Genomic DNA, 72,089 nt, shown 5'->3' with positions numbered 1-72,089 from the left:
ACAACAAAGTTCATTTTACTCAAACATAAACCTATAAATAGCAAAATCAGAGAAACTGATTCAGAAACTGAAGTGCTCTCTTCATTTTTTCCATTTTGTTAGTGGGCCTAGAAAAACTGTAGCGAACACACACACACACACATATAAATAAATATATATACACAGTCATATTTGAGTGATATCCTGTGATGTTATTATATCAAACTAGCAATTTCCTACAGGATTTGGTAGTGCCTTGCAGGGTCTGCAAGTAACTGGGAGGTCCGACCCAGTGATGCCAAGAAACGTCTCTCAAACACACACACGCACACACACACACACACACACACACACACAAACACATTCCTCTCTGATTTATTTCTAGGCCTAATCACACCCAGATTTCCACACTGAGCGGCTAGTACACAAATCCAGGAACTGTTTCACCCAATCCCCCTGTTTAAAACCCCGCCCCCCCCACTCAAAACTCCCTGCTAAACACCCAATCATTCCAACCCTTACCCCCCGAATCAGCTAGGCACCAACAACCAATTATATCTCTTTTTAGACGCATTAGAATAGGTCTATGTTCTATACACAAAATCACACAAAGTTCTTTAAACAATCTCACCAGCTCTATTCTTACCAGTTTCAGTCTATTTCAGAATGAGCTGTTTAAGGGCTCTGACACTTTTATGCAAATAAGCTGTTGCTGGCCACACCCCATGTTTACGCTCAGTGTTTGCGTCAAAAATTGTGCATTATTTATACAGTTTAATTACTCAGGAACGCGTCAACACACCAACATGATTCATACAGCTCTGGCTGTATGTTTAGGGTCATCGTCTTGCTGGAAGGTCTTAAGTCTTTTACAGACTCCAACAGGTTTTTTTTCCAGGATTGTACTGTATTTATTTATCTCCATTCATCTTTTCATCATTTCTGACTAGCTTCCAAACTCTGTCTCTGTTGGAGAAAAGCATCCTCACAGCATGATGCTGCCACCACCATGTTTCACAGTGGTGATTCATACATTGTGAGAAACAGGAAACTCTATTGTTTCTAAAAACAGCACTGACCTCACGCTGAACTTAAGTGTTTTTGAGAAATCTACACCTAAAGAATAGGCTTACCTTCATAATTCCATATTGCTTTATTCTTTAATTTTAACACCATTTATTGTCTCAAAACACCATAATCTGAATGTGTACTTTCACACTTTCACTTGCTGGTGCCTATAATATTTACTTCTAGTGCTTCCAAAAAAAAATAAAAAAAAAAAAATATATATATATATATATATATATATATATATATATATATATATATATATATATATATATATGAGGTATGAAATCAAATAACATAAACCCAGTAAACCCAGTAGTGTCCAATGAAACACCTTAGAAACTGCCAGCCCTTAAACTTAGAACCTAGAGGTGGGAAGAATATCACAGTAATAAACGATGTATTAAAATATCATCAAAATTCTTATACTTTCAACTAACATACACTCTAATCTAACTATTACTGAAAAAAACTCTTGTGTGAATTGATTTGAAGTCTGTACTTTCAAAAATAAAAAACAGGCACTAGGTAAAATTTAGATCAAAACATGATCAATTCCATGAAGATTTACAAATTCTGGAAGCATTTACATCTCAAATCAAGACAGTTTTAAACAGCTCAATGTCTTCTAGTATAAAGAAATATAATAGTATGTGGCTGTTTACTAATATAACTGTGTTATAATAACAGGTAATAGGGAAACTGAGAAAAACAGAGAAAAAACATACCAAAATAGGCTGGGGTTCAAAGGGTTAACAGCAATTGTCATGGACAGTAGGTACAGATCCCTCCCTCAGAAGAAGTCTGCTGAAGATCTAATGGGTGGGGCTCTGGTATAGTAATAGACTCAGTGTATAATGTTTTGATGTAAAAGTATAACCACCACAGGATTAACATCAGGTAAAAGTACTATTACTAATTGCTGAACATGAAGCAAATGTCTTCAGTCCCTTGAAAATTAAACACTAAAATGGTTATGGTGTCACTCAGGCGAATCAGAAAGTTCTATAAAATAAGATATTAGTTGAAAAACATCCTCAATAAACACTTTATAACTGACACTGTATAACTCAATGTTTGATCTGTAAATATGAACCAAACTACAGTATATAGCAAAACATCAATAGCAGCCACCAGCTAACCGCCGCTATAGATAACAGTCTGTCGTATAGTGTTAAAAACCACGTTTGAGTTTATTCTGCTGAACTTTCGCTTTAAGGGAGTGACGCAGTGGAAAGTTCTGGGGGTTTCAACTTCATGTATCATTGGTGTATACTCAATAATTGGTGTATACTCAATATGAGTGTGTACTCAATAAACACTCATATGCACTAGAATAGAAAATATTAGTCTTTAAACACCTCAATAAACACTCCTATGCACTGGAATAGGAGATATTAGTCTATAAACATACTCAATAAACACAATAAATCATTCTTCTTTATAAAACAGCTGAAGATCCGTCGGGTTGGATGGAGAGCGTGTGTGAACAGCAGTTTTCATGTCTCTCCACAGAAGATCAGTGGGATTTAGGACTGAATCATTCTAACACATGAATATTCTCTGATCTAAATCATTATACCTCCACTGTACACTGTAAAAAATGTCCATAGAATTTACGGTGAAAAACTGTCAAACCATGACAGTAAACGATTGTAAACGCTAAAAAGGCTAAATACTGTTTCGGTAACAACAAAATACCGTAAATTCATATATCATCCAATACACTAATTTTTACACATGTTCTCTGTAAAAAATACATTATTTCAACGTAAAATTCTCTTGCACTGTGTTTATAACAGAAATTTTTCGTATTTTTGGATAACTGGTAAAACCGTAATTTCTACATTATTTTTTTGTGAATAATACATTTTTTCTTTGTTAAATATACAAGCCATTATTACATTTCCGTATTATTTAGATAACAGCCAAAACCGTAATTTCTACATTCATTTTTTGTGATTAATATTTTTTTTTACTGTTAAATACACAAGCCATTAATAAATGTCCATATTATTTGGATAGCGGCAAAAACTGTAATTTCTACATTTATTTGTCATGAATAATATTCTTTTCACCATTGAATACTGTAAAAAATGTCCGTGAAAATTACAGTGAAAAACTGTGAAATGGCAACAGAAATAAACCGTAAAGCAAGAACTAGCTTATTGTTGTAGAATAAACATTGAATTACCATAAATTAAAAAACTGACATGGCAATGGTAATAGATTGTAATATTAAAAACAGCATATTACTGTATAATCACTGAGAAAAAAATGTAAAATTTACGGTAAAATACTGGCAGCTGTGGTTGCCAGAATTTCACCGTAAAATAAACGGTTGCCAAGAATTGTACTGTAATATCTTCTACATGGCAACCGTTTATTTTACAGTAAAATTCTGGCAACCACAGCTGCCAGTATTTCACCGTAAAATAAACAGTTGCAAATGTATAAGATATTACAGTTTAATTCTTGTCAACAGTAAATTTCATATTCATAAACCGTTTTGTTTACAGTATATTCTTGTGAAAAAAAGTATATTACATTGAAGGAGAAGGATATTATTAGGGCATTGTATATAATGAGTTTGTTTGCTCCTGGATTTTATTGATATCCGCAGGGTCTGAATGGGATGTAACGCAGCTGTCTATGGGGCGTGGTTATGTTAATTAGATGTTTAGTTTAGAGAAGTCACCATGATGTAGTTTCATAGCGGTTTTATCCACCTGGCTGGGTTTTACACTATGAGTATATAAGTGATTTTACTCTCCGAGCACATCTCTGTGCTGTAAGTGAGCAGTAGTCCAGTTAATGAAATGATTTTGATAAAGATCATGCTGTTTAAAACTGTATGTTGTTAACAACACACGTTTACAGCGAGAATCAAAATTATTGCACAACCACATACCAAGTTTTTTAACAAAAATTGACCATAAAATAGGATAATAAATGCTGTGGAATGGATAGTTTTTCACCGTAAATTTGACAAGATTTTTTTTACAGTAGGCTTTTTACAATGTAATATACTTTTTTTTACAAGAATATACTGTAAACAAAACGGTTTATGAATGTGAAATTTACTGTTGAAAAGAATTAAACTGTAATATCTTATACATTTACAACTGTTTATTTTACGGTGAAATACTGGCAGCTGTGGTTGCCAGAATTTTACCGTAAAATAAACGGTTGCCATGTAAAAGATATTACAGTATAATTCTTGGCAACTGTTTATTTTACGGTAAAATTCTGGCAACCACAGCTGCCAGTATTTTACCGTAAATTTTACGGTGTTTTTTTTTACAGTGTAGCTCAGGCTAATCAGAAAGTTCTATAAAATAAGATATTAGTTGAAAAACATCCTCAATAAACACTTTATAACTGACACTGTATAACTCAATGTTTGATCTGTAAATATGAACCAAACTACAGTATATAGCAAAACATCAATAGCAGCCACCAGCTAACCGCCGCTATAGATAACAGTCTGTCGTATAGTGTTAAAAACCACGTTTGAGTTTATTCTGCTGAACTTTCGCTTTAAGGGAGTGACGCAGTGGAAAGTTCTGGGGTTTCAACTTCATGTATCATTGGGGTTTTGGTTCAGCAGAATTTTTTTGATGTTCAGTACAGTTTAAAAAACGCTAATTCATGCTAGTGAACTATCTAATAATGCAGGTTTTTTTTTCCAAAATTAGTTTAGATTTCCAAACATGGATTGGTGTTTTTCACATTTAAAGCAGTATGCACTTCGCCAGCTAGTTTTTTGTACCATTATCACACAAGACCAAGCGAAAAAACAGCGTTTACTACATGCTAACTACAGTATATGCTTGGAATAGCGTAGAACAGGCTAACCTGAAATCACTTTAGGTAAAAAAATTTGGTTTTGGTTTTCATTAGTTTTCTTTATTCAACTTCTAGGTTATATAATGTGTGGTGTTTTGTTTTGAGATGTGTGTTTGTGTGTATGTTACGTGAGTTCATATAAACAGCAAAGCCGCCCACTTAAGCAGTCTGTGGCAGTAGATCAGGCGTGGGCAGTGAGTTCCTGTCACTGTGGTAAAAGGTTCAGTGGCTGAGGAGAACTGCAGTGTTAGGTGTCTAGTTTATGGCATGTCTTCATTAGAAAAGTAAAAGCTGGCTTCTATAAACACCCCTATACACTAGAATAGGAGATATTAGTCTTTAAACATACTCAATAAACACTCCTATACACTAACATAGAAGATATTAGTCTGTAAACATGCTTAATAAACACTTCTATACACTAGAATAGGAGATATTAGTATATAAACACCATCAATAAACACTCCTATACACTAGAATAGGAGATATTAGTCTCTAAACACACTTAATAAACACTCCTATACACTAGAATAGGAGATATTAGTCTATAAATACCCTTAATAAACACTCCTTTACACTAGAATAGGAGATATTAGTATATAAACATGCTTAATAAACACTCCTATACACTAGAATAGGAGATATTAGTATATAAACATGCTTAATAAACACTCCTATACACTAAAATAGAAGATATTAGTCTATAAACATACTCAATAAACACTCATATGCACTAGAATAGAAAATATTAGTCTTTAAACACCTCAATAAACACTCTTATGCACTGGAATAGGAGATATTAGTCTATAAACATACTCAATAAACACTCATATACACTAGAATAGAACATATTAGTCTTTAAACACCTCAATAAACACTCCTATGCACTAGAATATGAGATATTAGTCTGTAAACACCCTCAATAACACTGCTATACACTAGAATAGGAGTTATTAGTCTATAAACACCCTTAATAAACACTCCCAGAATTCGGAACTAACTGTGGTATAATACTTCATAAAAACCCTCAATAAAGACTCTTATACACTAGAATAGGAGATATTAGTCTATAAACATGCTTAATAATCACTCCTATGCACTAGAATAGAAGATATTAGTATATAAACATGCTTAATAAACACTCCTATACACTAGAATAGGAGATATTAGTCTATAAACACCCTTAATAAACACTGCTATACAATAGAATATGATATTATTGAGATTTGAAGTGATTGCATAAGTGTGAAGTGGAAATAAAGTGATACACGGTTTTCAAAATGTGTAACAAATAAAAATCTGAAAAGTGTGACGTGCAAAAGTATTCACTACCCCATATCAATACTTAGTAGAGCCACCATTCGCGGCAATTACAACTGTAAGTGCTTTGGAGTTTGTCTATACCAGCTTTAATCATCTGGAGACTGATATTTTTAAATCATTCTTCTTTATAAAACAGCTGAAGATCCGTCGGGTTGGATGGAGAGCGTCTGTGAAAAGCAGTTTTCATGTCTCTCCACAGAAGATCAGTGGGATTTAGGACTGAATCATTCTAACACATGAATATTCTCTGATCTAAATCATTATAGCTCCACTGTAGCTCTGGCTAAATGTTTAGGGTCATCATCTTGCTGGAAGGTCTCTAGTCTTTTACAGCCTCCAACAGGTTCTCTTTATTTATCTCCATCCATCTTCCATCTATCAACTCTGACCAGCTTCCTAAATCTTTCCCTGCTGAAGAAAAGCATCTCTACAGCATGATGCTGCCACCACCGTGTTTCACAGTGGGGATGGTGTGTTCAGGGTGATGAGCAGTGTTACTTTTCCTCCCCATATAGCACTGTGGATCTCTGCAGCTCCTCCAGAGTGACCATGGGCCTCTTGGCTGCTTCTTTGATCAGTGCTCTCATTGCTGGATCTGTCAGTTTGGCTGGATGGTTGGTTCATGTCTTGGTAGGTTTGTAGAAACAGTTGTAGAATATTTTCATTCATTTTTGGATGATGGATTGTGGAACAGAGCTGCTTGGGATGATCAAAGCTTGGAAGATGTTTTTTTTATAACCTAACCCTGCTTTAAACTTCTTCTCCACAACTTTATCGCTGACCTGTCTGGTGAGTTCCTTGGTCTTCATGATGCTGTTTGTTCACTAGTGTTCTCTAACAAACCACTAAGGTCTTCACAGAACAACTTTTAAGACAGGTTTAAAGGAAGAATGGGATAAAATTAGTTATTTATCAGTTAGTCGTCTTTTACTATTAGCTTTGAGGAGCTTTTCTAGTGGCACTTCAGTCTTCAGTATTCAGTGTTCTCCACACACACACTCAGCCAACTGCGGCTGAGAAAAGGAAGTTCCTGCGGTGAGACGGCTGGGAAACCTCTCGACAACATCCTGTGGTCACCTGGTCGCCGCGGGCCAGAATAAAGGAACTCTTAGAGAGCAGGTCTCGCTCCGAGGGCCGGAGGGGAGCAGTTTAGAGAGCTGAACGGAAACAAGGCTAATAAAGTCCCAGAAGTTATTAAACCTACAGAGATACTTTCCAACTGGAACGACTGGCAAAACTGCGAGGAGACAAGAACTTCTAGTAGGTCTACACTGCAAAAATCCATTTACAAAATCTATCAATGCGTTATGTAGCAGCACAAATTTTAATTTTAAGTATGTGTTAGGTGACATCGCAGGATTAAACAAGTAAATAAAAAAGTACCTAAATATATAGAAATGTAGCAGCATAAATATTAAATATAAGTATATGATATAGATTCATAAATGTACATATGCATATATATATATATACAGTATGGTGCAAATATTTTAGGCACCTGTGGGAATTTCAGTAAAGAAAAGCTTCTTATCTGGGCAGTAAGTGTTTAATATCTCAGTAAAACACATTACAGCATTACAATAAATACATATACATATATTATATACATATATGAATATATATATATATATATATATATATATATATATATATATATATATATATTAACAAAAAGCAGAGCTTTTACTGCACTGTTCTCCCTAAAACATCTCCTAATTTGGTGCCTTTGGTGCTTAAAACCTTTGCATAGTACTGTATATACTTCTAAGCTAGCATCATAAATACATATGTAATACATATATACATATATATATAAAGTGACTTGAGGAATTAGAAATTGTTTCATGTACATATTGTAAGGGTACATAACTAGTGCACAGATGGCAAATGGCTCAGAGTTTCCTTGTGTTAGGAATTCAACCGGGTGGTCCTGAGGAGTAGAAAGTTCAGATTTTTGTGTGAAAATTTTAAAATAATACTGCAGTAAAGTATAGATAACTCATATAATGTGTGTTATGTGTACAAAATATTATGTGACTGAAACCAATGGACCAAATTTTGTGCCAAAAGTTTTTTGATCTGCAATCAAAATTTTAAAAAGGAAAAATTGTATTTTGCAAATTAAAAAAATATATATTTTTAAATATACTTGGTTACTCTATTATCCTTTGCAGTTTTTTGAAAAATTATTTCAGTTTGTATTTTGTCAGTCTTTGTATTTATTTGTTTGTTTTTGTGAATTTTCTGTGGATTTTTTTTTTCTTTCTGCTAAAGACTGGCAGGGTGGGCAATGGGGTTCAGGGGACCAGCGCTCAGTCCAAAACCAGCTGACCAATGAAGATTCAAGAGGAACACCTTCTTCTAAGCACCCGTGAAAAGTGTAACAAACATTAGAAGCAAACCAAAGATTCCAGAAGCAAATTTTTTTAACAGAAAAATCCCCCCCCCCCCCCCAAAAAAAACCCCACAGAAAATCTAAACTGAAATAATTTTCAAATAACTGCAAAGAATAATAAAGTAACTGAGTATATTTAAAAATATATATATTTGCTATATATATTTACAATTTTGAATTTACAACATACAATTTTTCCTTTTGATTTTTTTTACATTTTAATTGCCGATTTTTTTTTATGTAAAACTTGGCACAAAATTCACTCCATAGAAACCCCAGGATACCGTGTCTGGCTTCTATCAACCTGTCAGCCAAATATAATAATAATAATACAGAACTTTTTGGACCACAAATACAGATCTAAACCAACAACCCATTAAAATTCACCTATAATCTAAAAATAGCTCCTCCAGCAGGACTTCCAGACTACAACGGTCTGGGCTTAGCCTTCAGGGATCCGCCCCTTCCTTCCTACCGCTGCTGCTGGGTTCAGACCGGACAGACTGGGGCATTCATATATAAACTGTACTCAGCTCTGAGCTCTGAGCTCTTCACCGAGCTAAAGCCCCTCCGACCTTGAGCTGGTATGTGTTGACCCCCTGCAGTTTAAAACGTCTACTTCCTGTTGGGCCCAATGGCTCCATTCAGTGCGGCGAGGACGGGAGTGGCGGCTGAGCTCCAGGTGGAGCCCTGTGTGAAGGGGTGGGTAGGAAAGTGTGGTGGGCTGGTGGTGGAGGTGCAGGGCTGGTGGAGGTGCTAATCATATCAGAGTTCTCGCTGTGGTTAGAAATTTTTTGAATGGAAACAAAACTCCAGGCTAATCGCTAAGTGTTCTGTTATGAGTCAATGCAAATTGATTTTTCACTTTTTAGCAATTGTGGGTCTAAAAATGTGAAAACAGCTAAAAATAAACCCTTGTTGGCCGGAAACAGTTAGTGTTATGCAGAAAGCAGTGCTAATTGGCGTAGCGCTTAAACAGAAGAGTCCTACTCATTAGTTTTCATTCATTGCTATAGCCGCTTTATCTGTTGCCACCATCAGTAATAACGAAAACAATCCTACTCTAACGCCGACTAGCCGTGGGTTTGATAACGAGCCACCAGCATATGCAAATTTTGGAATCTACTGCATTTTTCACACTATAAGGTGCACTTAAAATCCTATAATTTTCCCAAAAATCATTGGTGCGCCTTACATATGAATTTTACCAGTTAGGTATTAAGGAGCAGTAAAACCATTTTGCTGAAGTACACAGTTATGAAGGAGTTTAGTGAAGTTGGCCTGTAGCCTGCTGCGAACCCCGGCTAGCACTGCTGGAGCGGCATTAGCATATAGCCTGCACATTTACAGGCAAACCGCTAACTAATATCCCTAATAGCCCCGGCTTACCGGAACACTCAGGGTTCCTCAGTGTAGCACTGCCGGGCAGCATTTACTAGCTCCAACTGCAGTTAGCCGCTAATGCTAATGCTGCTGCACCCAGCCTTAATGGAAATCCTGTTATGGCTCAGAAGTAATAGAGGTCAGTGGTGTAGAAGTTTAGAATGTGTTAAGGGTCAGTGGTGTAACAGTATGGCGTCTGCAATGGGTAACTGCTATAAATGTATTGAACCGCAGTGGCAGTATGGATAGGACCGGGCCATGGTTTCCTCGGGCTGTAGGCTGAGGAGGCCAGGCGGGGGAGGACATGCTGAGGAGGAGGACGGGCTAAGGAGGACAGGCTAAGGAGGACGGGCTGAGGAGGACAGGCTGAGGAGGCCGGGCTGGGGAGGACGGGCTAAGCAGGAGGACGGGCTGAGGGGGACAGGCTGAGGAGGCCAGGCTGGGGAGGATGTGCTTAGGAGGAGGACGGGCTGAGGAGGACAGGCTGAGGAGGACGGGCTGAGGAGGAGGAGGACGGGCTGAGGGGGACTGGCTAAGGAGAAGGACAGGCTGAGGAGGACGGGGCCAGGAGGAGGACAGATTGAGGTGAACGGGCTGAGGAGGACAGGCTGATGAGGCCGGGCTGGGGAGGAGGACAGATTGAGGTGAACGGGCTGAGGAGGACAGGCTGATGAGGCCGGGCTGGGGAGGACGTGCTGAGGAGGAGGACAGGCTGAGGAGGACAGGATAAGGAGGACAGGCTGAGGAGGCCGGACTGAGGAGGACAGGCTGAGGAGCACAGGCTGAGGAGGACAGGCTGAGGAGGAGGACAGGCTGAGGAGCACAGGCTGAGGAGGATGGGCTAAGGAGGCCGGGCTGGGGAGGATGGGCTGAGGAGGACAGGCTGAGGAGCACAGGCTGAGGAGGATGGGCTAAGGAGGCCGGGCTGGGGAGGATGGGCTGAGGAGGACAGGCTGAGGAGGAGGACAGGCTGAGGAGCACAGGCTGAGGAGGATGGGCTGAGGAGGCCGGGCTGGGGAGGATGGGCTGAGGAGGACAGGCTGAGGAGGAGGACAGGCTTAAGGGGACCGGCTAAGGAGGAGGACAGAATGAGGGGGACAGGCTGAGGAGGACAGGCTGAGGAGGAGGACGGGTTGAGGAGGACAGGCTGAGGAGGACAGGGTGAGGGGGACAGGGTGAGGAGAACAGGCTGAGGGGGACAGAATGAGGGGGACAGGCTGAGGAGCACGGGCTGAGGAGGACAGGCTGAGGAGGACGGGCTTGGGGACGACGGGCTGAGGAGGACAGGCTGAGGAGGAAAGGCTGAGGAGGACGGGCTGAGGGGGATGGGCTGAGGAGGACAGAATGAGGAGGACAGGCTGAGGAGGACAGGCTGAGGAGGACGGGCTGAGGGGGATGGGCTGAGGAGGACAGAATGAGGAGGATAGGCTGAGGAGGACAGCCTGAGGAGGACAGGCTGTGGAGGACAGAATGAGGGGGACAGAATGAGGAGGACAGGCTGAGGAGGACAGGCTGAGGAGGACAGGCTGAGGGGGACAGGCTGAGGGGGACATGCTCTGAATGTTAGAGAGTGCTATTCACACTGCTGGGTGTAGAGAATACTCAGCACACTGGAGGCTGATGGTATTCAGGCTCTGGATTGGTGGGTTTGGGGTGTAAATGATGGAAAGTGTTTCCAGAAACTCTTTTTTCTCTTTTTTTTCCCCCTTTTTTTCAACACCAGCGCTGACAAAGCAGGCTCTGTTTCTCTCTCTCTCCCTTGCTCTCTCTCTCTCTCACTCTCTCTCTTTCTCTCTCACTCTCACAGTATTTGATGGTTGTTTTTCTCTTTTTTCAGGCTGCTGGGATGGATGTGATGCTGAGAGAGAGGATAGAGCCAGGTCTGTCTGCCGAGAGAGAGAGAGAGAGAGAGAGAGAGAGAGAGAGAGAGAGAGAGAGAGAGAGAGAGAGAGAGAGAAAGAGTGTGTAAGAAAGAGAGAGAAAGTGAGAGGGGAAGAGAAAGAAGCAGAGAGAGAAAGAGGCTAAAAGAGAGAGAGGCAGAGAGAGAGAGATAAGTAGAGAAAGAGAGAGGTAGAGAAATGGAAGAGATGTAGAGCGAGAGAGAGAGACTGGTAGAGAAAAGGAGAGTAAGAGAGAAAGAGAAGTGGAGAAATGGAGAGTAAGAGAGAAAGAGAGGTGGAGAAATGGAAAAGGGTTGGTTGAGAGATAGAGAGAGAGAGGGGTGTAGATAAAGGGAGAGAGGTAGAGAATGAGTGAGAAAAAAAGAGACTGAAAGAGAAAGGAAGAGAAAGAGGGAGAGAGAGAGAACGTTGGAGATAAAGGGAGAGAAAGACACGTAAAGAAAGAGAGAGAGAGAGAGCAGTAGAGAAAAGGGGAGAGAGAGAAAGAGAGAGACACACACTATACAGATTATACATGTTACTCGTTACTTTCACTTATTGATTAATATTATGTATTTTTTGCATTGTTTTAAAAAGTAGAATCTGTTCTATTCTGTTCCATTTCTACACTCTAGAAATTAAACACAATGTCATGCCACTACTTGGCATGTCAATAATTCAATTCAAATTCAATTAAAACAGTTTATTGTTAAGTGCACAGTAAGAAACAAGTTTCTTCGTACAATGAAATTCTTTCTTTGCTCCTGCATAAAGATAAAAGTAAAAATATACAATAAAGCAAGAAATAAACTAACTATAAATATTAAATTGGTGTTAAATTTACATCCAGGATGGAGATATGAACATGATAACAGTAATGTGTTTTTGATATTATTAACAAGTAAGTACATGATTATTTACAGCAGTGAAATATGAAAAAAGTGCAAAAAGTTCAGTAGTGCAATTACACAATTTGCCTCTGAGAAATGCCCTTGACATGAAAAAGTGTCAAGAACATTTCTTAGAGGCACATGTTCACTTTACTGCAAAATGTTATAATTTCACTACTGAACTTTTTGTAATAAAGTACCTTGAATTGAATTGGATTGAATTAAAAGAGAGAGAGAGAGAGAAAGAAAGAGAGAGAGAGAGAGAGAGGGGAGATAACAGTGAGGGTAAGGAGTTGTAATAAATGAAGCTCTGCAGACGTACAGAATGGCACATTGTTAAAGATCACACAAACACACACACACACGCACACACACACACACAAACACACATACACACACACACACACACACACACACAGTGCCAAACAATCACAGCTTTGTATCCAGCTCTGACAGCAGCTAACTCTCGCTCTCTATCTGTCCCTCAATTCAATTCAATAAGCTTTAATCTTATGATCATATTTATATTTTACAGTTTAGCCCAACCATCCTCATAATACATATTCACTGTAGAACATTAATATAACATACAATTTTATTTTAATTAATATAAAAATCTAAATTGAATAACAAAACAAAGGATATTGTTGCACAGCTGGTACAGTTTCTGCTGTTTATTCGGGCAGAAATGTGACAGAAGGTCAGTGGTGTAACAGTATGGAGTGTATTATGGGTCAGTGGTACTAGAGGTCAGTGGTGTAACAGTATGGAGTGTATTATGGGTCAGTGGTATTAGAGGTCAGTGGTGTAACAGTATGGAGCTTGTAATGGGTCAGTGGTACTAGAGGTCAGTGGTGTAACAGTATGGAGTGTATTATGGGTCAGTGGTATTAAAGGTCAGTGGTGTAACAGTATAGAGTGTATTATGGGTCAGTGGTACTAGAGGTCAGTGGTGTAACAGTATGGAGTGTATTATGGGTCAGTGGTATTAGAGGTCAGTGGTGTAACAGTATGGAGTGTATTATGGGTCAGTGGTATTAGAGGTCAGTGGTGTAACAGTATGGAGCTTGTAATGGGTCAGTGGTACTAGAGGTCAGTGGTGTAACAGTATGGAGTGTATTATGGGTCAGTGGTATTAGAGGTCAGTGATGTAACAGTATGGAGTGTATTAGGGGTCAGTGGTAATAGAGGTCAGTGGTGTAACAGTATGGACCTTGTAATGGGTCATTGGTAATAGAGGTCAGTGGTGTAACAGTATGGAGTGTATTATGGGTCAGTGGTACTAGAGGTCAGTGGTGTAACAGTACGGAGTGTATTATGGGTCAGTGGTATTAGAGGTCAGTGGTGTAACAGTATGGAGTGTATTATGGGTCAGTGTTATTAGTGGTCAGTGGTGTAACAGTATGAAGTGTATTATGGGTCAGTGGTACTAGAGGTCAGTGGTGTAACAGTATGGAGTGTATTATGGGTCAGTAGTATTAGAGGTCAGTGGTGTAACACTATGGAGTGTTTTATGGGTCAGTGGTGTAAATGTATGGAGTGTTTTATGGGTCAGTGGTATTAGAGGTCAGTGGTGTAACAGTATGGGGTGTGTTATGGGTCAGTGGTATCAGAGGTCAGTGGTGTAACAGTATGGAGTGTTTTATGGGTCAGTGGTATTAGAGGTCAGTGGTGTAACAGTATGGGGTGTGTTATGGGTCAGTGGTATCAGAGGTCAGTGGTGTAACAGTATGGAGTGTATTATGGGTCAGTGGTACTAGAGGTCAGTGGTGTAACAGTATGGGGTGTATTATGGGTCAGTGGTATTAGAGGTCAGTGGTGTAACAGTATGGAGTGTATTAGGGGTCAATGGTAGTAGAGGTCAGTGGTGTAGCAGTATGGAGTGTATTATGGGTCAGTGGTATAAGAGATCAGTGGTGTAACAGTATGGAGCTTGTAATGGGTCAATGGTATTAGAGGTCAGTGGTGTAACAGTATGGAGTGTATTATGGGTCAATGGTATTAGAGGTCAGTGGTGTAACAGTATGGAGTGTATTATGGGTCAGTGGTATTAGAGGTCAGTGGTGTAACAGTATGGAGTGTATTATGGGTCAGTGGTACTAGAGGTCAGTGGTGTAACAGTATGGACCTTGTAATGGGTCAATGGTAATAGAGGTCAGTGGTGTAACAGTATGGAGTGTATTATGGGTCAGTGGTACTAGAGGTCAGTGGTGTAACAGTACGGAGTGTATTATGGGTCAGTGGTATTAGAGGTCAGTGGTGTAACAGTATGGAGTGTATTATGGGTCAGTGGTACTAGAGGTCAGTGGTGTAACAGTATGGAGTGTATTATGGGTCAGTGGTATTAGAGGTCAGTGGTGTAACAGTATGAAGTGTATTATGGGTCAGTGGTACTAGAGGTCAGTGGTGTAACAGTATGGAGTGTATTATGGGTCAGTGGTATTAGAGGTCAGTGGTGTAACAGTATGGAGTGTATTATGGGTCAGTGGTACTAGAGGTCAGTGGTGTAACAGTACGGAGTGTATTATGGGTCAGTGGTATTAGAGGTCAGTGGTGTAACAGTATGGAGTGTATTATGGGTCAGTGGTACTAGAGGTCAGTGATGTAACAGTATGGGGTGTGTTATGGGTCAGTGGTATCAGAGGTTAGTGGTGTAACAGTATGGAGTGTATTAGGGGTCAATGGTACTAGAGGTCAGTGGTGTAACAGTATGGGGTGTATTATGGGTCAGTGGTATGAGAGGTCAGTGGTGTAACAGTATGGGGTGTGTTATGGGTCAGTGGTATCAGAGGTTAGTGGTGTAACAGTATGGAGTGTATTAGGGGTCAATGGTACTAGAGGTCAGTGGTGTAACAGTATGGGGTGTATTATGGGTCAGTGGTATGAGAGGTCAGTGGTGTAACAGTATGGGGTGTGTTATGGGTCAGTGGTATTAGAGGTCAGTGGTGTAACAGTATGGAGTGTTTTATGGGTCAGTGGTACTAGAGGTCAGTGGTGTAACAGTATGGGGTGTTTTATGGGTCAGTGGTACTAGAGGTCAGTGGTGTAACAGTATGGGGTGTGTTATGGGTCAGTGGTATCAGAGGTTAGTGGTGTAACAGTATGGAGTGTATTAGGGGTCGGTGGTATTAGAGGTCAGTGGTGTAGCAGTGAATTATGGGACAGCCCCTTTCTCTTCATCTTCCTCACTGCTTTTCTCACTGCTGAACTGATGTCCCAAAAGTAAACTATATTTAAATCCTCATTGTTTTACTGTTATCTAAATCTATTCACCCAAAATAAATATAAAGGTAATAAATCTAGTGAAACTCCACACTGTATAAATCTCGCACTGGTTGGTCACGCAACACACTTCATGTATTTCTGTTTCATAATGAAGTCCATTGTAATAACCAGCCTCTTATCAGTCAGATGCAAACCCTGCGCTAGCTGCTAACATTATACGTTATATGCAAAGCGTGAGCTACACGTCGCAGCATGAAACTTTGCATGTTTTCAGTTAAAAAAGGAAGAAAGCTGCCTTTCACGCAGCCCCTCATTTGCATTATGGAAATCAGTGAGACGGAATCAGGCTCGGCAAACGAACGCCGCGCTAGCCTGTAGCATTTGCATGTGTTTGTGTGCGCTAGCCGCCGCTCTGTATAACCACACTGTGTCCTTCACCACCAAAACACGCCACCGTGTTTAACCTCCAGGTATCATCTGGCCTCACCGCAGGCTGGACTGGTTACCTGAGACCAGGTATCTTCAGGACGTTTGTGCTGATTTTTATCTACCTGCTGTAAAATCCAGCTCAAAACCATTTTTTTTGCTGGTACCTTTTTTTCGAATAAATGATCATATTAATTTCACTTAATATTTCAGAATCATACTGTCTCTATACTAATTTAAAGAGGTAAAGCCATCATGTCGCTGTAATTAAAATAATTTAATACAAATAAATTTTGTCCACTGTGTCATTGTCCACCCTGTTGCATTGCTTACTATAACAGGGTAAAAAAATATTCTATATGTAGTCTTAAGACCATTTGTTTTTTGTTGGTATTTTTTTTTTGGATGGTCTAAAGTGGTCTTTGATGGTTAAGGCTGTTGAAAAGCTGAGAATCCAGGCAAAAACATAGCTTATTCACCGGTTGCAGAGTATAATATGGGAATCAGCCTTAGCCAAATGTACCAACACCCCAGTTGCCAAGTATAATATGGGAATTGGCCCGAGTCGCATGTGTCAACACCCGGTTACCTGAGCCTGTTCTGTGTAAGGAGACTTAAGGACGTATCTTCAGGTATCTAGCGCTAAAGAACAAGTGTGTTTCCATTTTTTTATCTACCTGCTAAAAAATTCAGCTCAAGATCTTTTTTTTGGTAGCTTATTTTTGGACGGTCTAAAGTGTTATATGATGGTTAGGGCTGTTGAAAAGCTGGACATCCAGGCAAAACACATAGCTTATACTTGTAAACTGATAAATAGCTAGCAATATAAACATGTCCAAGACCTTTTGGGTCATCAGTATCATCACAATTTTCACACTGTTTTATTTTAAAAGGGACTGAAAACACTTAAAGAACTGCATGTTCAGGAATTAATGATATTAATACGTCAGAATCAAGCTTAAGCTGTCCATCCTGTCGCAGTAATCAAAATAATTTAGTAAAATCAACATGTATCTCTGAAACATAACAAGAATAGTCACTATAAATAATTCTACATGTCTGCAATTCAATTTTCACTAATATTGTGCATCCTATCATTGTTCACCCTGTTGCATGGCTTGCTATAACAGGGTGGATGCATGCATCACAGGGAAAAAAAAACTATTAAGCTTAAAAATATAATTTCTATTTAGTCTCAAGTCTTGTTAATATGACAAATGGCCCAAAGAATTAAAAAATCCCACAATCTGAAGCGCTAGTAAAGCTGCTTTGCTTATACACTGCATGCTAACTGCACATCTGGCTAACACATTGGTTCTCATGGTGCACAGATGAGGCCTTCTGTGGAGTGTGTTCCTAAACATGCGTCCAATCCTAGCTCACGACTTGCGTGCTGAGCATGCATTCAATAAACCACGCTTCCCACACTCACAAGAGTTTTACAGCTGTGAATTCTCACAGGATAAAACGGAAAATGCTGAAAGTGACGCCTAAAAACTATACAAACAAAACAAATCATGTTTTCCTAAAAGCAAGACAATTTAACAGACACTCAAGAAAAACGTTTGCATGAACACAAAATTAACCATTAATAAGTACTGATTGTTTAGTTTGGTTAAAATCACTGAGGCTATTTTAGAGAAGAATACCATGGCATATGTCTGTCTCCAGTTTGAATCTAGGCATGATTCTTGCTCATGTGCTTGACTCCGGCACTCCGGTTACAGAGTATAATACAGCGATCGGCCATAGCCGTACTTGCCAACTTGCAATAAAGCCATTCCACTGAAGTATAGAGTTATACAGGAGTTTCAGTTTAGTTCAGTTTAGTTCTCCAGCACCGGGGCTGGAGTAGCATTTGCATTAGCTGCTAACAGCTATTTCCCTGTCCAGAGGTGAGAATTATTAGCCTGTAATCTGCTGCTAACCCTGGCTAGCGCTGCTGGAGCAGCATTAGTATTGCCCACTAACCGCACTAAGAGCTCTTTAGCCATTCAAAGGTGAGTATAATTGCACTGTAGCCTGCTGCTAACCCTGGCTAGCACTGCTGGAGCAGCATTAGAATTAAGGGCGCTAGCTCTTTAGCCACTCAGAGGCGAGTATATTGGACTGTAGCCTTTACTTTAAAAGAAGGTCTTTTTTATATATATTTTTATAAAATGTGCCTTATGTATGAAAATAGACCAGAAAATAGACATTAACTGATTGTGATAATCCGTAGTGCCTTATAGTGCAAAAAAAAGGTAATATGGGAATTGGCTCGAGCCACTTGTGCCAAAACCCCATTTGCAGTGTATAATATAGGCTTTGGCCCAAGGCACTTGTGTCAACTTTCCGGTTGCTGAGTATAATATGAGAATTGTCTCATATGAGCCTCTTGTGCCAACACCCTGGTTGGCGATTATAACCTGGGAATCACTGACATCCATATTTAGGGCCAAAAACAAATTTAAAGATAACATTTACTGGTTCCTAGTTGGGCTCTTTATATATGTTCCTCATGGGCATGCTATCAGGGTGGTAACCATTCAAAATTAACACCATTACTTACCATTTATTATAAATTCACTTCCTATCAAAATCTAGTGTAATTTCACCAAACCAAGTTTATTTATTGCTCTGGTCCAGTGAGAGCTCTTTATCTGGTTTATGAGTGAGACTATTGGTTGTACTGGATGTTGGGTGAGTGCTGAAGGTGCAGTATTTCTCAAACACACGTGAAATCCAGTCCCCTCGCCTGTTGACTCCGCCGATTCCACATCTGAGGCCGCGAGTTTCTACAGGCCAGTAGAACAGAGACCTGAGCAGAATCCGATAATGGACCTGAAGTGTCAACAGGTAAGATCTCAAGTGTGTGAGGGCAGGTACTCGCCAAACTGACCCCAAATATGCAGGCCAGTGTTTATATACAGCGCAACTCGAACTCGAAATAAAAGAAATCTGGGGTTTTCAGGGTTTTTTATTATTTTATATAATTTTATTTAGAATTTTCTCCCATTTTTGTCCCAGTTTAGCTAGGCTGGTTGTCCCACCTATTCAGCTGCTACTCAGCTGTATATCCCCCATTACTAATGACCACCTAGCCACCGGCGCAGCATCACAGTGCACTCGGAAAGAAGCGCAGCGACTCGGTTCTGATACATCAGCTCACAGACACAGCCTGTTGCTGATCCACATCACCCTAGGAGTGATGAGGGGAAAGAGAGAGCGCCATCTACTGTACCCACCCAGAAAGAGCAAGGCCAACTGTGCTCTCTCAGGGCTCCGGCAGCTGATGGCAAGCTGCATGACCAGGATTCAAACAAGCGATCTCAATCATAGTGGCAGAGCTTTAGATTGCTGGACCACTCGGCACCCTCTTTAGGATTTTGTTTAATTAAAAAATTCTGTGAACAAATTTAAATAACTTTTATTAAATGAATGGTGATATCCTCTAGTATTACAATGTGTTTGTCTTAACTTAGAATGTGTTCTGGTTTCAATCCTGACTCAGATTTGACTACTCCAAACTTGACTATGTTATAACTCAAATTTGACTTTTGGTATTAATTCAAACATGACTTTTACAAAAGTCTTGTTAAATTTGACAACTAAAAAATCTTCATCTTAACTCAAACTTGACTACTACAAAGTCTTAACCTTATCTACTAAAAAGTCTTAGTCTCATCTCAAACATAACTACTACAAAGTCTTGTTGTTATTTGAAACCTCTTTACTCCATAGTCGTGGTCTTAACTCAAACTTTACTTCATCTACAAAGTCCTGGTCACAACTCAAACTTCATTATAACATTTTTGGGGGTTTTCTTCTCACACTTGACTATTACAAAGTCTTAGTATTGAATAATATAAAGCATTAATATTTTCTACTACAATGTCTTAAAGTCTTAGTATTAACTCAACTATTACAAAGCCTTAGTCCTGACTCAGACTTGACTACTAACTAGTAAGTTCCTACTACAAAGTTGTGGTCTTAACTCAAACCTTACTACTACAAAGTCACTAAATTTACTAACTTTACTACTACAGAGTATTGATCTAAACTCAAATGTCAATACCATAAAGTCTTAGTCCTAACTCAAACTTGTTCTAGTCCTAATTTGAACTTGACTACTAAATGTTTCAACCTTTTTAACTACAAAGATTTACAAAGTCTCAGTATTAACTAAACTATTTAAAAGTCTTGGTTTAATTCACACTTTACTACAAATACTGAATCTCAACTCAAATTTGGCTACTACAAAGTATTGATCTAAACTCAAACTTTACTACCTAACTCAAACTTGTTCTAGTCTTTATTTGAGCTTGACTACTAAAAATTATCAACCTTTTCTACTACAATATCTTACAAAGTCTTAGTATTAACTCAACAATTACAAAATCTTGGTTTAACTCAAATTTCACAACACATTTTAGTGTCAACTTAAATTTGACTACTACAGGGTATTGATCTAAATTTACAGACTTGACTACTAACTAGTATTATACTACTGCAAAGTCACTAATTTATTGAAAAGTTAGTCTTAACTTAAACAAAGTGTTTTTAAATCAAGCCCAACCACACACAGTCTGCCTTAGTCTTAACTCAATCTCAAACTCAGATCCATTTTTTAATAAACAACTATTTAATAGTTTTGGTAACACTGTTGTAACACAGTGTAGATGATACTGTTACTTCAGAAGGGTCCAGGTTTCATTTTCACTTCCTGTTTATTTTTGCGTTGTTATGACAGCAGTATGTGTATGTAGGATATGGGCTGGTGCCAGGCAACCAACAGCAACCTGAAGCTTCAAGGCTGCTCACAACCAAACGAAGAATTCCTGCACCGGAGACGAGACGACCTCTGGGGTCAGAGAGTAAATCCGGCTGTGCTCCAAACCACAAACACCGTAACCTTTCCCTGACCACCACTACTGACTTCTCGCTATCCCAGGATCCGACACTAGAGGGCGCTACACTCAGTAAAAATCACTGGGCTCTTATGGTGCTGCTGTGCATGAACTGAACTTAACACAGAATGCACTTAGAAGCAGTAAATATTATTAATTAGCACTCAGTACTGTAATTGTACTTAATCAGCACTCAGTTTTGTAATTGTAGTTAATCATTACTCAGTAATGTGATGCTACTTAATCAGCACTTAGTACTGTAATACTACTTAATCAGTACTTAGTACTGTAATGCTATTTAAATCAGCACTCAGTACTGTAAAACTAGTTAATCAGTACTAAGTACTGTAATACTAGTTAATTAGTACTCAGTACAGTAATGCTAGTTAATCAGTATTCAGTACTGTAATTGTAGTTAATCAGCACTCAGTACTGTAATGCTAGCTAACCAGCACTCAGTACTGTAATGCTAGCTAACCAGCACTCAGTACTGTAATGCTAGCTAACCAGCACTCAGTACTGTAATGCTAGCTAATCAGCACTCAGTACAGTAATTGTAGTTAATCAGCACTCAGTACAGTAATTGTAGTTAATCAGTTCTTAGTACTGTAATTGTACTTAATCAGCACTTAGTACTGTTATGTTAGCTAATCAGCACTCACTACAGTAATTATAGTTAATCAGCACTCAGTATATTAACACTAGTGAATCAGCACTCAGTACTGTTATGTAGTTAATCAGCACTCAGTACTGTAATTATAGTTAATCAGCACTCAGTACTGTAATGTAGTTAATCAGCACTCAGTACAGTAATGCTATTTAATCAGCACTCAGTACTGTAATACTAGTTAATTAGTACTCAGTAGAGTAATGCTATTTAAACAGCACTCAGTACTGTAACTGTAATTAATCAGCACTTAGTACTGTAATTATAGTTAATCAGCACTCAGTATATTAACACTAGTGAATTAGCACTCACTACTGTACTTATAGGTTATCAGCACTCAGTACTGTAATTGTAGTTAATCAGCACTCAGTACTGTAATTGTAGTTAATCAGCACTTAGTACTGCAAATGTAGTTAATTAGCACTCAATACTGTAATTGTAGTTAAACAGCACTCAGTACTGTAATTGTAGTTAATCAGCACTCAGTACTGTAATTATAGGTTATCAGCACTCACTACTGTAATTGTAGTTAATCAGCACTCAGTACTGTAATTGTAGTTAATCAGCACTCAGTACTGTAATTATAGGTTATCAGCACTCACTACTGTAATTGTAGTTAATCAGCACTCAGTACTGTAAAGCTGGTTAATCAGCACTCACTACTGTAATTATAGGTTATCAGCACTCACTACTGTAATTGTAGTTAATCAGCACTCAGTACTGTAATTGTAGTTAATCAGCACTCAGTACTGTAATTGTAGTTAATCAGCACTCAGTACTGTAACTGTAGTTAATCAGCACTCAGTACTGTAATGCTATTAATCAGCACTTATTACTGTAATTGCAGTTTATTTAGCACTAATCAGTAGCAAAAATACCAATAATTGAAAACAAACGAAAAATCAGCACTCAGTAATAACAACCAGACAATCAAAACACCAGTAATACTTTACAAAAGAAAAGGACATTTTATGAATCAGTTAAAAAAAAAGTGTGTTGTGTCCATTCACTCCCATTCATTCACTCTCAGTTACAGAATACTGTTTCTGGCGCCCTCTGGTGTTTAACACTGATATTACTGATAGAATAACCAGTACTTCAGATTCTTTTCTAAAGTATCACATTTATTTTTGAGATTTTGTGGGGAAACACTGCACTGACTTTGGATTTAATATAACACAGCGGACTAACACCAGCAGATTTCATTTTCCAGCAGGACTTGGCACATTGCCCACACTGCTAAAAGTATCAATTGGTCTTAGATAATATTCTAATTTTCTGAGACACTGATTTTTGGGTTTTCATTGGCTGTAAGCCAAAATCATAAACATTAAAATAAATAAACACTTAAAATAGATACACACTGTGTGTAATACATCTATATAATATATGAGCTTCACATTTTGAACCGAATTACTTAAATAAAGTCACTTTTCAATTATATACATTTTTTTTGAGTACTGTATATTTTGTTGCTAGATTACCTGCTGCTAAATTGCACCATTTATACAAGAGACATAGGCCTAATGTTCTGATGTAAATTATCATTTACAGATGTCTTGTTTTTTCTTTTTTGGTTGATTTTAGGATTGCTGAAGGTTCATATTTTGCCGGCTGCAGGAACAATGAACCTGGCTGTCTGGCCACTGTCAGTAACTAGTAGGAGCGCCCTCTTAAGGGGAATTCTGATAACAGTGTTGTACTTTTCTGGATTGACCATCACAGAATTTTAAGGGGCGCTCACACAGTTTGTAGTTGCACTCAGTTCATAAGTTCATATTCAGTCGCTGTCTGGGGGCCCAACGCAGCTTTCTTTTTCCAGCAGGACTTGGCACACTGCCCACACTGTCCGCATGGGGCCCAAAGAAATGTATTGGTTTGCTTGCCTTGTTGTAACGGGCTTGCACACACACGCGCACACACACACACACACATAGTTATAATAAACATTTAATGAGCGCCCCATTTACATAACCTCTTTCCGGTCAGCATATGCTCCCCCCAACCTGCCCCCTGGGCCCCTTATACCCATTCACATCAACACTCTCTCTCTCTCTCTCTCTCTTTTGAGTACTGAACTGAACTGCAAAGCCAACACTGTGACACACACCTACACCACTGTGTGTGTGTGTGTGTGTGTGTGTGAGCGAGCATTAGAGAGCCAAGAGCTCTGCTGACAATCGCTATCGTCAGGACTTTTCATACCACCCCCCCAAACCCTGCTCTCGCCTTTGGCTGCCACCCTACTTGGCACAGAGAGTGAACAGTAGGCCCCAAAAACGCTCCAGCACACTCCGATATATATACACGTGTGTGTGTGTGTGTGCAGGTAGTGTGTGGAATGCCATGGAATGCCGTGTTTATGTGTGTGTATATATATATATATATAGATATATATATAGAGAGAGAGAGAGATAGATATGTTAGTGCTGGACGGTATGACCAAAAATGTAAATCACAGTATTTTTCAGGATTCTGATGGTTTTATATCACAGTATTTTAATTATTATTATTTTTATTATTATTTTATTATTATTTTTTAATTATATATTTATTTCATTTTATTTTTATTTTTGTATGACTGGGCTTTTATATAGGTGTGTGACTTACTGTATGGTACTGTTAGGAGTACATATAAAATAAGAGCTCATTTATTTAATATAAAGGCTTTAAATTAAGGCTTTGATTAGTATTGGGTTTACTTTGTCCAACAAAATTACACAATATATAAAAAAATCAGACTTCATTACAGAAAAACAGCTGAAGAATATAAATAACAGACCCTAAAATGACACACGTCCACAACTTTAACACGACTTCCTTTACAAAACTAAATATTTTAAATAGTTCCACACTGTAAATGGTCCTAAAATACTCAATGTTTAAGTATGTAAAAGAAATATTTCTCGAAAGCTCTATTGCACAAGTTAGACACAAAATAAATATCAAGATTACAATGTGTCATTGCTGAAGCCGTTAGAGGCAATAAGGTATTTAAGTAGCTGTTTATCAGATTATCATAATTCCCTTCTTTCTATAGTTTATATAGTTTCTGCTCTTGGAGTTGTTTTTACCTCGTATGCAGAGTCTTAGAGTTTTATCTCTTGTGCTGAATAAATTATTCTGTACTCAGGAGCGATTCTTGGCTCGTCTGGGAGACGAGAAGAACTTTTCTCTAAGCTGTGGATTAATTGCAAAGTTACATTTGTCTCTTTTCTGAGTGAACAATTGCTGTTTGCTGTTGTTTCTATTTTACTCGGATAAAAACACTCATACAGTGAGAAACATACACACCAATCAACCTTATCATTATGATCACATCCTTGTTTCTACAACCAATATCTTCTTATTAATATTTCAGCACAACTTGTTTATATAGTTCACTCTGTAGTTCTGTATCTGTTTTTTTATATTTTATTATTACCCTCTTTTTTTCACCCTGTTATTCAATACTCGGAACCCACCGGGTAGAAAACCACCACAGAGCAGCTATCATTATTATTATTAAATGTGAATAAATTAATTCAACAGAATTCATTTGGAATTGTATTTATTTATTGGCATTTCGCAAGACAAGATAATTAAACACATCGCACGACATTCCTCTCTGAGGAAAACCAGAGAATACCCAAAAAATCACCATCTCTCACAAAAAATAGGTTTATCTTTTTTTTAAATTTCATTTAACTCACGCTTATTGATTAATCATTGCCTTTTTTTTATCTTCTCAGGATTCATTTCTGTAATTATTCGTTAAAAGTTCTTCGCAGCCAAAAGTTAACCATGCACTTTTAATAATTAATTACGTTATTTAAACACTGATATTGCTGACGATCGCAGTCGAGTGATCCGATGAAAAAGCGGGTGGCAGTTCAGGCAGATAAGAGCTAAACTAACCTAAATCCCAGTTCACAGCTTGAGCCAAATTCACACCATTTCATCGACGATGAAGAGTATATCTAGAAAAAAATTAAACGAACAAACAATCGACAAAAAAATAGAAACGAAAGAAGGTGCAAAAGGGAAAAAACGAAATCGGAAAAAAAATACTTGCAAATTACTTCTAGTCTAACAGCATAATAGTAACCACTAGGGATGCATTATGACACTATAAATTGGAATTAAATCGGTAGTGGCCAATATTTCAAACCAATATTTGCATTTATTTTATGCCGAAAGAAATGACCAATCAAATGTTAAAGGTGCTACATTAAAATACTTTAGTTTTATCTCTTTTTTTTTATTTTATTTTTTTTTTATTCATGGGTTTTTTTTTTCATTTCAAACCAATTTATTTTATGCTGGAAAAGGACCAATCAATGCTGGACGTGCTGCATTAAAATCCTTTACTTTTAGCTAATTTTTTTTTTTTTTTTTTTTTAGTTTAAATAGATCTCTATTCTTTTATGTAACCCATTAAATAAAAAGAGGATTTAAAGCTAAAAGAACCAGTTAGCTAAATAAATGTGAATGTTAAATGTTTAATTTTTTTGTTTGCATTTTCAGCTGGTTAAGCATAAAATGTAAGGCATATAAATGTTACATATATTTATTTTAAATTCTCTAGTTATAAATGTGTAATATTGGATATTGGCAGATACTGTATGTACATGTGTAATCGGTGCATCCCAAGTAGCCACCTAATCATGAGACGAAAAATCTAAAAACAACGTAAAGAAGGAACTACGATAAATTTCTATTCTAATGTGCAAAAAAGAGAGATCTATCTAGCGCTTGTAAAATTTTTGATCAGTCATTTTCATGTCAAATCATAAAAAGTCAAAAGCATAAAAACGACGTATCGTAGAAACGACGTATCGTAATACTGCGATGCAATACAAATCACTAAGATCCTGAATTCCGAGCTTTTAACAGCATTAATTTCGGAGACAAAACAAAAAAACAACACAACTGCATACGACGTTTTGGCTGCATACATGATTTTTTTTTTTTGCTCTTATTTCCTTGTTTTTTTATTTTAAGACAAAGTATTTAAGACTAACTGGGATCTTTTGATCAGGACATTAAAACAGGTCCATCTGATTTTTTCCCGAATCTTTATTTTTCCCGAACTATTTTAAACGTTAAATACGAGAATGCTGCGCAAAGGCGGACGAAATGTTGCGGAAATCAGTAAGTAAGCTACACAGATGAACGGACGTGGAGAGACACTTCTTTTCATTTCTTTTGATCACAAGAGGAGCATTATTCTTTTTTTGGCAGATCAGATTTTCTCTGTTTCTTTCTTTTTGTCCTTTTTTTCCTCCACAGGTCTCCTCCTCTCTTTTTACCCGGGGTGCGATCCAGTCCAGCTCATCTGACGGGATGCAAATCATCAGGGAATTTCACATGACAGAGGAATGTTTGGGAAACGCGATCCTGAGAGAGAAACAGAGAGAGAGAGAATAAAAATTATCGACTATATATTAAAATGATTTGTCTTTGCTTTTTTAAAACAATACATACAGATCTGGAAAAAATAAGAGAGCACTTAAAAATGATGAGCTTCTTTAATTTTACCAAATTAAAAAACCTCTGGAATATAATCAAGAGAAAGATAGATCACAAGCCATCAAACCACCAAACTGAACTGCTTGAAATAATTTTGCACCAGGAGTAAAGCAGCATAAAGTTATCCAAAAGCAGTGTGTAAGACTGGTGGAGGAGAAAGAACATGATGCCAAGATGTATGAAAACTGTGATTATAAACCAGGGTTATTCCACCAAATGTTAATTTTGGGACTCTTAAAACTTTATGAATATGAACTTGTTTTCTTTGCATTATTTGAGGTCTGAAAGCTCTGCATCTTTTTGTTATTTCAGGCATTTCTCATTTTCTGCAAATAAATGCTCTAAATGACAATATTTTTATTTGGAATATGGGAGAAATGTTGTCTGTAGTTTATAGAATAAAACAACAATGTTCATTTTGCTCAAACATAAACCTATAAATAACAAAATCAGAGAAACTGATTCAGAAACTGAAGTGGCCTCTTCAAGTTTTCCAGAGCTGTATAAAAATAATTGTCCACTGCTGTAAATGTAAATAAAGGGTCCTATAACAGCAATTTATAGGGTCTATATAAGGGCGTGCCAGTGTGTCTTTGCTATTGTAATGACGGGAAAAGTACACCTTGCGCGACTTGAACCGTGCAAAAGGCATGTACTAATTCTCTTAATGAATCATGCGTGTGGTTAGATTTGGCCGTAACGTGAAATAAACCAATCAGAGTGTCACTTGCCTTTAAGAGTCAGGTGAGCTCTGACTTTGGTGGAAACTGAGCTGCTGATTGACGCTGTGAAGGAGCTCCAGCAGCTCATTTATTACGGGAACAGCAATGTTATTTTATTTACTATTCTGTTTATTTATTGTTGATGTAAAAGTAGGGTTTGTGTGTAATAAGTGGGGTGTACGCTAGGTACGCCTGTGTTACCAAAATATCAATGAACGTCTGTGTGTGTTCACCTCTAATAGAGGAAGAAGAAGCGTGTTCTCTGAGAAGCCGCCATGCTCTCGGACATGTTCCGCACCTTCAGGTAATTCACAAAACCTCTGAAGAACAGGAGCAGACCTGCAGAATAGGAACACACACACACACACACACACACACAGTTATTATTCTGTACAGTACTGAAGAACAGCTCACTGACTTGAAATGATGGTAGTTGGACAAAATAATAAAAAATGTAATAAAAAAAAAAAAAAAAAAAAAAAAAAAAAAAAAAAAAAAAAAAAAAAAAACCTGAAACAAATTACCAAAATAAAGGAAACACTTAGGTAGGCATGTCAATAACTTTTTCAATATGGACAAAAACAAACAAACAAACAAACAAAAAACAATAAACTGCAATTCTGTCCCAAAAGTAACGATATTATTGTAACATTAATCTTAAGAAGATTTAAAGCCATCATAATATAAAAGCATAATAATGCATTTAAACTCCTTTAAAGAACAAAAGCCTAACAGCAATTAAAAAAAATAAACACAATAAAATATAATTAAATAAAACCACTTCAAATGAGGCCTCTTTCAATATTAGTATTTTGAATATAAACATTAAAAATATAACTGGAATTTGTGATTTTGAAAAATTATTGAAAAATATAATTAAAATTAGTGATATAAAAAATTGTAACTAAAATATAATTGAAATTAGTGATATTAAAAACTATAATTGGAAAATAACATTCAAATTAGTGATATTAAAAAGTATAATTAAAAAATAGTATTAAAATATTAGTGATATTAAAATACAACTTGAAATAGTTAAAATTAGTGTTTTGAAATATAATTTAAAAACATAATTAAAATTAGCTAAAATGACCGAAGTCATGTACATATATTGAGCAGTAAGTTGATAATGAAATTAATGTGGTATAATATAAACAGCACTGATTCTGATACAGTGACAGTGGGTCGGGCTGTGAGTCACTGTAATAAGGAGCAGCAGCAGTAGGGGGCAGCAGAGCACTGCAGAGAGAAAGAGCACAGAGCTGAGGGATCAGTTAATCAGTCAGCATTTTCTTTTATACTGTATTTAAAATTAAAAGCGTATCAAAAACAAAACTAATTAGCATTTTAAATTGTCCAATATTTAGTTATTCACTTGACAGTTCAGCTGGTCGGCCTGTCATTATAATAACATTATCAACTTATTGTACGAAATATAAAAAAAAAAAAGTTTTATGTAAACATATATTCCATATGTCTAAATAGTCATAATAATTAAAAGCTTTTTAAACAGGGACAATTTAATTATTATGCTTTTATATTATAATAATGTGAGTGGCATAAAATGATCTTAAATTGACAAATGATAAAAAAAATAATATAATTTATTGCAATGCATTTTTCTTAATTCATTGTGACATGCCTACCAGTTAGTATCTATCAAATTTTCCTAAAATAGAATATTATAGAAAATAAAAAACAAATTCAAAAACAGCGTAGACATGTGGAGAATTCGCTTTAGCTAAACACAGCCGGCTCTACACACACTTACCAAGAACTGAATTAGCATTTATAGTATTAGCATTACAAACTTTACCAGGAAAAAGCTATTGTACATCATTACGCCTGTGCTTACCAGGAACTGAGTTAGCGCTAGCACTTAGCACACAGAGAAAAGGTTAACCTTGGGGGAATTTATTCTAATTACAGATGAATACCAAAAACAGAGCAGCTCTGCTTCTCTTATAAAAAGAAGAATGTTCCCTTTTCTGTTTCCCAGTGAGACATACAGGTGAGCAGAATTAGCGCTTAGCGTACTAGCTTTAAATACGCTTACAAATCATTCGTCTAATATCATTCTTGTACAACTTTAGTAGCATGTTCCTTACAATCACCAAAAACAAGACAAAAAATTAAGACTAATTATATAACCAGACCACAGTTTATATTTAGCATAATATTAAACTATGTTTGTCTATGCAGTAAATACAGTAGTACTGAAAATGTCTTTAGCATTTAGCAAACTAGCAATACAAAGATACGTTATCAGATTTCACCTGGTTGCATTAGCTTTAGCTAAAGAAATACTCAGAATGCACTTATATTAGCCAGATATTTACTGCAGCTATGAGCTAATTCTATCTGTGCTGCTGCTTCAAGCAATTCCAACCCATCTTAAACAAAGTCAAACCAAGAAATGTGAAATTAAACTAAATCCACCCAACCCAAACTCAACCTAACCAATCCCATAACGTCCTGTACCAAAGAAAAACAACTTGAGTCAAGCACAAGCCATGCAAACCCAACTCAACTCAAACCAGACCAATTCAATCAAACCCAAGCAAGGCCAAACCAAACTTCCAAACAAATTCAAGTCAAGTCAAGCCATCCATTCCAAGCCAACTAGCTCAACTAGCCTCAACTCAACTCAACGCCAAGCCTAACTTAACCCAACCTAACCCAGGCCAAACCAAACTTAATCCATTCCAAACAAATTTAAGCCAAGACAAGCCACACCACGCCATGCCACACCAAGCCAACTTAACCCAACCCAAACTAAAGCCAACTCAACCCAAGCAAAGTCAACTCTACTCAACCCACCTCAAGTCAAGTCAACTTAACCCAACTCGACCCAACCCATGCCAAACCAAACTTGACCCATTCCAAATAAATTCAAGCCAAGCCACGCCATACCAAGCCAACTCAAGTCAACCCATCCCAACTTAACCCAAAGCCAAACTAAGGCCAACTCAACCCAGCACGATTCAAAGTCAAGCTAAATCCAACCTACGCCAAACCAAAATAAATTCAAGACAAGCCACGCGATACCAAGCCAACTCAACTCAACCCAACCCAATCCAACTCATACCAAACCAAACTTGACCCATCCCAAATAAAATCAAGCCAGGTCACACCATACCAAGTCAACTCAACAGAACCCAACACAACCCAACTTAATCCAAAACCAAGCTGAAGTCAACTCAACCCAACTCAGACTCAAAGCCAAACCAATCCAAAATTAACCTATCCTTAACTAAATCAAACCAAGCCAATACAACTCAACTCATCTCAAACCCAAGCCAACTCTAACTTACTCTAACCCACGCCAGCCCTCCCAACGAAACCAGGTAACTACAGAACAAACTACAGTTATGAAAATGGCCTTAAAATAAACACTCAAACCACAGTAACGTTCTAGTGTTACACACACTTACCAAGAACAAGGAATATCCACCAGAGCCAGTACTGCCCATTAAAGTATCCAGTAAAGTACTCTGAGAACTGAAACAAACAAAACAGACAGAACATCAGTCTTTTACAATAACAACAACATGTTTAGATTAGCATTAATGTGCATCACTTAATTAATAAAATCATTAATCAGAATATAAAACCACAGGTTTGCTTTTGTTTACTATTATAGCTGTCACTTTCTACTATTAAATAGTATTTAGTTTACTTCATGTTAATACATTAATTGTTAGCTACATTAGATTACTATAAGCACCATTAGCATGTACTCACCCTCACGATGAGGATCCACTTGATGAGGGAGAGTCCGAAGCCGCAGATAGCGCCGTATCGCCCAGCGATGGTATTGGTCAAACAGAACGACAGACAGAACCCGATCCAGTTAAACAGGAAGGCCACTGAGGTCAAACAGAAAAAATATATTTCATTATATACTCAAGCCTTAAGCCTATTAGCACCGATGCTAAATGTTGGTGTACAAGCTTTTATCACTTGTTAACTACAACAGCCTTTTAGCTCCAGAGCTAATTAGTGGGATACGAGATTTAATAATACATTTTAAGCTCTATAATTTCAAAGCTAATAGGTGTTTTATTAGATTGATTACTTGTTAGCCACATAAGCTATATCACTGTTAGCTTCATTGACCTTAAGCTTTAGAGCTAGTCTGTGGGTATACATTTCCATTGCTTTTTAGATACAAGGCTAATTATTGGGATATAAGCTTCCATATCTTGTTAGCTTCACTTGCTAATTGATAAGGTATAGGTTTTCATCAATTGTAAGTTCGATCTTTTCTTAAGCTCCAAAGCTAATTGAGGAGGTATAGGTTTTCATCGATTATTAGCTAGATTAGCTTTAAAGCTCCAGAGGTATTGATTAGGTACAGTTTCCATAACTATAAATTAGCCTAGTTGCTCCAGAGCTAATCGTTTTCTGTTATTTGTTAGCTACATTTTCTTTATAGATTTAAAGCAGATGATAGGATACCAGATTCCACTGCTTGTCAAATATATGTCTCGCAGCTCTAGAGCTAATTAGTGAGGTATAGGTTTACATATCTTGTTAGCATCAGAGCTAATTGATAAAGTACAGGTTTCCATTACTTAATTGCTTAATTAGCTTCATAGCTCCAGGGCTAATTGATGAGGTATAGGTTTCCATCACTTGTTAGCTGAATTAGCCTTAAAGCTCCAGAGCTAAATAATGAAATATAGGTTTCCAACACTTGTTAGCTTCATTAGCCTTAAAGCTCCATAGCTAATTGAGGAGGTATAGGTTTCATCGATTATTAGCTAGATTAGCCTTAAAGCTTCAGTGCTAATTAATGAGAATTAATGGTTTCCAACACTTGTTAGCTATATTAGCTTAGTAGCTCCAGAGCTAATTGATGAGGTACAGTTTTTCATCAATTATTAGCTAGATAAGCTTTAAAGCTCCAAAGCAAATTAATGAAATAGGTTCCCCTCACTTTGTTAGCTAAATAAGCCTTAAAGCTCCTGGGGTAATTGATAAGGAATATGTTTCCATCACTTGTTAGCTAAATTAGCCATAAAACTCCAGAGTTAATTGATGAAGTATTAGTTTCCATCACTTGTTAGCTATGTTAGACTTAAAGCTCCAAAGCTAATTAATGAGGTATAGGTTTTAAAGAGTAACTGTTTATTTTACCTTGAGTGTATTGACAAATATCTTTCAATAATGATTACTTATCTTAGTATCTATAATTACATAATTATTGTGTGAAACCTTGTATTGTATATCCATTAACCAATACTCACATTATATTTGATCATTTTTACTCACAGTGTATTTTACACGCAATTATATAGAAGATTAACCAATAATCACAATATATTCTTTACATATATAGTAAAACATTGTTTGATCAGGCATGTGACTAACACAGACTCTATTATATGACAAATTAACCCACATTAACATATAACATATGAGATGTAGCTCAGGCTTGAAGTATTTTGTTTTACTGCATGACCCTAACTAACGGTCATCAATTCGACTGGTACGGGGCTAATTTGCTACAAAAAGGCTATTAGATCAAAGCAGCCTTTTGGTGAGTGAGTGCCTCCCTAAAAAACCTCTGCTTCAAAGCGGTGGGTGACGCACACACACAGATAGTGCCAGGATGGAAGAACACAGTCAAGGTCAAACACTAGTGGTCCTGTCAGACACGTGGAACTTCAGTATTAACACGTGCATGCTAACATGAGATGATTTTAACAACGCCTCATCAACAGGCTTTACGTCATTTTGGGTATAAAACATGGAGTCAGATCAGAGGGGGGTCAGAACTTATGCTGGGACGGCTGTTAGACGGTCTTTCATGTGTGGGTTCTCCTGAATATTCAGTACTTTGTAATAAATACCTGGTTTGCTTTCAACTTCACTCCACCTGTCTGACTCTCTCTATCAAACGAACACGCAGGGGAGTTGTACCCCGGACGAGAGGTGGGAGTAGCCCACTTTTCATTTTCTTTTCTACAACAATTTCCATCACTTGTTAGCTACATTAGCTTAGTAACTCCAGAGCTAATTGATGAGGTAACTTATAGGTTCACATTACTTATTAGCTACATTAGCCTTGTAGCTCCAGAGCTAATTGATGAGGTATAGGTTTACATTACTTATTAGCTACATTAGCCTTGTAGCTCCAGAGCTAATTGATGAGGTATAGGTTTACATTACTTATTAGCTACATTAGCCTTGTAGCTCCAGAGCTAATTGATGAGGTATAGGTTTACATTACTTATTAGCTACATTAGCCTTGTAGCTCCAGAGCTAATTGATGAGGTATAGGTTTACATTACGTATTAGCTACATTAGCCTTGTAGCTTGAGAGCTAATTGATGAGTTATAGGTTCACATTACTTATTAGCTACATTAGCCCTGTCAGCCCTTTCACTCTTTTAGCTACATTAGTGTTGGAGCTCAATAGATAATTGATGGGGTAAATGCTTCCATTACTTTTTAGCTGCATTAGCATCGCTAGCTCCAGCGCTTATTGGTGGGATGTGTAAGCTTTCATTACTTGTTAGCCACATCAGCTCTTTCACTCATTTAGCTACATGAGCTTTGTAGGTTTAGAGCTAACATATGGGATATAAGCGAATATTGATTATTAGCTACATTAGCCTTACAGCTCTAGAGCTAATTGGTGGGAAATTGCTTCCATTGCTTGTTAGATACATTAGCCTTAGAGCTAATGTAGGATACTAGCTCCACAGCTAGACATAAGCGTCTATTGATTATTAGCTACAATAGCTTCAAAGCTTAAGAACTAATTGGTGTAGAATATGATTTTATTACTTGTTAGCTACATTAGCAGTGGAGCTCTGTAACTATTTGGTTGGGCACAGTGTTATAGTACATTTTAGATACATTAGCCTGTAAATAGTTCTAAACCTCAAAGTTATATTATGATTTCCATTACTTGTTAGCAACATTATCTTTTTAGATTTAAAGCTAATGATGGGATATTAGATTTCATTGCTTGTTAAATACATTAGCCTCATAGCTATAGAGCTAACTAGTGAGGTATAGGTTTACATTACTTGTTAGCTCCAGAGCTAATTGGTGGGATATAAGCTTAAGTTACTTGTTAATTGTAAATAAAGTTTTTATTACACATTTCCTAAAACACTTTACAACAAACATAAAAAAAAAAAAATACATTCAGGATTTAAGGGCATAAGTATATTTGTCAGCATATCCATATCCTAATCATATGTGACAAGGTACAAAATCATAAAATAATAAGTGAATATAAAAGTAAATCAAAATAAGTCAAGAGAGGATTGGGCGGCCGAAGGGCTGTGCTATGCTTGTTTTACACCTGTAGTTTTATTTGCTGCCATAGATTTTGCCATGCCGTATTTCTAGTTATGCCTTGCCCCGACATTCCAGCTAACTTATTTTCATTAGAAGCAGTTTCTGTCATTAAATCCAACCATTTCTTTAACTCTGATATCTTAGTTGATTTCCAATGTTTTAAAAATATTCTTGATGCGGTAATTAAACCTGTAATCAAGATTTCCAATTCAACCTTACTTACGTCTCTTACCTAATCTCTATTGCCTAGTAAGCATAACTGTGGGCAGACTGGTAGGATTTAAGTTACTTGTAAGCTACATTAGCCCTGTAGCTCTACAGAACTAAGAGTTAATAATACAGTAATATGCAGGAACACTGTTCCACCACCAGAGGGAGCAGACTGACGTCATTTACCCACTAAAGCAGGTCAGATAGACACACACACACACACACACACACACACAGAGAGAGAGAGAGAGAGAGAGAGAGAGAGAGAGATAAACTCACTGAAGAAGGCCAGCATGAAGATACCATCGTTTCCCACTCTCAGCTGATCAGCATCGCTGAAGTCGTCCCGCGGAGGAAAATCCTCCTCCTGATTACAGAGAGAGAGAGAGAGAGAGAGAGAGAGAGAGAGAGAGAGAGAGAGAGAGAGAGAGAGAGAGAGAGACCAATTACTACTTATGAATACTATTATTACTTTTATAATTTTGATGTTACATCCTATATATCTTTCACTTCTATTAATTTAATGTTAATGTTCTTTTGTAACTATTTTTACTTACTTCCTTTATTGTTCACTCAATCTTTTAATCTTACTATTATTTTTTTCCCTCTAATATGTGTTTATTTATTTATTTATATTAAATATATAATTTTTTCTAATCTCTGCTTTTATTATTAATTGCTTTGACAATAGTGTATATGATTACATTCACGCCGATAAAGCATCACTGAACTGAACTGAACTGAAAGACAGAGAGAGAGACGGACAAAGAGAGAGATAGAGACACTGAGAGGAGAGAGAGCAAGAGAAAGACAGACAGAGAATAAGAAAGAGAGACAGAGAGAGAGAGAAGGGCGCAGACAGACAGAGAGAGAACAAGAGAGAGCGAGAGAGAGAGAAAAAGAGAGAGAGAAGAACATGGAATAAGGGAGAGAGAGAGAGAAAGAGAGAGAGAAGTGGGGAGAAGGAGAGAGAGACAGAGAAAGATGGAAAAAAGAGAGAGAGAGACAGACAGAAAGAGAAAATATTTGGGGTAAGTGTGTCACAAAAAGAGAGCAGAGATAAGAAGAGATAAGATGGAAGATCAAAGAGTCTTAACTCGTCCTTCTTCAGTTATATAAGGTGGAAATAAGTTGATTTAGCGACAGCTGAGCGCATCTTCACCAAGTGTGTATCCTATATACAAATATCCTATATCCTATATAAAACAAAAGTGCACCCAGACAGAAATGTTGGATTGAGCTTTGTTTGATTCTCTATAAAAATGCTTTTAGATGCTAGTTCTGGGTAGTATTCCTCTTGGTGAGAGATTGGTGTCTGCTTAGAATGCCTCAATGATGCTTATTGACAGATTCCTCCAGTTGACGGTCCAATAATGCATAATGCCTCTGAGAGAATCTGAGAGAAATAGGATGGATATTTTGACCACCAACTAGGCCTTCTGTGAGCCAGCCACCGTCACTTTTGTTTGCAGTGGTGTCTTGAATGAGAAACAGACTGCTACAGGCTGGAGATGCATCACCTTTAGCAACAAATCCAGGTTCTCGCTGGGTTCCAATATAGAGATGATCTGAGGAGCATCGCATACGACAGTCGGTCACCCCTAGTAGTGATAGGAGGTACATAAGGGAACATGGTAGGTTCCCTCATGGTAGGGCTTCCAACCAGAAGCATTTTTCAGCAGGATAATGCTCAACCACACTTAGCAGTGTGTAAGAGCTACAGGATCTACAGGCCCAGCTGTAGCAACATCTGTGGGTAAATGTGGTGCAGGATCCATATGGAACCTGTAGAACCTCTATATCCAACCATCTCAATCTCATTTTATATCCAGAGTAGGGGTGTGCCATATCCATATCCATATGGATCACTGACTTCTGTTACAAATCTGATAAAATTCTTGAATTTTTTAATATCTAAGTTCTAAGTTTAATATCTAAGGGGTGTGCAATATCATATCAAATGCAATAAATATACATATTCATTTTGTTGCAGTAGTGTATTCTTGGAAAAAAAAAAGTCTAATTCAGTGTTTTGTCATATCACCAAGAGTATCATTATCGCGAAAATACCATGAAATATCGTGATATATCGTATTTTATGGCCATATAGCCCACCCCTAATCCAGGGTATCTAGAGGCTCTAACATGGTTTAAACTAGAGCCTCCTTTCAAATTTCTAAAATATGTTTTTTCCATTCAGATAATGTACTGTATTCTACGCTCCACGCTGGATGTTAAATATCTTCACAGTAAGAACCGGCGTAACCTCTGGAGAAATCCCCGCAGTGCTGCTGCTGCTGCTGCGTGACCTTCACGGTTTCAGACTCTCACACAAACAAATCCATCCAGCAGCCCTCAGAAGAGGCATATGACGGGTCTTTTCCTCGCCCAGCGCCTACTGCGGTTTATACCCGTGAGGATGTGGTGCCTGTCTGACTTCAAAGCCTGGAACTTGTTCTAAAATCAGGGGTGAAATTTTCTGTTACTGATGTAAATCTCCTGAAAACGCTGAGGGTATAGCATCAGCAGAGTACAGAACAGACATAGTGCTTTGCTGTTACGTCTACAGTATTTAAAAGCCGTATTCTAGGAATACCCTAGCATCCACCTGGCATCCTATAACATACCTGACAATACCCGTGCAACCACCTAACACCACCGAACCACCATATGAAACACTACCTAATAGTATCTTAGAAATCAACTACTGTACCTTGCAACAATCTACCTACAGTAAAACACCAAAACAACTCGTTAGCAAACTATGAAAGATTTAGCTACAATCTGAAACACCATAGCAACTACACATGAACACTCTAGCAACCACCATATAGAACACCACCTATTAGACACCAATCCTAGAAACATCACAGCAAAACTTAATGTACTAACTAAACTCCATTTCTGGAACAACATCAATTTTTAAGTTATTTTAAGTATTTAAAGTGCAGTAAAATGTTCTCAATTTTATTTATTTTTCTATTATTTGATTTTTCAGAGAATAGTAAAAACAATACTGCTGACATTCCAGCACACCTGATCTTTATCTGCAGACCAAACCACGCCCCCTGAAAAAAATAACTCTACGTAACACCACTGAACAATAAACAAACAATTGCCCAGAAATGCCCAATCAGCCATCTGAAATACCACAGCAAACTAGAAACGACTTAGCGACACCTTAGCAACTTCCAAATACACCATAGTTCTAAAACCAAAAACAATCATTGGTTCAGGAATACCCTAGCAACCATTTGGAATACCACGTCTAGTTGTGTCCTGGAAACTGGCTAGCAATACCCTAGCATCTATCTGAAATACCAAAGCACCTAAACAGCCACACCCTAGAAACCAAATATAAGTATCATAGCAACCACCTGAAAACAGCCTAGCAAGATCTTAACAGCTAGCAAACAACTGGTAAGCAGTGTCTCAACTGCAATAAAAATGACAATAGCAGCCAACCATCTTAAAAAAAAAACTATGGCAACCACCCTTCTGTATCCCAGAAACCACCTAACAACCACCTAGCAACTGTAAAGCAACACCCTAGCAACAAGTCCAACACCCCATTGACCACCTGTTAGCATCCTAGTAATAAAGTAGCAACTGCCTTGGATTTACTGTAGTAAATAGATAGTTGCAACTGCAAAGCAAGACCTAAAACACCACAACGACCACCAGTTTGTCTCCTAGCAACAATCGAGCAACCACCATGTACATTATAGTTCAGGAACAGAAACCAAACTACGTAAAATACCTCAACAACTGCAGATGAACACCCTATCAACAGTCATATAAAACACTAGAGCTAATAATATCCTAGAAACCAACTAGCTTGCAACCAAATACCTAAAACACCAGCTCAACCACTTATCTGTCTCCTAGCAACAACCTTGCAGTCACCTAAAAAGTGTCTAGCAACACCCTAGCATCTATCATATACACCATAGTTATGGAACTAGGTTACAACTAAACAACTATCTGAATACCATAGCAACTGCACATTAACATCCTAGCAACCACCATATAGAACACCCCCTATTAGACACCCAACCTAGAAACAGCACAGCAAATCTAAATAGACTCTATTTCTGAAATCAAATTCAAGTTTAAAGTTATTTTAAGTAGTTAAAGGAAGTGGAAAGGAATGTTCCTTTTTTGATCTGGTTCTTCAGAGAACTGTGAAAATAGCACTGCTGATTTCTCAGCACTTCTGATCTGTATCTGCAGACCAAACCACGCCCCCTTAAAAACCTCCACTCATTCAGGAAACAGGAGATGACTGGTACTGTGTTATCAGTTAAACCAGACATCCTCTACAGACGTAACACTTATTCTAATTATTATGATCATATTTTCTATGCTCACCATTTAATCACCCGAGTCAGTATCAATATAACATGTATTTTGTGTGGCAGCATAGTTAAGAAGTTTATATTTTATAGAATCACTGTGTAACAATAAATTTTTAACATTTACTCTAAATTAACACATTTTTATTACACATATAGAGGAACAATGTTACCTTTCATTTTAAAGAGCACATACAGCTCTGGAAAAAAAAGAGACCACTTAAAAATGATGAGTTTCTTTATATTCCTCTGGAATATAATCAAGATGAAGATAGATGATCACAAGCCATCAAACCAAACTGAACTGCTTGAATTTTTGCACCAGTAGTAAAGCAGCATAAACTCTGAACTCTTAAAACGTTATGAATATCAACTTGTTTTCTTTGCATTATTTGAGGTCTGAAAGCTCTGCATCTTTTTTGTTATTTCAGCCATTTTTCATTTTCTGTAAATAAATGCTCTAAATGACAATATTTTTATTTGGAATTTGGGAGAAATGTTGTCTGTAGTTTATAGAATAAAACAACAATGTTCATTTTACTCAAACATAAACCTATAAATAGCAAAATCAGAGAAACTGATTCAGAAACTGAAGTGCTCTCTTTTTTTTTCAGGGCTTTATTATACCTGTTTTCACACAAGTTAAAATATTCTTTACACAAATCCTCACCAGCTCTATTCTTACCAGTTTTAGTCCCTTTAAGAATGAGCCAATAAAAGGGCTCTATTACTTTTATTCAAATAAGCTGTTGCTGGCCACACTACCTGTATATGCTGAGCGTTTATCATGTGTTTATTAGCTTGTGCTAAATGATGAACCACAAAGCTAGTTAAAAGCTAGTTTAAACTTTACTGTAATAGAAGCACAAAACTCACCACAGACAGTAGGTACAGATGCCTCCCTCAGACAAAGTCTGCTGGCTAATCCTGCTGTGTACTGTCTGAGGTTCTCAACCAGTAGACCGAAATGTAAAAAAAAAGTTTCTTCAACTGATGTACTGGGCGGGGCGTGGGTGGTTGACGGATGATGGGTGGAGCCAGAGTGGTTCTATGCAGATTTCCTTAGTGTGATGTCACAACAGAGGAGGAGCCAAACAGCTCTTAGAAGCATATATACCGGATACCAAACTCTTTCAACTGATTTACAGAAAATGGATGGATTTTTTTTTGTGTTTGGAGTGTTTATAGGGGCAGTCGAGACCCAAGTGGAAATAATAAAAGCAGGCAAAAAGTGAGTTTTGCATATGTCCTATCTAAAAGTACTTTTTATATATTTTATATAGTTTACTGATTACTTTACTAGGTAATTTAAAGAAAACTTTAACGAAATTCGCTACATTTTTACACACATTTTTAAAGCACGTTTTCTTACATTTTTAAATATCTTCTTTCCATCATTCCTTTAGCTATTTTAATGAATATATTAGGCTATAAACTCGTGTCTGAGATGACTGATGACTGTCTACCCAGTCATCTTGGGATAACCCCACCCATTTATAAAAGTTCATAACGTTCACTCTGTTTTATTTTTTAAATGGACTGAGGACTGCTAAATAAATAATATTAATTTCACATAATATTTCACAATCATATTGTCTCCATGCAGAGTTAAAGAGGTAAATCTGAATTTGCCGACAGTGTGTGTGTGCAGTGTGTTGGTATCAGAATGTGTTAAATTAATTTTAGAGCAGCTCTAAATAGTGCTGGGCGATATAACGATATCGATTTGTTTCGCGATAATTTTTCCCTCGATGACGATGATAAGCCTGTGCAATAGAATTCGATAAACATTCATTTCCATTTCCGTCTAAGTGGCGCGGCAAACAACGAAAACACAACGTGTAATCAATCCAGAAGACGCTGGAGCAAATTAATAAATAGTTAAGAAAATTGTAATAGTTATTCTCATGCATGCAACAAAAAACCCTAAAGAATAGTGGAGTATGGCCCGACACACGCAAACAACCATAGTGTTTGTACTTTGGGAATAAACGGCCGCACTGTTCAGCACGTTTTAAATAAATTTTAAGTAAATTTTAAGCACTAAATGTAATTAATTCAATTTATATTAGGACCTCGGGGCAGGTGCTGCAAAAATGTGTATGTGGGGCGCGGATTAAAGGAAGAGGTTTTTTTGCGGAGCGGTAACAGGACAAAAACACCTTAAGAATGATGTCTAAATGACTTTCCTCTAATCTAATATAATTTAACATGGTTTAAGGATATAAAATAATTTCTAAACAAACGAACTTTTTAATATTGAGCTTATGGCCCAAGTGCAAAAACACAAAATCATTTATCATTTAGATTATCTGCCTGAACGCGAGCCCGAACCCGAGCTTGAACGCCAGCCTGACTCAGGCGCTGCATGAACTCGGGCCGGTCGAGAACACCGCTTTCCTCTCAGATTAGGCGGAAGAAAATGGTCTTTTTTTAATGTAACAAATCACACTGTGATTTTTGTGATATTTCCCCAATTACAGCTCAGCTGCGCGTTTAAAGCTCAACGCATGAATTAATCGGTGCGCTGTGCGCCGCGCGTGCTCGCGGGGGATTTGACGCGTCTGTCAAGCAAGTTAATGGACCGTTTTGGGGGCAGAGATTAAGAAGTACAGCAGGTACATCTCAGATTTGTAGTTTAATGCTCTACTAAATTACTGGCTTTAAAACTGGCTCATGATATGGTCGGTTCTGGCTGGATTTTTTCCTGCCTACAGGCTGCATTTGACGGAAAGCAGCTCCTCAGTCAGACAACAGTGTCAGCATACAAATCGTGTGCGTTTCCTACAGGACAAACCATTTAAAAGTGCAGATAAACTCATTAAAAAATCACACAGTGTCTGTCTGGCTTAAAATACTTTTAATAAGGTACAGCTTTTAAATTAATAAATCAACATTCATTAAAAATCCGTGAGAAGTTCTGTATGCTAAATGACAAGCTAAGCTAATAAGCTAATAACATTTAATAATAACAGAAAAATAGATATGAATTTGGAAAATAACCAACTAAAGTGAGCTCAAAATACAATAATAAATATAATCTAACGAATTTCAAAATATAAATTAGAAATATTGAACTTCAATATTAAATTCAACTTCAACTACAAAAAACGCAAGGACCGATAGAACATAACGAACAGAAAAAAATAAATTTGAAATTGGAAAAAAAGTTCAAAATGCTAAAAGAAATAAAACCTAACGAATTTCAGAATATAAAATCTAAATATTGCACTGCAGCAGTACAAAAGCCTAAGTGCTTAAACAAACAAACCAAAAAACAGCCTATCACAAATCATTTTTTGAGCCCGACCCAGCTGAGGAAAAGGTGGGAAATCTTTTTTTTTCCGGCTGGGTCTTGGAAAACTTTGTGGTGAATTAAAGGGGCCGAGTTGCAATTTTTGTTTTACTTTAATCAGTTTTTAATCCGTCTTTTTAAAAACAAATATTCCAATATTGGCTGCCAATCAGTGCCCAATATTCTGAGCTCAAAAAACGCTATTCGGGCCAGCCCTACTAATCTAATATAATTTAACATGGTTTAAGAATATAAAATAATTTCTAAACAAACGAAATATTTAATATTGAGCTTATAGCCCAAGTTTTTTTTTCAGTCATGGAAAATTGGAAAAAATTGGAAAAAAGCCCGAGTTCATGCAGCGCCTGAGTCAGGCTGACGTTCAAGCTCGGGTTCTGGCTCGCGTTCATGATTAATTTGTTTTTTTTAAAAACTAATATTGGAATATTCGCTACCAATTACTGCCAAATATCCGGAGCTCAAAAAATGCTATTCGGGCCAGCCCTAATAATTATGGAGATACAGAAAAAAATATTGTGATAAAACTTCCATCACTCCCTTATTCTCTCACTAATAAAAACAAACCTTTAAGTGTGACACAAAGTGATTTGATTTATATCGTGATACATATCGATATCGACTGATATGGAAAACTATATCGTGATAAGATTTTTTCCCATATCGCCCAGCTCTAGCTCTAAAGCTCTGAGCGTCAGGCCCACGGCCTGGTTTTCACAGCGGAAACAGCACAGCGTACACAGCCCTGTCTTTATTCCTCACACTGCTCACGCTGCTCACACTGACAGATCTGCACTTCAGCAGCAGGTCAGCAGAGTAACAGCAGTGATGATCACAGTCATGTGTTCTCATAAACACCAGCAGCATTCAGAAACAGCCTGCTGACTGTAACAGCTTTATTAATGAACATAAAGCCCATTTAATACAATATTAATACCCTGATTATAGCCATTATAATTACTGCCACAAAACCATCTTACTACAATCTATAATTTATGCAATGCAATGTTTCCACAAAGCAACAGTATATGTGCAATATTTACCATGCTAAGAAATTTCACCACAATATTAAATGACCAAAATATGATGTTACCATGCCGCAACACTATCCTAATACAACATCTCCCTGGCATAGCGTCACCATAATACCATTACACAACATTACCCTGACGCAACACGACCATTACATTTACAAAGATAAATTACAACCATTTAATATTACCATGATAATGGTACATTATCATGACAACATTACCATGTCACAACATTACCATGTGGCAACATTACCATGTGGCAACATTACCATGCCGCAACATTACCAAGACGCAACATTACCAAAGGTGCAACAATACCAAAGGTGCAACAATACCAAAGGTGCAACAATACCATGTTGCAACATTACCATGTTGCAACATTACCAAGGTGCAACATTACCAAGGTGCAACATTACCAAGGTGCAACATTACCATGTCACAACATTACCATGTCACAACATTACCAAGGTGCAACATTGCCATGTCGCAACATTACCAAGGTGCTACATTACCATGTCGCAACATTACCATGTCGCAACATTACCATGTCGCAACACTACCCTGGCGCAACACTACCCTGGCGCAACACTACCCTGGCGCAACACTACCCTGGCGCAACACTACCCTGGCGCAACACTACCCTGGCGCAACATTAACCTGATACAACACTACCACATACTTACTATGTTAAATTACTACAGTATAATACCATGATAATGCACTGAAGCATGCTGTTGCAACATTATCCTGATGCAACATTACCACTATACTTACTATGATAAATTACTACAATATATTATTAGCATGATAATGTACTACCTTGATGCAATATTACCCTGGCACAATATTACCAAGACACAACATTAACACGACACATTATCATGACAACATTATCATAATACAACATTACAACATTATCTTGACACATTGTCACAACACAAAATTACCATCATACATTATCATGACAAAATTATCATCATTATCAACATTAACATTATCATCACACAACATTACCATGATACCATATTTAAATAACATAACATTATCATGAGAGTATATTGCCCTGACACAGCATTTCCATGATACTGTATTCACATGACTCTGACACAAAAATTACCAGAATTAAACATTACTATTTTTTTATAGACTGCGTCACTGCTTAAAGCTGAACTAACACTCCACAGATAGAAACAGAGCTGCGGCTGCTGCTGCTGCTGCTGAAGAAGCTGTCTGTATCTGGGTCTGACTGCAGGCCTTGGTGTGGCCTGTGGGTTTCTATACATATCCCCTGTGTGTGTATTGTGTGTGTGTGTTACCCGTGGTATGACGTCCACAGCGGAGGCTGCTAGCTCTGCAGCTTTGGCTTTCTCTGCCTCATCGTAGGTGGGTAGCGACGTGGCCACGCTGTAGGGGGGCGGGACGGGGAAGTCCCCAGGAAAGGCGCGCTCTGTTTGGGGACACGAACACCAAAACGTTACCAGACATACAGAAAACCCAGAAAGAGGCTCCATTAAACTATACAAAAACAACCTATAGATTGTACTTAATAAATTTAAGGGTAACAAATTGCGCTCATTTTTGTTGGGATGTAGCTCGATATGATATGACTCATTGATTAAACCTTTGAATAAACAGATTCAGGTAGAGTTTCCATAACAAATTTTATAAAATCGTCATCGTGATGTGCGCATGCGCAATAGTCACATCGCAGGACGTATGTCACTTAAGGCAATAAAATCAAACATGTCTTGTTGCAATGTTTTGATTCTTGACACAAGAAGTAGATACACAGTGCTGTCTCTGTGTCTGTGTGAGTGACAGGCTGCTGCTGCCTGAGAAGCGCATGGCCTCGATCCACATGGTTGGGCACGTGCTTGTAAACGTGATCACGTGTGGAAAGCTGTGCACCTCAGCCCAGCACAGTTTGCAGTGCAGATATTTCCAGCTGAATTCACACTTTTAATCCCAGAAAAACAAACGCTCTTCTTATATACCTTTTAAAAGCCATTTAAATGCCTGACTAAGGACAGATTACTGTTGTTTTGCTGTTTTCCTTTTTTTTTCCTTTTTGAGAGCTTGGCTCTTGAACGGTCCGGACGAGAGATAGCGCGCGGGTGGGGCTGTTGATGTCATGCTTCCTGCATTGATTAATTTTGCGATATATATATCGTATATATCGTTTATACATCTTTGAAAAAAGAACATTTGCAATGTAATTTTTTTCCAGTATCGTGCAGCCCTATTTTTTAAAGATCTGATAAATTCACATTAATCAATCTGATCCCTTTAAATGTATCTATCAGTCTATCAGTCATTAGGATTTCTATTTAAACCTCCACCTTCTCAGTCTGTGCAGAGCCAAACCTGTACGTGATGTAGGTCAGAGTGTTCCTCAGAGAAATGCTGACCTTCTATTAAAAAAAGACCTGAATCTGATATAAATGACTGGCTGATAAAAGAAACTGGCTGCCTAATCTCATCCTAAGAGCTGTCTGAGGATGGAGCTTATTAAAATGTCTGGTACACAGATATGATGATGTACCCTTAGATGCAAAAGCTCTAGAAATTAAGAAATAAAACATATTAACTTTTAAGGGAAGTCAGTGTTCATTTGTGATTGAGCCACCACTGCCCTAAATCTAGAAAAATCAGTGGTTATGGTTCTGGACCATCGTTGAGAAGGTTGTGGGTTTGATACCCAGGTTTGGTGGACAGCCAATGAATAGATCTCCCCAGATCTCAGATTACATTACATTTGGCAGACGCTTTTTTCCAAAGCGACTTATAATAGACAATAATGTGAAGTGAGAATCACGAATACATCAAAGATCAACTCTCGAACCCCAAAAGCATGGAAGATGAAACACCATATGAATATTACTGTTGAAAGCTGTACAAACCTGGGGCGGCTGTGGCTCCTAATGCCACACTGGCGTAAGGAGGGGGTGGAGCCTCTGCATCTGTTGGCACGGAGACCGGACTGCTGGTGGCGCCCGCAGCAGCAGCGGTGGTGGCGTCGGCCTGGGCGGAGGTGGACGGCTCGCTGGTGGGGGATGATTCTGAGGGGTCGTCCTCATTGTGCAACTGAAAAACAAGAACCATGAGTCAGATAAAAGGAGTTCCTCAGGGACGGGTCCTAGGACCAGTTTTAATGTCTCACTTTACACCTAAATCAACAATGGAAATCAAACAATAACTAACAGATCAGTGGAAATGGGATTGATCAATGGGCTGTGACCAAAATACACTCTATTTAGGTTTTAGGGCACTATTAATTATGTTGGCCATTTTTGCGTAAAACATATAAATGGAATTGGAACTTAAAACTCACACAATGCATCATCATTTATCTTAAACATTGTAGAATTCTAGATTCTAGAGTCAAATGTGTCCCAAACTGCATTGGGAGTCTACTACGCAACCGACAGTGCAACAAACTGGAGGCGATGGCGAACCACCAGGGTTGCCAGATTGCTTCATTGGCATCCAGGTAAAACGTGTCTAAAAATCTACAAAAATGCAACAAAAGAAAACAGCTCAAAAACAATTCATTCTAAACTGACCTTAAAATAAACTGCTGAACTTTTAAATATGTACATATATTTTAATGAAATTACATAATCCTATGCAATCAGAACAATAATAAAAAGTAAAAATAAACTTGCAATAAATTAAAAGAAATGAAAGAGATAGCTACATATAGCTCTGAAAAAAAAATCCAGATTCAGTTTCTGAATCAGTTTCTCTGATTTTGCTATTTATAGGTTTATGTTTGAGTAAAATGAACATTGTTGTTTTATTCTATAAACTACAAACAACATTTCTTCCAAATTCCAAATAAAAATATTCTAATTTAGAGCATTTATTTGCAGAAAATGGAAAAATGGCTGAAATAACAAAAAAGATACAGAGCTTTTAGACCTCAAATAACACAAAGAAAACAAGTTCATATTCATAAATTTTTAAGAGTTCAGAAATCAGTATTTGGTGGAATAAACCTGTTTTTTAACCACAGTTTTTTTCATGCATCTTGGCATCATGTTCTCCTCCACCAGTCTTACACACTGCTTTTGGATAACTTTATGCTGCTTTACTCCTGATGCAAAAATTCAAGCAGTTCAGCTTGGTTTGATGGCTTGTGATCATCCATCTTCCTTTTGATTATATTCCAGAGGTTTATAATTTGGTAAAATCAAAGAAACACATCATTTTTTTTATGTTTTTCAGAGCTGTATATCCAGATTTCCACTAAGGCTGGGTGCAGCAGCATTAGCATTAGCAGCTAACCTCTAGCTGCAGTTACAACTAGTAAATGCTGTCTGACAGCGCTACACTGAGGAACCTGAAGCAGGCCAATAATACTCACCTCTGAACGGCGAATGTGCAAGCGCTTAGTGTGGTTAGCGGCTAATGCTAATACTGCTCCAGTCTCAGTGCTAGAGAAACTTCTCTGAAACTCCTGTATAACTCTGTACTTCAGTGGAGTGGCTTTACTGCTCCTTAATACCTGACTGGTAGAATTCATACATAAGGATGATTTTTTTTGAAAATTAAAGAATTTTAAGTGCTACTTATAGTGTGAAAAATATTGATATTAATAGTAAAAACACTGAGGAATCCAAACTTCGTGATCCACAGCTCCCACCAGCACTGTGGATCTTATGTGCTGAGCTCTGACATTTCGTCTCAGCGATGGCGCTACAGGTCTCTGCCAACAAAGTCTGTAAACATCATAGTTCACACAGTAACTAGAGAGGCAGCGTAACGCGAGACATAAGACCGGGACATGTGCTCATCCCTCCCTCTGCACCTGTCGGACCTTCAGACAGCAGGACCACGCCGGGCTGAAGCATCCGCAGGATATACAACCTTAAACTCGCAGAGAGTGCCATGCTGTAGTAACTTTAAATGACAAAAATAAATTATTTAACCTTGTTTATTACCTTTTTACTTCATTATTTTAATTCATTGCTCATATATATGGCTCGTCTTGGGTTGGGTAATATAATAAAACATTGTATCACAATATTTTAAAGACAATTTCATGATACACCACCGTATCATACATTAACACTTTAATTTTGATTGATTAATCACATAAAAAATAACAGCTATAATGCAGGCCAATGCCATGCTGGTGTACTGACCTTCATAACTAACGACCACAGTAATGTACGATTACACCGCAATCCCTGCTACTGGGTAGGGGTGGGCGATAAAAAAATGGCCCTAAAAAAAATATTGCAATGACAAATTTCTGAATAAAATAAAAAATTAGAAAAAAAGAATACACTACTGCAACAAAATGAAAATTATAGGGGTGTGACAAGATCTCGTGGCACGTTAACTAAGAGCTCCATTAAAGCTCTTAGTTAAACTCAGTAACTTCACAAATGAGTAACTCATTAAAATAGCAATACGCCAAAGTCAGAGCTCACCTGACTCATAAAGGGAATGATAAAGTGACATGCTGATTAGTTTATTTCATGTTATGCCCAAAATTAACCACACCCACAATTAATTAAGAGAATTAGTGCATGACATTTGCATGTTTCAAGCCATGCAAGCCTGTCGTTATGATAGCAAAGACACACTGACATGCCTAAAATCAATACTGCCCCCCCTACCACTACTTTCACTGATAAGACTTTAAGATGCTACAAATGAACAGTATTTATCAAGAATATTTAGACATTTAGAGAGAAAATGTCCTAAATATATAAGACCTAAACAGATCATTGTTACAGGCGTATATTGAAAGTATATTTAAAATGGTTCTTGTCTAAGCCTTTGTTTTATTTTCTCCAACAGCTAAACAGAGGTAAACTCTTCTGTAGAAATACTAGAACACACAGGAAACAAAAGAAAAAAAAAGAGAAAAGAGGAAAAAAAAAGAGAAAAAATTAACCTCCCTCCCCCTCTAACTCCACATTTACCACCACCAGCCCTAAGCCTCAACCCGCCACCACACAGCAAATACCGAAGTCCAGTGGTGAAACCTGTAAATGCTATTGTTCACACAGCGAGAGTCTCAGAGGACAACGAAGACAACAGCAGGAAGATACGCCTCCCATTAAAGGGACGAGTAAAGAGAGAGGGACAGAGTAAAGGCCCGTTATATAAACATACAACAACTGATCACGTCTAAACCACCAGCCACGCAAGGCTTACGATTCCGGGGGAAGTGAGATTTAGCACAAACTCCTAATCCTCTGCCTGAGCTGAATCGCCTCTTTAACACTGCAGATCCGAACGGAGGGAAAGCATTATGACTGCTTGTCCACATGGACACAATTTTAATATACAACAACAGTTAAGACTTACTTGTTAGATTAAAATAAAATTTGATGAAAAGAGATATTTTTATTTGCCACATTGCTTACCCTTCATTTTGGCACACCTACCTCGTTTGGTCGGGACTTTTAGACTTTTCAGTTTGGTCCAAACTTTTGTAATAATTACGCTATTGACTTATTGTTATGTTAGTGTGATAAAATTATCTGGAATGTGGATCTACTGAACCATGGCCTGGTTCCTCTGCAGTGTGAAAACTCTTTGTTTCGGGTGGTTCAGACTTGATTCAGACCAATTACAGGAGGTTGAGTCAGGCTGTCATCACTTAAAGAAGAAAATGAAGAGGTGTTGTGCTGAAATCCGACTCCCCTTGGTTGTCAGGCACGTCACGCAGCAGTATGAGTACAACTATTATGGTGCTGGTGATTAGGGATGTCCCTGATCCAATCATGTGATTGGAAATGGGGCCAATCAATGCAAAGTGGAAAGATCCGGATCACAGATTTATCAAAAATGTAAATGTTATGTTGTTACTTCACAAGTTCAATATAGACTAAAATATTCACATTTTAATAGCAACAAATCTACCCTAAGATATTTTAATGCAGTAAAAAGCTTAGTCTAAATCTAGTCTGTCAGGTCAAATGAACCACATTTAAAAAAGGTAAATACCAGCATTAAGAAAATGAATGATCGTAAATAAGCAATAATACACTTGAGGTGCGTGCTATAACGTGCAATATTACACGTTATAGCCCGAACCTCGAGTGTATTATTGTGATTATACCAGTTCCATTATCACTGTTTATTGAAAGATTTTGAGTTAAAGAGGTGGAGAAAATACGATCTGACTCCGCCAGTTAAAATAGTTTCATTGCTGCTCTGTTTGTAGCTGCGCTGTTTGGTTTGTAAGCGCTGCAACGTTGCTAGGTTACCTGTATGTGGTGGAGTAATACATGGAGAGCTTTGGTTGCAGTGCATTACCGGCTGATAACGGCACTCATAGAACACTTCTTAGCCAATCACATTGCAGGGTGGGAACTAATTGTGATATAATTATATTTAATCATTCATTTATTTAAGAACATATGCATATTAAAATGGAAATAATTTATACAGATATTTGGTACTATATTTTGTGATAAAAATTAAAAATTAATTTATAAATAAAAACTTGTCTCGATATCAGCAGGTACTCACAATCAAATGACTCGGAGGCAAAAATTGGGACATCCCTAAATCTAACTGTAGATTAACCCTTATTTATTTATCTACAAAACAATAGGTGAGGTGTAACGTATAAACAGACTCCGCCCATTTATATGATGATGGTGGCTAAAGTGGCTAAATCAGTAAAACTGCATTGTGTGCTTTTAATATTTATAGTATTTGGTCTGTTATGTGAATTATTGTTTATAGGAGGAATTATTGTTTATTATCATTATAATTATTGATAATTTTGCAGTTAATATTGTTGTTGATTATTATAAATTGGTGGGTGTATATGTATGTAATCGTGAGTGTGATTGCTGAAAAAACTGCCTATATTGTAATCCCTGACCGTATTAAGGTGTGGGTGCTTGATAAGTCTGACATTTAGGAAAAATCCACCTGCATGGGTTTTATCAGTTTTCTCAGAAACAGCTGCTGACTAATAAACTCCAGAGTTTGTCATGCAAACACTGACTGAGCATCTCGACAGCGAGACAACAGGAACTCAAACCTGGATTTTGTTTCCGCTGGAAGTTCAGGGAACAGTTAATAAAATGTATTAGCCACGTACAGTCACACCTACCGAGGATTACAAAGTCCAGCACTGGAAACTGGATCCAAAGTCCAGATTTGAAGACCTTTGCTCTAGAAGCTTGTGGGCTGATTGCACATTAGCTCAAAACGGTGAGGCTGAGGAAAAGCCTAATAAAAACAGTATTACCAGCTATAATAAATCCTGTATGAGTCAGAAACCACATTAGCAAGTCTGATAAAGATTACTGAACACCTCCATGAGGTTTGAGAAAAGTTATAATTATATTTAGACTAGGTCTGAAAGTGTTGTTCACATCACCTTTTACACCTGCTATTTTGGCTATTTTAATCAGGACTAAACTAAAAGGCCTAAAATCCTGGACCAAACAATATGGGTATAAAAGCATCCCAGTATACCACCTTCTATACTGCTGTCTTTAACATGTTCAGATTTGGGCCATTTTTATATTTGGTACTGAAATCTGATACATATCCAATACAAGGCAATGCAACTTAGTCTGAACAGCTAAATAGGAATTTGTGTAACTTTTATATTTAGGAAAAGGAAAAAAAATGGATAACAGCAGTGAGGAAGGGGTTCGGTAGTGGGATAGTGAGGTAACAGTCCACATAAATATTATACTGAAGTGTCTCTTCAAACTAAATTAGAAAGATTGTACTCAAAGGTACAAATACAATTTTTTTTTTTTTATAAAACACCCTTAAAAGGTTAAATATTAGTCTTTCCTAACAGCAGAAAGTACAGATCTGTACTGTTTAACCTGCAACTAAAAGTACAATTGGTATTCTGTATTACTGTAGTAATAAACTATATATAGATCATCAAGTTCTTGCCACATATTCAGTTAATGATAATGTTTATAATCTTTATCATCTTTACTGGTTCAAAAAAAGTTTTTTGTACCTCAATATAAGGTACAGCAGCAGCGACAAGCTTTCTTCTAATTTAAAGTTTGAGGTAAAATTTAATTATAAACAATTTTAGTGTAAAACTTAACTGTAGCAAATAAATTCTTTCAATTTAACTTTTTTTTATTTCTGCATCTTGTATTAGATTGATTGATAGAAGATTTTGTCCTGAAATTCTAATCTGGAAAGGCAGAAATGAAACATGAAAAATGTTTTATTACTGGATGAAGTTCTTTTTATTTTTCAAAGTACTAAGTGGAAAACCTAAATAATGAATGATAAACCTAAATAATGAATTTAAAAAATGGCAGAACAATAAAAATAAAAAGCTTACCAATTGAAGTTTAAACAACATTTAGCTTTACATTTGAAACTGCTACAGGTAGACGTCTGGCTGACCCACACGGAAACAGCAGCTTTAGCCTTTAGCTCAGATTAACATGATTAAGGACAGACTCAGTTTCAGCAGAGAAGAGAAGAATTAGAAACGATCTGACAGGAGAAGAACTGCAGTAATAAAGTTATTGAAAACTAAATTGGAATACTAAACATGAGGGGGTACTCAAACGTTTGACTGGTAAAATATATTTATTAAATTTGTCAATTTTAGAAACTTAGATTAGTTATTTTTGTATTAATCTCTATATATATGAAGTTAATTGTTAAGTATATAAAGTTATTTTACTGAAGAACTCTGGGCTACAGAATATACTGGGTTAAAATATCGGATTTTAACCCTTTAAAGGAAACAAACAATTAAAAGCTAAGCTAAAATTCACACTCAGTTGACCGTTATTGATCTGAGAACAGTAAAGCATTCACACATCAACTTCCACCGGTAAAAATAGCTCAGTAATTACTTAACACAGCCCTTTAATTTTCAACACGCTAAAGACAAGAGTCCTAATGAGAGCAGGGCCAGGGTCAGTGGAGTCGAACGCAGCTCTGGTGTTTGAGGTCTGCTTATCCAGCCAGAAGGATACGAGTGTGCTGTTTCAGATCAAACAAAATATTATCATTATACTTAAAATATATATATATATTGTGATAATAGTGGTAAACTGTTTTATTTATAAATTCTATTTTTATAACAAAAACAAAGTAATGCAACAACAAGAATCTACCATTATATAACTATATAATTCAGTTTTGGGTGGATTGTTTTGTTAAATTATTATGTTAAACATTATGAGGTAGACACCTCATTTAAAGCACGACTTAAGCCGAATCCGGATGGGATTCATTTTTCAGGTGTATATCATACATTGCACATCACCATTTCTCTAAAACAAATTGAAATTATGAGATTTTTAAAACATATCGCCCAGTTCTACTGCAGGCACCGAAAAAGCGAAGCAAGACAATTCAGCATGATTCATAACTTCATAACAACAAGCAGACAGAAGAACAGCCTACAGGCAGGATCCTATGAAGCAGCAATGCAGTTATGAAATACTAAGAAATGCAAAAACCACAGCCGTCTAAAATGGAAAGCCCTTTTCTGAGATGACACATACAGAGAGGCTTTTTTTGCCGGCGTTGCGTGGCAACCGTCTACCACGCAGCAGAAAATATGAAAAGGATAAGTGACTAAGAGCTCATCAACTTCGAGGAAAAAAGGGAAAAAGTCTTAAAACCGACTCTGACGACTGCCTCAACAGGCCTCTTCAGTTCAGTCCTCATATTCTGGAATTAAAAGCTGAAATAAAGCGAACGGGAGCGTGTTGTGTCTGTTGAGGATTGTTGTGTCTCGTTTGGGACGAATGCGGCAGCTGGCCTGATTAGACTCGGTCTCAAGACAGCCTGTGTGACTAGCAGAGGAATCCAGGGTCAAACTAAATGCAGCTCGCATCTTTTATCCTGAGATGCTACATTAAACATTCTCCCCAAAAACGATAAAAACAGTTCAACTTCAGCAGGGAAAGCTGCTTTTAAGCCTGGCAGCAGAACAGAGTACAAATCAGTGGTCTGGGTTCACTTAAAGGGCACAAGTGTGGATGCTATCCGCTCCCTGTGCTGCGTGTGGGGTCGTGTAATTGGTTCATTCTGTAACATTTTTATTCCACTTATCACATTACTTCCCTTTCGATCAGAATATAATAAAGCACATTGTGATAGAACTGGAGCGAGGGTACTGTAAAAATAAAGTGCACTGTGATCTAACTAGCTAACTAGCCCCAGCTATCTCAAGCTATCCCTTTAGAAAGTTTGTCCAATGTTGTCATAACATCTGACCCCTCCTATTTACACACACACACACACACACACACACAACATAGACAGATTACCCAAACACAACACAACATAACCTATAGAGGCCTATACTTGCCTATATTGGATATACAAACACCTTTACACAACTTATACTGTTGCTACTCTATTACAGTACTATACTATACAACTATTCGAACGCGGGCTCACATCAATCACTATATAGTGTATTACTGTTATTAATAACATGTGTTATGTTATATAACATCAAAGAAAACTTATATCTATAACACTGTATAGCACAAGTCTGTGTTGTCAAAAATGTGGCTATACGATACGTATCAGGAAACAAGAGTTACATTTCAAAGCAAATTTTCATATAAAATTTTATAAAAACCTAAATAAAAGAAAGTTTATATTGGATATAGTATTGTGAAACAAAATATAGTGATTTGATACAATATCAATATTTTCTTACACCCCTTCACACACCATTTTATATATAATAATTTTGACTAGCATTATTCCCTTACACTCGCTATACTACACCATACAGGCCATAATATCTCTACACATACCAAAGATACTGTATATGAATATATAGATACATTATATAATCACAGCCCAACAACTAGCTACCTACTCATATAACCATAACACACATAATTTATATCAGAGCTGTAATCAGAATGTATCTTTACAGTATGTGCTTAGACAACAGTCATAGTTTTATATGTATAAAACTTTAAAAACCTGAAATCACAACAGTAAAATCTTACAACCGGGTACAACGCTACTATCTAGTGGATGGAGCTAAAAAACAACAACAAATGAACCACTTCTGACACCAATCCAATCATTAAAATATTAAAATATAATATACTGTGTGTTTGATAATTGATACAACACACTATCATTATATATAAAAAATAATATTATTGCATTATATAATGACATTAATATTCACTGACTCTAATACAGGGCCTGATATTGCCCCACATACCAAACCTAATATATATGAGTATATATACCAATTAATATATACTAATTTATAGTATGTGACTAAATTTAGACATTATAAAATAGTGTTAACTGCCCAAACACACCCATACACACCCATACACACCAACAACATACTACCTAACTACCTCTGCCTATAACCTAAACACACACAATTCATATTAGAGCTGATCAAAAAGTATTCACTGTGTCTGCTTAGAAACAATATCATAGTATCATATTTATCCAATCAGAATAGTGGGATCATACAACAGGGTGAAATACTGTCGCCTAGAGGCCGACAACACTAAATGAACCACTTCTGACACCAATCTTTACATCTGAACTGATCACAGAAAATCTACAATGTTGTGAAACTTAATATAACATATAAAAAAAACATATTAATAATAATAATATTTTGTAACACCCCTTCACATTAGTGTTTTATATATATATATATATATATATATATATATATATATATATATATATATATATATATATATATATATATTAATTATACTAACTAGCATTTTTTATTTACACACACCAGTTCTCAACATAAATATGATGTACTATACAATACAGGCCTTAATATCTCCCTACATACAACACCTACTGTATATAAATATATATTCACAGTTATATACACTATATATGACTATATTTAGACATTATATAGTAGTGTTAACTGCCCATACACACACACACACACACACACGGCCCAACAACATACTCGCTAACCCTGTAACATAACACACATAATTCATATCAGAGCTGTAATCAAAATGTATTCACTGTGTGCCCTCATATTTAACACACATAAATAAACCGTATTAATGCGGATTAATGTGAAATATCTCTAATATTATGAACGGAATCTCACCACTTGGTATCGGCTGGCCGCCTGCTCCATGTCCCTCCAGCAGAATCCGGAGATAAATAAATAAGTAAATAAATAAATAAACACGGAGGAGATCAAAGAAAAGATCAAAGAGCAGCGTGTTTACAGCGCGAGCCTCTGTACTGTGTTCACACCGGTTACAGAGAACGGTTTTAGGAAACGGATCCCGCACGGATCCCCCATTTACACCCAATCCACATCCAGATGTACAGTTCTGAGTGTGTGTGTGTGTGTGTGTGTGTGTTTTCAGAGTGAATGCAGCAACGGTCGCAACAGCACCGGAAATACATTTTCAAAATAAAAGTCCTTAAAATGGAGCGTCTCATTCGAACAGTGACTAATACGAACAAAAATGTACCAGTCAAAAGTGGACACACCTTTAATTCAGTGGTTTTTTTTTTCATTATTTTAAAATGTTCTGTTTTGTAGATTAATACTAAACTCATCCATACTATGAAGAAAAACATATAGAATTATTTAGTAAACAAAAAAGTGTTAAACACACCAGAATTTGTTTTATATTTTAGATTCTTCAAAGTAGCACCTCTTGCTTAGATGATCAGTTTTCAACATCTCTGCTGGATTTTCTCAGTCAGCTTTATGAGGTAGAGTCGCCTGGAACTCAGGCTTTCAGTTAACAGCTGTGCTGAACTCATCAAGAGTTAATTACTTGAATTTCTTGTCTCTTAATAAAGTGTTTGAGAGCATCAGTTGTAGAGTAGTGAAGAAGTAGAGTTACAGGTATACAGTGAATCGTGAATATTTGTTCTAATCCAGGTTATGGAGAAGCAAAAACTACTCAACTAAATAAAGAAAAGAAAAACTAGCCCTGTATGTACTCCTCAGTTGGTCTCTATTATTTACTAATTTTAACCCAGTATAAATATCTTGGGTTAAATATAAAATTACAACTGCATATCTAGCGACATCTTGTCTAATTTTACTGTAGCTTTGCTGTGTCCCTACACAGCAAAGATATATAAATGTCAATAACATAAACGTTTATTTTGAGTGTATTTTTCTTTGTGATATATGTGGAAAGTACTAGGCCGTGTAAATAAAGGTTACTGTTCTTCTCATTGTTGGAAATGGTAAAAATATATAAAAACGATGCCTGTAAATCTCTGATCTGTTGATTTTATGCTCTAGTCAGTAACTAGATGGTGGAGCCCCCTTGAGGGGAATTCAGATAACCACAACCACAAATTGAACCATTTGAACCCCAGCATGTTTTGGTGTGTTTTTTCTCCGTTTTTGTCAGTTCCCCTCTTCACTTATTATCAGGGCTGAACTGGTAATCTGGCGTACCGGGCATTTTCCCGGTGGGCGGATAGTCCTCAGGCAGGGGCGGATCTAGCCATTTTGGGGCCCTCATTCTTGAAACACACACATAAACCAAATAACTAGAGATGGAACGATCGATCGGCAGTGTATCTGTATCGGCTGATTTTCAGCCAAAATACGGTATCAGTGATCAGCAGATATTCTTCTGATTTTAGCCGATCTGATTCAGGAGTTTAGGGTTAAGCAGTTTATCAGAGCTGTGTGTGGATGAAACTGGTGAAACCGGTGAAACTGCTCGCTCACAGGAAGCTGCAGTTCCTCATCCAACCACTAGTCGGAGCTGTAGCACAAGCTCCGCTGTCTTTACTCAGTCACAGAGCAACAGCCCAGCCACGGACCTTGTACTCTTAGCTGAACCTTGCAAAGGCAACGGTGGAGCAACATCTGGACCGTAAATATTATAATTGTCTGCAGATATATACTGATGGATCAAAGGATCCTATTGTGGGTACCACGGCAGCAGCAGTTTTTATACCAGAGTTTCAAGTTTTCATTAAAAAACGATTGTCTGATAATCTGTCTGTATTCTCCTCCGAGCTTGTTGCCATTCTGCTGGCACTAAAGTGGGTTGAAGATGTCTGTCCAATGAGGCTGGTGGTTTGTTCGGATTCTTTGTCTACCCTACAGAGCATTCAGTTTGGACAGTCTGCTTGTAGACAAGATCTAATTTTAGAGATTTTCAGGCATTGTTTAGGCTACATATGCAGAGGATCACAGTTTGCTTCCTTTGGGTTCCAGCACACGTAGGAGTAGAAGGAAATGAAACGGTGGATGTGGCTGCTAGACAGTGTCTGAAACGATCAAGGGTTGACATTGTCATCCCGCTTAGTAAATCGGAGATGCGGGTGATTATCAGACAATATGTGAGACAGTTATGGCAGACTGAGTGGGAGCAAGATCATAAGGGGAGGCATCTTTTTGCTATACAGGCAAGGGTTGGTTCGAGTGGCAGTGGAGGGTACGGTCGGAGACAGGAAACTGTTCTCACCAGGCTCAGAGTGGGACATAATTTGTTAAATTCCTCTCTGCACATGATACTAAAGCACACCACGGGGCTTTGTCGTAATTGTCACCAGAGGGAAACTGTTGAACATGTATTACTTTCTTGTGGAACATATACTGCACACAGGGACATAATGTTTAGCGCACTAAAGGACAAGGGTCACACTGATTTTTCTATGAAAGGGTTACTTTCTTATGGGTCAGGAATGGGGGTTGTACACAACCAAGTTTTTCTTTTTTTGAAAACTATTGGAATGTTTAATATCATATAATTTATTTTTATTTATTTATTTTGCTTAGTTATTTTGATGATTATTATTAGTTATAACATTTTTCTTTCACTATTGTTGCATAATTAACTTGCCCGAAATCACACTTCACACTCCAGCTCAGTAGGTGGCGGTAATGCACCTTTAGTTGGTCTGCCATCCGCCATTAGCCTGAAAGAAGAAGAAGAAGAAGAAGCCCAGCCACGGGCTACAGGGCTCAGCTTTTCTTAAATTCATCTGTGTATAAAATAAAGGTTTTAACCCCACTAACTGGATAATACAGCTCTCTACACTTCATCTTTCAGCCCAAGCAGCTAACAGCAGCAGTTTAGAGCAGCCGTCACGGAGTCACTGCTCGGATTACATTAAAAACAGGTCAGTTAGCGCGCTGCTAACCTCATGATGTTTATAACTACGGAGTTTAGTGGACACACCACGGCTGCAAGGTTAGACTGTTGAAGGCTACTGAAGACTATTAAAGGCTATTGGAGGTTAGTGAAAGGGTTATTGGGGGCAGAAATCAGTACAGGCTGGTTATTTAAGTGATTCATGTCTTCGTCCTTGGCTGCAGTGAAACTGCGACTAGTGCTGTCGCAGTGATGTTAATTAACGTCATTAAAACAGATTTTGTCAGGTATTGTCTTATACATATTTACACATAACTTATATCTCTCCTAAAAAGTGTTTCTTTTGGTCAGTAACACTCGTGTTTATTTACTAGCAGCGTAAATTACCAGTGTTTGCTTAGTGGCAAAAGCTTTTTAACTGTACCTCGGAGTTCACTGACAGTAGCTTCGCCCAAAAAATCGTTTTTTTTTTTTAAATGAGAATCGATTCAGAATCGTTCAATGTTAGATTCGTGATTCGAGCTCGAATCGATTTTTTCCTGCACCCCTAATGTGTGTAGAATTAAAGATTAAAATAATGATAAACTACATTAGAGCGAGTGTGTCTTTCTTCATGAATATTTACGTGAATCATATAGTCATACAGTTCTGAGTGATTTTATTGGCTGCCACAAGCGTGTGACTGACAGTGGCCCCGCCCACCAGTCGTTTCCACCAATGACTGTGGACAGGCAATTACAGGCAGTGTCTCCACAGTTCATTCCTCTGGGAAAGAGTGAGGGAGGGGTGAGTATAGAGAGATTTTGGTGATGTAGTTTAAGAAAAAGTAAAATTAAGGTGTATCAGGTGATCAGGAGAGAAGATCTACAGAGGTTCGGATTATCTCGGTAAATTCAGAATTAAGGAGAATGTAGAAGATGGACCTGCAGATTAAAGTAAGGAGATGTTGTGAGTGTTCCTCAGACACAGAACTGTTCTTTCAGCTCAGCTCAGGGTCGGATTACACCTGAAGAACCTGGATCAGATATGGAGAGGGTCAGGTGGAGAAGAGTGTATTTGTGTAAACAGAGTGTAAATATAGTGTAATGTGACAAATTACAGCTCAAATAGGAATATATATATATATATACGTATATATATATATACGTATATATATATACATATATATATATATATATATATATATATATAGGTATATATATATACGTATATATATACGTATATATATATACATATATATATATATATATATATATATATATATATACGTATATATATATATATATATATATATACGTATATATATATATATATATATATATATATATATACGTATATATATACAAATATATGCAGGGGTGATAGCGTTCCGGCATAGTGTTGCTCTGTGGAAAAAAATAAAAGTAAATAAATAAGCGCCGCACGACAGTAGGTGAACTCCGTGGTACAGTTAAAAAGCTCCGCGCGAGAGTAGGTGAACTACTATAAATTATTGTTATTTTGGTTTAATGAGTGTGCAGGGCATAGCATTTTTTTGTGTTTTTGGACAGGCTATTTGCTAAATATTAAAATGTTTGTTTGTTAAAATATTTTATATTCTGAAACCATGTTAAATTATATTACATTAGAGGAAGTTCATTCAGACATTAATTTTTGTGGATCATATTTCACATTGTTGGTGTTTTAATCTTTTGGAAATCTGTTCTTAATAAAATCTTCTTCAACATCATTCTGAACAGATTTTGCTAATTTAAACACCCCCCCCCCCCCCAAAAAAAAAAAAATTCTACTTTAACACTCTACTTAATAAAAAAAAATCAGGTTTTAATTGGGTCGTCGGGCTCGGGCAGAACATGCATATTCATTCCTCATGTTAACAAAAAAAAACACTGCATTTTAAAATTATTTTTATGGTGTTCCAGTTCTTGTATTCTTCCTCTTAGTGCTTCCTTCTCATTTGCATTTCTAACTGCATACGCTGGTATTTGTTTTTTACAGTCGAACATGGCCAGTTTCCAAACCAAGATGGAAATGATCTGTGTTTTCGTGAATAATACTATAGACATACGGCAAAAAAAATAAAAAAAAATAAAAAAATTATCTGAAATATGACAATAAGGTCATACACAGACTATTTAATGTTTAAATAATGTGTCAACATTTATGCCTACGTGTAGTATGTTGTGCCCCCATGTTGAGTTCTCCTTCACCATCTGAAGAGTCTTTGTGAGATCATGTGCTGCAGAAAGCAATATAATATATGTAATTTAATTATTGATCATGTTTCAGATCAGCTTTATTTTCACATCACATGAGTACAGGTTAACAGGTGAGTAAAAAAAGTAGGTGCATGATCCCACTGAGTATATACACAGTTGCAAGAAAATTATGTGAACCCTTTGGGATTACTTGTATTTCTGCATACATCGGCATTTAAATGTGTTCTGATCTTCAGCTAAGTCACAACAATAGACAAACACAGTCTGCTTAAACTAATACCACACAAAAATGTACATGTTTGCATGGTTTTATTGAAGACATGTTATTTAAAAAAAGGAGATAAACTTTGTGATTTGCTAATCACTGTCAAACCAGATGTGCGACCATGCTGAATTTATTGCCATTGATAAATAAATGTTGTAACGTAATATTTATCTGCTTGAGACTGCTTTATTTATGATGACTCTGCAGTTTTCTTATCTGTTTATAAAGCATGTTTTTATTTGATCTCATTTACAGACTGCAGAAACCCACAGCCGAACCTCCAGAACCCAGCTGTGCGTCTATGAAGAGTAACAACTCAATGATTCAACCTTTCACCTTCAGTAATAAAGGAGAACCTCCAGAACCCAGCTATGTGTCTATGAAGAGTAACAACTCAATTATTCAACCGCTTACCTTCAGTAATAAAGGAGAACCTCCAGCATCCAGGTTTGTGTTTAGGAAGAGTGGCAACTCGTGTTTGACACGTCTTGTGGTAATTTATACCTAGTTTATTATGACAACCTACACATATCATGCTTCCAATTAATCGATCAACCATGAAAACTCATAACATGATAACAATAAAAATAAGATTATTAATTAAAATTAAAATAAAAATTTTAATAATTATATTTCAATCAAAAAACATAAAAGAAAAAAGGACATGGGAGTTAGTTCAATTCAAATTGACAGTATAATAGGGAGTTACAAAACCTTAAAAGTTAATGGCCTAAGTCCTACTTTTTCTTTACTACTTTAACTTTAATTTTTTACTTTACGTGCATTTTTTACACCAATAGAAATATTTAGGAGTTTAAGAGAAAAGCAGGGAAATGTTTGATCCAGTAACAGATGAGAATAATACATTTTATTGATGTATTCTATGAATTTAAAATATAAATTAATTCATTTGTAAACTTTATAGAGTGTGACACTGGAACATTAACACGCTCTGAAAAACTTTTCTTCATATATTTGATATTTAGACATTTCATCTTTCTTAACAGGGGTAGGAGTGGTCTGGTCCAGGATCAGTCCAGGTGTGGAGTGTGTGAGCAGCTTCTGACAGATCCAGTCTCGATCACCTGTGGACACTGTGTTTCTGCAGACGGTGTATCAGCAGCTTCTGGAACAGAACTGCTCTGTCAGGAGACTTTATCTGTCCCTGTTTCAGAAAGAGATTTAGAACACGTCCTTCTCTACATCAACACATAGAGGAGTCTATAAATCAGGAACTAGTGGATGATGTTCTGCAGAGTGTCTTACAGAAACACAAAACCAGCATGAAGAACAGATACGAGAGCTTATATGAAGTAATCAAAACACCAGAGAATAGAACCCTCCTGAACAGGATTTACACTCAGCTCTACATCATAGGGAGAGAGTGAAGGAGTGAATGAAGAACATGAGGTTCTACTACCGAACTGTTCTTTTAATAATTTTATTTTCTAATTTTTCCCATTTTCTCCCCAATTTACACGGCCAATTACCCAACCCATTCATTAGGACTCCCCCTATTACTAGTGATACCTCAACACACCAGGAGGGTGAAGACTAACACATGCTTCCTCCGATACATGTGAAGTCAGCCACCGCTTCTTTTCGAGCTGCTGCCGATGCAGCATTGCCGAGCAGCCAGCGCGCTTGGAGGAAAGCACAGCGGCTCGACTCTGGTACATCAGCTCACAGACGCCCTGTGCTGCAGACATCACCATAGGAGTGATGTGGGGAAAGAGCGCCATCTACCCACCCAGAGGGAGCAGGGCCAATTTTGCTCCCTCTAACGCCGGCAGCTTGATGGCAAAGCTGCATGAGCGGGGGTTCGAACCGGCGACCTCCTGCTCATAGTGGCATAGACCACTGGACCACTCGGCGCCCGATCCGAACTGTTCTGACTAAAGGAATTGCTGGAATTGGGAAAACTGTCTCTGTGCAGAAGTTCATTCTGGACTGGGCTGAAGGAAAATCCAATCAGGATGTAGATTTTATGTTTGTGTTCCCACTCCGAGAGCTGAACCTGATTAAAGAAGATCAGTACAGTCTTCATACACTTCTGTGTGCCTTTCACCCTGATCTCAAATATCTGGTCCCTAAGATCTACGATACATGCAGAGTTGTGTTCATCTTTGATGGACTGGATGAAAGCAGAATTCCTCTGAACTTTGAGGAGTGTGAGAAAGTATCTGACATATCCATGACATCATCAGTTGATGTGTTGATTACAAACCTCCTTAAAGGAGAGCTGCTGCCTTCTGCTCACATCTGGATTACCTCCCAACCAGCAGCAGCCAATCGTATTCCTTCTTGGTACATCAGCCGTGTGACAGAAATTCAGGGGTTTAATGATCCACAGAAGGAGGAGTACTTCAGGAAGAAGATTAGTGACCAAGACCAAGCCCAGAAAATCATCTCCCACATTAAGACAGCGAGGAGCCTCCACATCATGTGCCACATTACCATCTTCTGCTGGATCTCAGCCACTATGCTTCAGCAAATCCTGAGACAGAGTGATACAGAAATCCCTAAAACTCTGACTGAAATGTACTGCCACTTCCTGATCACTCAGACCAGCATAAAGAATGAGAAGTATGGAGAAATCTGTGATAGGGATCCAGAGGAACTGCTGGAATCCAACAGAACTGTGCTTCTGAAACTTGCTAAACTGGCTTTTAATCAGTTGATGAAGGGGAATGTGATGTTCAAGGAAGAGGACCTGAGAGAGAGCGGTATTGATCTCACAGACGCCTCAGTGTATTCTGGGATCTGCTCTGAGATCTGTATGTGTTTACTATTTATGTATCCCTTTCTAATGAATTCTACATTCATGGACATCCAAGTTGCAACCATTGCTGCTGCTGATGTGCAAATGTACACATAGTGTATGTAGTCTCAGTAGAGAAGCGCTGGCAATAGATTAGGACTCTTAAGAAACAGATATGCTGGAACCTACTGGCACCATGTCTAATGCCAAGCCTGGGATAGAGTAATATAACACTGGGATGACTAAAATGTCAGGAGCTTGTGAAAATCACCCTATTAGAGTAATTAGTTATTATTATGTATTTTACCTAAATATGCATAACTATTAACGTTAAACTGCAAACCGAATTCTAAAAAAGTTGTCACTGTGCAGATGTAAATAATATAACTACATTAGAATGCAGAGATTTGCAAATCTCATATCAGATGTTAAACAAAAACATTTTCCTTTTTTTAATGAAAAAAATTATTCATTTAGATCCTGAAACAGTTTTGATAAATGATGTGGAAAAGCAAAATTCTGAGTTTATTTTAGTTATTTAGTTTATTATTTCAGATGTTTAGGCTTAAGGATGCTCACAATTCCTTTGGCTGTAGCAACAGCACGAGAACAAGAAAAAGCACATTTACATAAAGTCTTAAATTAAAGCTTCGTCAATCCCAGTGACAGTGCAGAGAATCTACTGCTCTGGCTTTACTGATAATGCCATAATTATGAGAAAGTATCTTTTTATTATGTCGTTCAAACGACATACTATGTCTTAATTATGAAAACATCTCGTAATTATGAGAAGTTCTTTGTGTGTCTACCACCGCACTACAGCATTTCTCAGACTTAATGCCGCACTTAATTGAATTAATAAAATTCTATTTTACACTTGGCTTAATTCACAAGGAAATCTAAGTGTCACTGAGCGGCATTGATGGCATTTTCATAAGCATTTAAACACTGCAAATGATTCTGAATCTCAGCGTTTAAACAGCCTTAAAAAATAAACCAGACCTCTCTGTAAAAATCCTAAAGTCAGGCAGACTCATACGCCTCTGATTCATAAGCTCACACTGCACTGACACGCTGCGATATAGGAGTTCACACTGCAGGACAAACACAGCCCGTAGCCAGAGCTCTTTCTGTGTATATGCGCTCGGTTCAGCAGAAACAGGGCAGTTTTCTTAAGTCCTGAAACAAAATGACAGATTATGAACTGTAACATTAAAGCATGAGTAAGCAGCAGTAGAGCTTAGATCCAGCCCAAAAAATCCAGCCAGACCTGGCCCGACCGGACGAGCTCCATAAACTGTTTTTGTGAGCCCCAGCCCAGTTTGAACAAAACATTTTTTTTAGTGTGGAACATTAAACCTGAGCTTTTTAAAAACATTTTGTTTGAATGAGCGAAATCTGTTCACAAGATGTTAATTAACATTGCAACACTAGAACCTGCTATAGACCTGTTGTTTAATAAAAATTAGTGGTGTCAGTCAATTAAAAAATGTAATCTGATTTATCACAACAAAATTCTGTAATTAACTGCATTTGTTTTCCTTCAAACATAAATTATTATAGTGGATATTTAAATGTAAATAAATGAATGAATGTAAGAAATGTATATTAGTGTTGTCAATTAAAATAATGGTATACACTTGTATGTTTGAGAGGAGATAAAATCAACATAAGGTGCTGGAATAAAGAATGCATGATAAATTGGACTGTAAAATTGATTTATGAATTCGAACTTAATTTAAATATTTAAAAAATATCAGAGATTGAGGAGCAGTGCAGTGCAGGAGTGCGGGCGTGTGTGTGTGTATGTGTGTGTGTGTGTGTTTGTGTGCTCACTGCAGTTCCAGAGCTGTGTGATTACAACATTCTAACTTGTGCAACTTTTTTTGAAAAACATTTTGATTTGTTACTGCTGTATTGTGTATATCACGCCATAGCTTTATATAATAACAAAATAACAATAAAAAACAGAGCCCGACCGACCCGCCTGAGGAAAGTGCTGGGAAATCTCGGGCGACCGGGTGTTCTGCTGAAATCCGACCCCCGCAGCCGGCCCAAGTTTGGGTTATAAATAGCTAACTGATTGTAATCACAGCAGCCTGTTATTCAGAGCGTTTTACAGCATTGTGCTTTAAATGTGGCTTTTCACTGTTAAAAGCCACCTTTACCTGCAGTATGCATTGAAGATGGAAAGGAAATTTGAATAAGACGCTTTAAGTTTGCCTCCTGCTCCGTTATTTTATTTTCCCATTTTTGTTTGGAGCATCAAATTAAAAACACAAAATAAAAAGCCTTATTTGTTTTTTGAAATTATATTCAAAATACATTTTTTTTCCAGATTTTGATTCTTAATGTAATATCAAATGAATATATATAATTTAATATACCGTATGTTTGCCTTCGTTTCTCATCACCATGGTCACATATATTAAAATATAAAATATATGTAATAACGTAATAAATATCGTCGGATTGAGTGTAGTTTAAACACCAAAGCAATGGTATTAAAATATACTATTATCACTGTTTTTACTAAAATGTTTTATTGTTTGGGCAAAATGCGCTGCACCTTGTCTCTCGCAGCTCGGAACTGAGTTAAAAAAATCTATTCTTAAATATATTCTTAAACATTTTTATTATATTAGAGAGTAATCAGTCATTGTAAATTATGGAATTGTTCTTGGTCTATTTCGGTTTAATAAGTGTACAGTACAAAGCCTGATGTGTAGTTTTTTTTTGTGTTTTGCTATAGGCTATATATTTTAAAAAAATAGTTTGTTCAGAAAATGTTTTATATTTTTAGACATTGTTAATTATATTAGAGTAGATGGGAAGGTCAGTTCTTAATAAACATTTTTATTAAATAACAGGTCTATAGCAGGTTCTTTAGTGTTGCAAATGTTAATTAACATCATTCTGAACGGATAGCGCTCATTCAAAAAGTCTGCCTGGCTTTAGGATTTATACAGAGAGGTCTGGTTTATTTTTTACGGCTGTTTAAACGCCAAGACTCAAAATCCTTCGCACTGTTTAAATGCTTATTAAAATGCCATCAATGCCGCTCAGTGACACTAAGATTTCCTTGTGAATTAAGCCAAGTGTAAAATAGAATTTTATTGATTCAATTAACTGTGACATTAAGTCGGAGAAATGCTGTAGTGCTGTGATAGACACACATAAAACTTCTCATAATTACGAGATATTTATTTCATAGTTACGGCATAATGTGTCGTTTTAACGGTTGATAAAAATTAGTAAATTTTATTACGTATTTTTATGTTTTTATCAGGGACAAAATTTTGCAAAGCCCAGTTTAGCCAGAAATAAAGGAACTTAGCACATCTAACAACAAAGCAAACATTTGGAGCACTTGGGGCTTTTATTTTAACTGGAGAGCAAGTTCCCTGACAGAGTCAGAGGGCTGAACTGCTTGGAGAAGGAGGGGATACGTAAATTCTGTCCGTTTTGCATATGAAAGGCCTGAGGAATTACGTTAGCGCCTAGCGCTGCCACACACTATACAACGTTTTTGGTCGGCGTTTTTTCAGCATTACGCATGCTTTATGCGCCGTCTGACCCTGGCGAATTCTGACCTATTTGGCTTGCCATATACACACACATGCGCACACAGACACTCTGCGTTCGTGACGAGTCGCTTGTGTCTCCCCGATTTTGTCCCTTGTGGGCGTGACAAGCTCAACGTTCACGTGTATCATGATCCAGCCTCCGACAAGACAAAAGGCACAAAACAGGAACGAAAAAAAAGGTTTAATAAATGTTTCTAGTAAATATGTATTTGTTAACTAAATTAAGATTACTAAAATGATTAATAATAAATATAATTATAAAATTTTATATATATAAGCTATAGCATCCAGTAAATTTGATTCCCGCTTGAGAAATATACATGTATACATGAAACATATGGTATAAACATGAGGAATCCCTTGGCCACTTTAATTTTACAGCTATAACTCTTGAGCTTGCTAGACTCTTGGTTGTTTCTGTGATTTACCTGCCATTCCCGCAGATCGATGTCCACCCCATTCAACAGAATGCACAGCAAAAGGAACCAAAAGTTCAGAGAGCAGAAGCCTGAGGACCTCGGACCGCCTTGTATGTGATTGGTCCAAAGATTGGGTTAGAATGTCGCTTCACTGCATCATAAATCATTTGCATAAAGTTGAGATAATTTCAACTTCTTGTTGCTTTGCCGCTTTGTCGCTTGTCGGCTCTCACTTGTCACCTCTCACATGTCGCAGCGACAAATCGCACCCTGCCATAGGAAATGAATGGTGGCCTGTCGCATTGTCGCTTTCCAGTGTGAATGAAGGGGCACACGCATGCAGAAACATACAGGACGTATAAGGAGTGGGACATCCCGTCAGACAACAGTAGAATAAAGAGGTGTTTAATATAGTGTGTGTGGGCGTGCGCGTGTGTGTGCTCAGCGGAGACAACGTAGATTATCTTTGGTGGTTTCTGAGCCCCTAAGAAGGACTGATGACGTCCCTGGTAATGAGTAACGAAGTAGGACGTTAAAATGTATCGGAGTAAAAGTATTAAACTCAGGGAAAATATGTAGTGAATTAAAAGTGGAAGTTTCATCGGCTCTTAAATAAATATTTGGTGTATTTTATATATATATATATATTTTAGTCTTTGTCAGTTTATGGTGGAAAGACTTTAATGTGCTTATTTTATACCTAGTAATTTATAGACTGGTATATCTAAAATTGTCAATTGTAGAGATAGCATGAACAGATTTATTTAGTCTCTTTTTAGTGGTGTGTTAGTGAATGAACCATATTACCAATGAAAGAAACACTAGGTTAATATATATTTTTTTGTTTTTAAAAACATTTATCATGGAGTTGCTGAAAACATTAAATCCATTAAAGGCAGTGGAAATTATCCAGTATCTGTTGATTTACTAAGTAACATTTGTAATGTTAAGCCTGCAGAACGCAAAAATATGAACAAGTAATGTAATTTGTCCATAAATCTTATTAGATCATTAATGTGGAGTTTGCCTCCATTGTTTTAACTGTACTATGTTTACTCTTTCTTTGCAGACTAGCTGACTGTAATCTCACAGTGAAACACTGTGAAACTCAATGCTCTGCTCTGAAATCAGAAAACTCCCCCTGATAGAGCTGGACCTCAGTAACAATGACCTGCAGGATTCAGGAGTGGAGCTGCTCTCTGCTGGACTGAAGAGTTTACACTGTAAACTGCAGAAACCCAGGTGAGCTTCCAATTGGGGGTGTGCCATATAATATCATGCACAATACCATGCTACAAACCTAAATATTTTGTTACTTGCTGTGATTTTTTAGTACCGTTGTGGTACCGTGGCCCAATCTTTTTTTATTGAATTTAAAGCATTATTTGAAATAAATGAAAATTCGTATAAAATCAACCATACAGTGAAAGCATTATTTAATATAAATAAAAATTCATAAAAAATCAACGATGTTGTGTACGTTCCTGAAAGTCGCACACATGATAGCCTTGAGTTATTGAATTTTAAGCATTATTTAATATAAATACAAATTCATAAAAAATCAACGATAATGTGTACGTTGCCGAAAGTTGCACACATGATAGGTTAAGACAGTCTCTTTCAAACGATGGCTGAACCGTTGTGGTAGTATGTGCCAATCTTGACTTATTGAATTTTAAGCATTATTTAATATAAATAAAAATTCATATAAAATCAACGATAATGTGTACGTTGCCGAAAGTCGCACACATGATAGCTTAAGACAGTCTCTTTCAAACGATTGCAGAACCGTTGTGTTAGTATGTGCCAATCTTGAGTTATTGAATTTTAAGCATTATTTAATATAAATAAAAATTCATAAAAAATCAACGATAATGTGTACGTTGCCAAAAGTCGCACACATGATAGCTTAAGACAGTCTCTTTCAAACGATGGCAGAACCGTTGGGGTAGTATGTGCCAATCTGGACTTATTGAATTTTAAGCATTATTTAATATAAATAAAACTTCATAAAAAATCAACGATAATGTGTACGTTGCCGAAAGTTGCACACATGATAGCTTAAGACAGTCTCTTTCAAACGATGGCTGAACCGTTGTGGTAGTATGTCCCAATCTTGAGTTATTGAATTTTAAGCATTATTTAATATAAATAAAAATTCATAAAAAATCAACGATAATGTGTACGTTGCCAAAAGTCGCACACATGATAGCTTAAGACAGTCTCTTTCAAACGATGGCAGAACCGTTGTGGTAGTATGTGCCAATGTTGACTTATTGAATTTTAAGCATTATTTAATATAAATAAAAATTCATAAAAAATCAACGATAATGTGTACGTTGCCGAAAGT

At 37.2% G+C, this 72,089-nt stretch overlaps 2 protein-coding genes across 3 annotated transcripts; one reads left to right on the top strand and one right to left on the bottom strand.

Annotated features, from left to right (window-relative positions):
• Positions 1-25,507: 25,507 nt before the first annotated feature.
• On the bottom strand, positions 25,508-57,774 carry LOC125789970 (NEDD4 family-interacting protein 2-like). Its single transcript, XM_049473087.1, has 8 exons — positions 57,509-57,774; positions 47,340-47,523; positions 45,756-45,886; positions 36,017-36,104; positions 31,952-32,076; positions 31,642-31,708; positions 28,441-28,546; positions 25,508-27,353 (listed from the first exon to the last, which is right to left on the bottom strand). The coding sequence occupies exons 1-7, from the start codon at positions 57,536-57,538 to the stop codon at positions 28,443-28,445; spliced, it is 729 nt and encodes a 242-aa protein (XP_049329044.1). The 5' UTR covers positions 57,539-57,774; the 3' UTR covers positions 25,508-27,353; positions 28,441-28,442.
• Positions 57,775-59,177: 1,403 nt separating this feature from the next.
• LOC125789975 (NLR family CARD domain-containing protein 3-like) lies at positions 59,178-67,010 on the top strand. 2 transcript variants are annotated; one of them, XM_049473094.1, is made up of 3 exons: positions 59,178-59,261; positions 63,228-63,419; positions 63,980-67,010. In XM_049473094.1, the coding sequence occupies exon 3, from the start codon at positions 64,783-64,785 to the stop codon at positions 65,848-65,850; it is 1,068 nt and encodes a 355-aa protein (XP_049329051.1). In that variant the 5' UTR covers positions 59,178-59,261; positions 63,228-63,419; positions 63,980-64,782; the 3' UTR covers positions 65,851-67,010. The 2 variants fall into 2 exon arrangements, with proteins under 2 accessions (XP_049329051.1, XP_049329052.1); XM_049473095.1 differs by lacking the exon at positions 59,178-59,261 and adding an exon at positions 62,332-62,817.
• Positions 67,011-72,089: the final 5,079 nt, after the last annotated feature.

This window comes from Astyanax mexicanus, unplaced genomic scaffold, assembly GCF_023375975.1.
Source record: "Astyanax mexicanus isolate ESR-SI-001 unplaced genomic scaffold, AstMex3_surface scaffold_33, whole genome shotgun sequence".
Lineage (NCBI taxonomy): Eukaryota > Metazoa > Chordata > Actinopteri > Characiformes > Acestrorhamphidae > Astyanax > Astyanax mexicanus.
This window is presented reverse-complemented; position numbering and strand designations above follow the sequence as displayed.

Bases quoted from the DNA above. Each gene is read 5' to 3' on its own strand.
- LOC125789970 (XM_049473087.1), bottom strand. From the start codon at position 57,538: ATGGAGCAGGCGGCCAGCCGATACCAAGTG. The intron at 31,709-31,951 runs GTGAGTACATGC...TGTTTGTTTCAG, and splicing joins AGTGGATCCTCATCGTGAGG to TTCTCAGAGTACTTTACTGG. The intron at 28,547-31,641 runs GTAAGTGTGTGT...CCTATTCTGCAG, and splicing joins GTGGATATTCCTTGTTCTTG to GTCTGCTCCTGTTCTTCAGA.
- LOC125789975 (XM_049473094.1), top strand. From the start codon at position 64,783: ATGAGCGGGGGTTCGAACCGGCGACCTCCTGCTCATAGTGGCATAGAC.